This window comes from Panthera leo, chromosome D2, assembly GCF_018350215.1.
Source record: "Panthera leo isolate Ple1 chromosome D2, P.leo_Ple1_pat1.1, whole genome shotgun sequence".
Lineage (NCBI taxonomy): Eukaryota > Metazoa > Chordata > Mammalia > Carnivora > Felidae > Panthera > Panthera leo.
Window position 1 is genome coordinate 55,983,587 of NC_056689.1, and position 55,026 is coordinate 56,038,612.

A 55,026-nucleotide genomic window follows, 5' to 3' on the forward strand; every position below is an offset into this window, starting at 1 on the left:
CCAGTGATTTACTAACAGAGGCCTGGCTCAGGTCCCGTGAATCCCCCAGGGAAACAGCTAATATATTAATGATAAATGCTCCCCCTTGCAGCCCACTAAGTCAAACGTACCCCGAAGGCATTACTTCCTTGAATTTACCCTTGAATTCTGCCTCCTGTCTACCCTGACCTGCACGTATTTGAAGCCTTTTGAAGTCAGCCCAGAGGCTCCCAAGTCCCCAGGTATGTCACCGCAGCTAGTTTTGCAGGTTTTGGTGACAGATCCTTTCCCAACTGGCAGCCGTCCTCCTCCGTCTCTGTGGAGGGCTCTTCGCACACTTGCTGATGAGGCTCGGAAACCATTCCCCCAAAGAGAGCGATTCTCATTTTCATTCTGATGCTACTTACTGGAGTATTTCAATGGGAATAAAAACTAGGGGAGGGCTTAAGGATTTCACTAGAGTTAAATGGTAATTTTTTTTTTCTCCTCTCTGTAAGATGATGCCTGCCTGTAAGTAGAGAAAAGCAGTTTTATGCTCCATTGAGTTTAAACATTAATGGGGCTGGTGTAGCTATTGTCTCTAACCCAGCATCCCTGGAAGTCGTTTTTTGTCTTCTTGTCAGGGTAATTCCCATAGTGTTCTTAGCACTATAGGAAATGGAGCTTTGAGATGACATTCTTTTAAAAATCTTCCCTTTGTAATGTTGCTTTTGTGTGGAGATTGCTATGTAAATATGCTGGAGCTTGGATATTATACTCTTCATTATAGAGATGAATTCATTAGGGAAGACCAACTCCATTTTCTGGGGGCACTTCTCTGGGGAGCTCTGAGAAAAGGAAGCGCTGTGCCGGACTAGTGGGAGGCAGAGAAACGCCCTGGATTAGGAGTCAAAATACAAGATGCTAGAGAGGCTCAGATGCAATTAAAAGTAACAAGAGGGCATCAAGGAGGGACTGGGGAGGACCCTGCGTTGGGTATGCTGGCTGCCGGCCTGGAGAGATGCTCACGGAGGGTATTCAGAACCACCGTGGAAGGACACAGAAGTCAAGGGTTTTCTGCATTGGTCTAGACCACACTGAAATCTTTCCCAAGGAACTGTTTTCCACATGGATTTTGCTTTCAGTTACGTGCATTCAGAGACACCAGCTGGGGTGAAGAGGGATGAACACTGGGTTTATATTTCCACCTGGATCCAGAAGCTTCATCCTTCTGTGCCTCAGATTCTGAATGTGTAAAGTGGGGGATGATCCCTTCTGTACAAAAGTATTATGTCGTATGAGAACATGTATGGGAAGGCTTAGCACATGGGCCCGTAGGAATGACATTGGAATTAAACTATGGGGACAGAAATCATCTCAGGGGTACTCAAATTACAAATAAGGCAATTCTATGCTGTGGCCCATCAGCAGACCCATGGACAAACTGTGACATGGCCAGACAATGGAATATTACTCAGCCATGAAAAGGCTATGATATGCTACATTATGCTAAGTGAAAGAAGTCAGACACAGAAGGTCACTGTATGAAACATCCAGAATAGTAATTCATAGAGCCAGAAAGCAGACTGGTGGTTGCTTAGGTCTGGGGGGTGGGAATATGAGGGGGTATGTAGAGACAGCTGCTAATGGGTTGCATTTGCAGACAGCTGCAAAAGGTTTCCTTTTGGGAAGGTGAAAATGTTTTGGAAGTTGGTAGAGGTGGTCGTTGCACAACACTGTGGGTGTACTAAATGTCACTGAACCGTACGCTCTAAAATGACTAATTCTATGTTATGTGAATTGCACCTCAAGAAAAATTCTAGGTTGTATCTTATATTTGATCTAGTTCTTACTTTGTAATCGTAACTGCAATCTATTTGTTGATGTGAAGTAATCACAGCTTCACCATGCTTCCAGTGCAGTGGTTGATCCTTTTCAACTTTGTGGTCACATTAAAAATGCCAGCTCACCTGATTCCCTCACTTCCGTTCCATGGTCTTCCTGGCCCAGGCGAACAGGTTCATTGTTTTCCCTCCTCATGGGGACGGAGGCTGGTCTAGAGGCAGCTAGGGGACCACCGTGAGCCTGATGAGAATCTTCAGTGACCCTGCCCAGTTCCGAGTTTTCATCTGGTCACCCCCTTCTTTGTGCTAAAGATGTAGTTTGGGGAGGTGGATATAATACAATGCAGAGAGGGAAAGGGGTTGTTTTTAATAAAATGGTACCTAGGTAGTCATGATTAAAATTTGCCTTGGACAAAACTAGTTTGAGATAACAGATCAGTGGTTCCCAAGGGCTAAGGGGGTGGGGGAAGCTGAGGGGAGCTCAGGGGTCTTTTGGAGAGTGATAGATCCATTCAGTATCCTGATTGTGGTGATGGTTACATACATTGGTATAGGTCTTAGAACTGTACATTGAAACAACGAAAGAAACCATGAACATACATACACCCTATACTGATTATGGTGGTGGCTGCATGGGGGTATACATTTGTCAAAACTCAATGAACACTTAAGATGGATGGATTAATCATATGTAAATTATACCTCAATAAAGTTGATTCTTAAAACTCTGCCTTGGAACATAAAGGCCAAATGTCCTATGAATTCTTTATAAACCACATCATATGGGGAAGTAGGAACTATGACAAATGGGCTGCTGGCCATGAGCCAGTCCAGACCTCATGGGGAGAGAAAAATGGGCGGGGTTGCCACAACCTGGGGCTCACTTTGGGAAGCTATAACCCTACCCATTCAATCACCTCATACATTGAAGAACATCTACAATGTCCCATGTACTGGGATTACTTCTAAGTCCACATAGCAACAAAGAGTGGAGACAGTCCTTACAAAAGCTTAACAGTCTGTGGTGGTCAAGATAATGGCCCTCCAGGGGCGCCTGGGTGGTTCAGTCGGTTGAGCCACCAACTTCAGCTCAGGTCTTGATCTCATGTTTGTGAGTTCTGGCCCCGCGTTGGACTCTGCTGACAGCTCAGAGCCTTCTTCGGATTCTGTGTCTCCCTCTCTGTCTGCCCCTCCCCCACTTGTTCGCGCTCTCTCTCTCTCTCAAAAATAAATAAACGTTAAAAAAAAAAAAGATGGGGCACCTAGGTGGCTCAGTCGGTTGAGCATCTGACTTCAGCTCAGGTCATGATGTCACAGCTTGTGAGTTTGAGCCCTGCATCCGGCTCTGTGCTGACAGCTCGGAGCCTAAAGCCTGCTTCGGATTCTGTGTTTCCCTCTCTGTTCCTCCCCCACTTACACTCTGTCTCTCTCTCTTTCAAAAATAAAAAAAGATTTTAAAAAATTAAAAAAAAAAAAAAAAGATAATGACCCTCCAAAGACATCTATGGTCTAATCCCTGGACTCTGTGAATATGTTACCTTACAGTGGCAGAGGGGACTGTGCAGATGTGACTAAGTTAAAGATCTTGAGATGGGGAGTTTATCCTGGATTATCCAGCTGGGCCCAATGTAATCACAAGGGTCCTTATAAGAGGGAAGAAAGAAGGTCAGAGTCAGAGGAGGAGACATAAAGCTTGGAAGGCTGTGATTGCTGCCTTTGAAGATGGAAGGGGCTGTGAGCCAAGGAGTGCAGGAAGCTCCTAACGCTGGAAAAGGCAAAAAAAATCGAAAAAATAAAAAAAAAAAAATCAGATTCCCCTAGATAGGCCTCCAGAAGGAGCACAGAACACACCTTGACCTTAACCCAGTAAGACCCACTTCAGGCCTCTGACCACTAGAACTGTAATAAAATAAATTTATATTGTTTTAGGCCACTAAATTTGTGATAATTCTTTATAGAAGCAATAGGAAACTAACATACATTCTAACGCAGAAAAATGTGTAAATAAACCATTATTATACCCTACCTTAAATATGGCTTATAAAAGGATCGGGTTCCAAGTGTACTGGTTCAGCCCAAAAGGAGCAACTTGGCCTGCTCATAAGTTAGGAAATATTTTCTGTGCAAGTGACTCGGGCTGACACCTCAAGGGTGGTGTGGCAGCGTTCACAAAAACCCAGTCCTTACTCGCCGGGAACACAGCTAGAATGTTGCCCAGACCCCCTTGGGGTTAAGCGTGGCCAAACGACTGGGTTCTAGCCAGCGAAATGTGAGCAGAAACAATGTGCGCTGGCCCAGAAAAATCTCCCTCATCTGATCATCCAGCGCTCTTTCCTGTTGTGCCGACAGCCTGTCAATGCCCCGGCAGCCTTGGAGGCCACACGTGGAAGAGGGCAGCCCCTGCCCCCACTTCTACCACACAACTTCTAGACATTTCAATACAGATTGTTAGGAGAACTTGAAAACAACTTTGTGTTAAGCACTAAAGTTTTGAGATTCGTTCCTTCCTTCGAGCATCTTGCATCACACTAACAGATGCGGATGGTGGGGTGGGGGGAGGAAGGCTGACAGGGGAGAGGGAAGTGGGAGAGCAGCACACCTAAGCAACTTGGAGAAGCTCGGCAAGGCTGGAACTGAGTGGCAGAGGTGGAAAGGGGGGCAGGTGAAGGTTAGGGATGCTGTACTGGTGAGCACTGGGTCAGCTCCTGAGCACAGGTAGGAGAAGGGACCGGATTTGCATTTTGAAGAGAGCAATACCCCCGGAGGAGGCACACCCTGAAGAAGTGGACGTGAAGGCCAGAGGCCAGTACAGACTGATGGCAGAGGAGAGACCTCCCTGTGTGAGGAAGGGCTCCAGCATACAGGCCACACCTTGGCCCCCTCCCAGGAGCGCAAGTTCTACTTCCCAAGTCTCACAGGCCCTGTGTTTCACAGAATCTTGGTGAGTCTGTCCTAGAAAGGGCAGGTTGCTTCAACTAGGCCATTCTGAGTTTCCCTCCCTGAGTAGCTTTGCTTCTGGTTTCTGGGAGGTGGGAAGGGACAGGGGAGTCCATGCATCTGTAGACCCCGACCTGTAAAAGTACATATGGGGCCTTCTCTTTCCCATTTCAGATAACTGGGGAGCTCCCTGGAGACATTGCTGGTCTCACCCACAGAACTAGTGACCTCATTTGGAAAAACATAAACTCCACCCACCTAACTGCCCACTGGAAATGGAGGCTTGAGGGTACTATCTAAATTCATTCTTAGCTGCTGCAGACCTACATTCCTAGGCCCAGTGAGCTCTCTGTGGCCTCCAGCTTCCCTGTGTCATCCAGACTACCTTCAGCAGAGGGCACCGGGTTGGGGGTTAGTGACGTGGGCTCTAGTCCCTGGTTCTTCCAGTATCTGGATGCTGGGAACAGCAGTCCCTGCTCTGGGCCTCAGTGTCCCCATTTGCAAAGCAAGGGATTTGAACTCAATTCCTGAAGCCTCCCCTGTCTAGGAGGCTGGGTGAACAGCTTGGCTGTGAGCCAGGCTTGTAATTTCCAGTGCTTCCTCATATTCCTTTTACAAAATTAGGATGGCCAGAGGCTAGTCCCAAAAAAGCTGACGAGAGGACAGGCAGACTTCTTTGTGCTTTTTACCCTTTTTCCTACTCTGTAAAATAGACATAATGAAAACATCTAACTCGGGATCTATTCTTGTTTTTCTTTTTTTTTTTTTTGTTTTTGTTTTTGTTTTTAGTTTATTCATTTTTTGAGAGTGAGCAACTGGGGGAGGGGCAGAGAAAGAGGGAGAGAGAGAATCCCAAGCAGGCTCCAGACTGTCAGCACAGAGCCCAATGCAGGGCTTGAACCCACAAACCATGAGATCATGACCTGAGCTGAAATCAAGAGTCTGACACTTAACTGACTGAGCCACCCAGGCGCCTCTCAGGATCTGTTCTAAGCAGGGAAGGAAGAGTCAGCTGAAACCTGGTGATCACCTTCCCAGCCCCAAGTAAACGATGGCCACTCCCTCATAATCCAGACCCACTGAACACACACCTATAGATACCTGTTAGCCTGGATTTGGGGTTCATTCTTTTCTCTCTTCTACTGTGTGGTTTTAATATTTTCTTCTCTAGCAGTCCTGCTGTATATTTGGCTTTTATTACATAAATTCGTGGACGTAGATGGGCTATACACCTAAATAAATAAAAACTGCTGTCTCCCCAAAAGAACATACAAAACTTGCAAAGTTAGATAGGAGTTTAGCTAATGATACCTAACATTTATTTGTAGTTAATATATGCCATGTGCTGAGCTTAATGCTTTACAGATGTTTTACTTGATCCTTAAAACCAATGTATGAGTTAGATATTATCTCCGAGGATATGACCTCTGGGGAATAGAGAAGTAGGCTAACCAGTCAAGTTAGGATAACCAGCTCACAGGCAGGAGACTGGATTGACTGATTGACTTATATATTTATGTATGTATTTATTTTTAATTAATTTATTTTGAGAGAGAGAGAGAGAGAGAGAGAGTATACGAGCAGGGGAGGGGCAGAGAGAGAGAGAGAGAAAATCCCAAGCAGGCACTGCACTATTCCTGCCCGATGCAGGGATCAAATTCACAAACTGTGAGATCATGACCTGGGCCAAAATCAAGAGTCAGATGCTCAACTGACTGAGCCACCCAAGCACCCCCCCCAAACTGGACTTAGATGACCAGTTATCACAATGTGCCTGGACCTTTCCTGGTTTTAGCATCGGAAGTCCCGTGTCCTGGGAAACCCCCCTAGTCCCAGGCAAACCAGGGCAGTCGGTCACCCTGACTCAGGGGTTCTCAGCATATTGCCTCAGGGGACATTCTGCAGTGGTCGTTTTTACAACAATGGCAGTTAGTATTACTAGTATTACGATCACTACCATGTATGACTTTGTAGCCGCTCCCTCCCCTTAGCACCATACTATCCCCAAGAAAGTATTATTTGCTCTGCCAAACCATTTCCCAGGCTCACAGGAGGAGGAAAGGGGTTGATTTAAGAGTACCCAGGGTGAAAGGTGCCTACGTTTCACTTTTAACCAGAACCTACTTTTCTGGCAATGTCGGGTTCCCTGGAAACTCCTGGTTTGAAAATCAGCTGACCCGTTTCTCTGGGTTCCGAGGACGGGGATGGGTGTTTTATTTATTTATTTTTTAAAGCTTATTTATTTATTTAGAGAGAGAGAGCACGCACATGAGCAAAGGACGGGCGAGAGAGAGAGAGAGAGAGAGAGAGAGAGAGAATCCCAAGCAGGCTCTGTGCTATCAGAGCAGATGGGCTGGGTGTTTTAAAATGTTACCTGGGATATTGGTTTTATACAGGTGTAGTGACCAACAGATCAGTAATCTACAACCACTGAAATGATAGCTGCTCACAGTTCCCAAGAGGTCAGGGCTTGCTGGACGCCACACAGCCTTTAGCCAGGAGAACGCTGGCTGCACAGGGAGAGTGCAGAGAAGGAACGAATCAATGAGTAGCTCCCCTGAGCTGCTGCTGCTTAGTGTTTAGTGCTGTCCTCTAAACCCGGGTCCTTCAAGGGGATGTTCCCTTTCTCCTTTCTGAATAATGAGAGTACATTGCAAATAAAACCGTTTTAAAACATGGTTGATTAGTGGTTTCCACACAAAGGAAAAATCGTCTAAAAGCTAAACAGTCCAACACAAGTGTCAGGTAGGAACTTCGGGGGCCAAGAGTCCTTACGTGGTGGCCACTGCCCTGTAGAAGTGGCTCCAAGCCTCAGAAAAATTAAACAGAATTACCAGATGATCCAGCAATTCCAATTCTGGGTACATGCCCCAAATCAAAAAAAGCCTAAAGCAGGGACCCAAATAGATATTTGCATACCCGTGTTCACAACAACATTATTCTAATCGCCAAAGGGTGGAGGCAACCCAAATGCCCATCGGCAGATAAATGGATAAGCAGATGTGGTGTGTACGTGCCATGGAATATTAGCCAGCCTTAAAAAGGAAGGCAAGTCTGACACATGCTATAACATGGATGGAATCTGAGGACGGTATGCTAAGTGAAGTAAGCCAGTCATAAAAGAACAAATGTAGCATGATGCCACTTATGTGAGATATGTAGGGCAGGCGAATTCATGGAGACAGAAAGTGGAATGATGGCCTCCAGGGGCTGGAGGGAGCAGGGCATGGGGAGTTATCGTATAATGGGTGTGTGGCTTCAGTTTGGGATGCAAAGGTTCTGGAGGTGGATGGTGGTGACGGGTGCACACCAAAGTGAGTGTACGTCATGCCACTGACCTTGTTAAGACGGTAAATGTTATGTTATGCATATTCTACCACAATGAAAAAAAGGAGTGCCCGTTGCCTGGAGTAATAATAGCAATAACAAGAACAACAATAATAGTAAGTGTTGGCATGGATGCGGAGAGATTAGAGCCCTTATACACTGATGGTGGGAATGCAAAACCGTGGAACTGCTTTGGAAAAGAGTTTGGCCAGTTCCTTAAAAAGTGGAGCATGGGGGCGCCTGGGTGGCTCAGTCGGTTAAGCAGCCGACTTCGGCTCAGGTCATGATCTTGCGGTCCGTGAGTTTGAGCCCCACATCGGGCTCTGTGCTGACAGCTCAGAGCCTGGAGCCTGTTTCAGATTCTGTGTCTCCCTCTCTCTGACCCTCCCCCGTTCATGCTCTGTCTCTGTCTCAAAAATAAATAAACGTTTAAAAAAAAAATTTAATAAAAAAAAAAAAAAAAAGTGGAGCATGAAGTTAGCATATGACCCAGCAAGTCCAGGACCCAAGAGGACTGAAAGCATGCATTCACACAAAAACTTGTACACCAGTGTTCCCAGCAGCATTATCTGTTATAGCCCCAAAGCGGAAACAACCCAAATGCCTACCAGCTGATGAGTGAACAAACAGAATGCGGTATAGGCACACGTGGAATGTCATCCAGCCATAAAAGGGAATGAAGCACTGACACATGGTACAACATGGATGAACCTTGAGAATAGGACGCTCAGTGAAAGAAGCCAGACAAAAAGGCCACATCTGTGGTTCAATTTATAGGAAATGCCCAGAATTAGGCAAATCCATAAAGACAGAAAGTAGATTGCAGGGGATGGGGGGGAGGGGAAGCAGGGCATGGGGAATGATTGCTTAACGGGTACAGGTTTCCTATTTAAGGTGATGGAAATTTGTGGAATTAGATAGTGGGGATGGTTGTGCAACATTGTGAATATACTAAAAAAACACTAGATTGTATACTTTATAAAGGCGAGTTTTATGGTATGTGAATTATACCTCAATAAAGCTGTTATAAACAAAGATATCACTAAGAAAATAAAATACCAAAAAATTAATTAATTAAAACTTGGGCAAAAGATCTGAGTGGACCTTTCACTAAAGATACACAAATGGCCAATAAGTACACAAAAAGATGCTTGATGTCATTAGTCACTAGGAAAATGCAACCTAAAACCACAGTGAGATTCCAGTATACACCCACTAGAAGGCTATTAAAAAAAGACAGACAATGCCAACTGTTGGCAAGGATATGGAAAGACAGGAGTCCTCAGACACGCTGGTGGGAATGTAAAATAGCTACTCTGCAAAACAGTTCGAATAGTTAGGCAGTTCCTTCCTTCCTTCCTTTTTTCCTTCCTTCCTTCCTTCCTTCCTTCCTTCCTTCCTTCCTTCCTCCCTCCCTCCCTCTCTCTCTTTCTTTCTTAAAGTGAACTGTACACCCAACATGGGGCTTGAACTCACGACCTAGAGATCAAGTGACACATGTTCTTCCGAATGAGCCAGCCAGGTGCCCCTGTTTGTCAGTTCCTTAAAATATTAAACATAAACCTAGCATATGACCAAGGAATTCCACTCCTAAAACTCTACTCAAGACATAGAGGGACATATGTGCACACGAATACTTGGGCGTTAATGCTCTTTGCAGCATTAGTCATAACTCCAAACTGGAAACAATCCATATGACTATCAACTGGTGAGGAAAGAAACAAAATGTGTGTATAGTCATACTAGGAATACTTGGCAGTAATAAACAGAAATGGAATACTGACGCATGCCACACATGAACAAATCTCAAAAATGCTGTGAAAGACGTCGGAAGCAAAAGGCTACCTATTATAGAATTTCATTTACGTGAAATATCCAGAAAAGGACAATTTACAGAGACAGAAAAAAGACTAGTGATCACGCGGGGCTGTGCAAGGGAACAGAGAGTAACACCAAAGGGGCATGAGAGAACTTTTTGGGGTGATGGCAACGTTCCCAAATTAGAGGTGGGTAATGGTTGCACAATCTATAAATTTACTAAAAACCATAGAACTGTACACTTGAAAGGGTAAATTTTATGGCGTATAAATCATATATCAATAAAGCTGTTGAAATTACCCTAAGGGAATTTAGTGGTTCAATAAAAGAGAATTCCAGAGCTGTGGTATCAGTTTGGTAGTCCCTAGCCACACCGGGCAATTGAACACTCGAAATATAGGTCGTCCAAATTGAGATGGGTTGAGTGTACACACAGGACTTCATACTTAGCATAAATAACAGGATGTAAGATATTTTATTAATAGTATATTAGTATATGTTAAAATGATACTCTTTTGGGTGTTAGGTTAAATAAAAGATATTATTAAAATTAATTTCACTTTTTTTTTAACTTTTTTTGTAATGTTTATTTTTGAGAGAGAGAGTGTGAGCAGGGGAGGGGCAGAGAGAGAGGGAGACAGAATCTGAAACAGGCTCCAGGCTCTGAGCTGTCAGCACAGAGCCCGTCGCAGGGTTCAAACTCATTAACCATGAGATCGTGACCTGAGCCGAAGTCAGACGCTTAACCGCTTAACCGACTGAGCCACTCAGGCGCCATCCACTTCTTACTTTTTAACATGGTCACTACATAAGTTACATAAATGACTTGCATTATATTTCTGTCAGACACTGCTGCCCTAGAGGCAGGTCTAACTTCAGATGAATTTTGATTTAGCAGCTTACCAATGTTACCGAAGACCTGATTTCTTTCCATTTCTCTGTTTGGTCTTGTGTGGGGTGGGTTTCATCCTGTAGCCAGCAGCTCCCAGAGGGACATGCTTCCTCATCCAAGAGTATGGTTCTGTGTATCAGCATTTTTCAAAAGGGCTGGAATTCACCCATTGGACTGCCTTACATTCTCACCCCTGAATCAATCCTGGGGACAAGAAGAGAGACTAGGTGGCTAGTTCACGTGCCCCACTCTTAGAGCTCGTCAGCCTCTCCAGTACCCCTTTATTACCAGAACTGAAATCAAGAGTGTTGGGAAGCGAAAAGTATGGAATGGATGCTGGAGAAGCAACCAAGAGATGTTCCCCATCAAAAAGGGGTCACAACTAATAACAACAGAGTGTGACGAGTGAGATCATAGAGGTGTAAACAGATTGCCTGTGGTATGTTCTTGTTGTTTATTGTTTCGACATTTTCTCTCATACTTTACTATCTCCTAGTATGCCCGGTTATTTTTAATTGAATACCGGATATTGTATTTGAAAACTTAGTGGTAGAAATCATTTGGAACTAGGATGATGTTGCCATGTTTGTTTCTGCAAAATTCCCGGGGACACTAGCAATCCAGAAACACCTAAATCCAAGTCCTGGCCTCAAGATTCCCTGGACCACCCAGACGACCTGACAGTAGTTTGCAAGCACGTGTGACATGCTTTAGATGTACACCTACACCTAGGTTGTCGCCCATTAGGGTCCCAGACGAAGGTGTGCATGTGTAATTTATTTGGGTTTCCACTCTTGGTGGTTCCCAAACTCCAACTTCTGTTTCCTTAATCCCATGAAACCACCAAAAGACCATTTCAGCCTTAAAACAGACTCTTCCTACTTTGCACCACTGCCCACCCACCCCAGCCTAAGTTCCCCTTTTGCTGGGCTTTCCTCTCAAGGTCCTGTCTACTCTTAGGGCGTGGTTGACTAAGTCTTCACTCTCCAGCTAGCTCTTTGTTGCTTTTGAGTTTGTCTCTTTAAATGTTCCATCCTTTTTTTTTTTAACGTTTTTATTTTTTGAGAGACAGAGAAAGAAAGAGTGTGAGTGGGGGAGGGACAGAGAGAGAGGGAGACAGAATCCAAAGCAGGCTCCAGGCTCTGAGCTGTCAGCACAGAGCCTGACATGGGGCTCGAACTCACCAACTGTGAGATCATGATCTGAGCCGAAGTCGGATGCTTGCCGACTGAGCCACCCAGGTGCCCCCATCCTACTTTTTTAGGTCAGTGTCAGAGAGCAGTTTGGGCTGAGCTGCCGATTCCCAGAACTCCTCACCAATGACCTTCATGTTACCAAATCCAGTACTTGTTATCTTACCTGACCTCTCAGTAGATCTGATAAAGCTGATAACTCTCTTTTCTTGAAACGTTATCTTTACTTAGTTCTCCAGAAGGCCATTTTTTTGTTTTGTCTTGTTGGTTTGTTTTTTCTGCCTCACTGGCTGTTCTTCCTTATCTATCTGCTTTTAATGTTGGGGTATCCCAAGCTCAGGCGTTGGAAATGTTCTCTTCTCTTTCTGCACTCACCCACTTGTTGATATCCCAGTCTATTTGCTTGAAACACACACACGTGCACACATAACTCTCAAGTGTATACACCCATGCAGGAACCCTCCTGAGTTCCAGATTCCTATCACCAGCTGGTCCATCTCCATTTGGATGTCTAAGAGCCGTCTCAAACTCAGGATGTCTAAAACTGAACTCCTGCCTTTCCTGCCCCCAAATGCTCCATTTGCAGTTTTCCCCATCTCAGATGATGGCCTCTCCAGGTCATGTAACCCCCTACATTCACAATCATCCAATGGCTCCCCTTTCCATTGGGAGGAAAAGTTAAAGTCTTCACAGTAGTCTATAAGGGACCACCTAGCTCAGTCAGAAGAGCATACGACTCTTGATCTCAGGGTCATTAATTTGAGTCCCACGTTGAGTGTAGAGATTGCTTAAAAGAAATAAAATCCTTAAAAAAAAAAAAAAAGTCCTCACAGGGATGCCTGGGTGGCTCAGTCGGTTAAGCATCTGACTCTTGGTTTTGGCTCAGGTCATGATCTCATGGTTTGTGAGTTCAAGCCCCATGTCAGGCTCTGAGCTGACAGCACATGCCTACCTCAGGGCCTTTGTACTTGCTGTTTCCTCCATCTTGAGGAGTTATATAAAGTCTCGATTCCTCAAGTCTTTAAACACCGTCTCTGATTGCCCAATTGAAAGTTGAAACCATCCTCTCTTCCATCCAGTACTCCCTATCCCCTTTTCTGCTTTATAATTCTCTAGAACCCTTATCACTAACATGCTAAAATTCCATATTTATTTTGTTTGATCCTCCCACGAAAACTGGAGTTCTGTTGTTTTGTTCTTTCGTGTATCTGAAGTGCCTTGGACAGTGCAATGCCTGACATGATGGGCACTGAATGAAAGGGGACCAATGACTGAACTTTGTCCAGCCTTTGTGGTCCAGTAAACAAGAGGCCCGGCTTCTTTCTCCCAAAGCTGAAGACCCCTCCACTAACAGCACTGAACTTCAGGTTGCAGTTTTCATACCATGTACAGCCACTTCCCACCATCTCCGCCACGGCCCCACCACCCACCACCCACCACATGCACCATCCCTTGTTGGATTGTAGCAGCAGCTTCCCAGTGGGCCTCCTGTGTCCTCTTGCCCTGTTCCAATCTATGACTCATGTGGCAGCCAGTGATCTTAAAAAAAAAAAAAAAAAAAAAGCAAGTCAGTTCAGGCATTACCCCTCCCTCCCCTCCAACACCCGTTTGAGTTGGGCTAATTCAAGACCCTGTGAAACACCACCAGCAGCCGCTTCTCTAGCCTTTAGCTGTCCCACTCTCCACCTTGCTCCTCTGGTCCAGCAACCCTGGCTTCCTGCCAATTCTTTGGTTTTTGTTTGTTTTGTTTTTAAAGATTTTATTTATTATTTATTTATTTTAAATATCCTTTTCATGTTTATTTATTTTTGAGAAAGAGAGTGCTAGCAGTGGCGGGGGGGGGGGGGGGGGGGGGGGCAGAGAGGGCGACACAGAATCTGAAGCAGGCTCCAGGCTCTGAGCTGTCAGCACAGAGCCCGACACAGGGCTCGAACTCACGTACCGTGAGATCATGACCTGAGCCGAAGTCAGATGCTTAACCGACTGAGCCACCCAGTGCCCCTTTAAAGATTTTGTTCTTAAGTACTCTCTCCACCCAACGTAGGGCTCCAACTCACAGCCCGGAGATCAAGATTTGCACGCTCTACCGACTGACCCAGCCAGGCGCCCCTCCTGCTAGTTCTTTGAAGGGGCCAAACTCTTCTTGGCTCCAGGGCCTCTGCATGTGCTATTCGTTTGTCTGGAGCAGGAGCCAAAAGTAGGTGAGAGATTTAGCCACACCACCACCCATCCACACACACAATCTAAGTGAAACAGTAAGCCTGGTAGGCAGCAGAACTTCCAGACAGGTCCTGGCCTAAACCCACCTTCCAACCATATTGTTGCCCTTAGGTCCGGGACCTAGAAATTTCGGAGCCTGGATCATTGAGGCAAATGAGTTAACCTAAAGCCTGCTCACGCTTCAGGTCTTAGACGAACATCATTTACTCCAAGAGTGCCCCCCGACCATGTCCTCCTCATCCAAATTAGGTCCATTCAAGGCATCCACAAAGCACTATTCCAATCACATGTTTTATTTATTCTTTATTTTACCCGTTCCCTCCTCATAAACTTTATGAAGGCAAAGATCCTGTCTGCCTGGCTTATTACTGTATCCCATCTCACAAAATGCCTTTCTGAAGGAAGTCCTTTGCTCAGAACAAAGGCACAATGCAAGTGTGTGTGTGTGTGTGTGTGTGTGTGTGTGTGTGTAGAGAAGCAGAGACAGGGAGGGAGGGAGAGCTGAGGAAGTGGACAAGGAATAGGGTAGAAGAAAACGGCAGAAAGGAAGAAAGGCAAGACGTGCAGAGCAGCTCCACAGTCTGCTGAAAGGGGAAGAGGAAGGAGAGGAAAGAGAGGAAGGAATATCCAGCAAGCAGCCCTGCCCTGCCTTGCCCTGCCCCTGGTGGCTGTCAAGAAAGTCAGTCCTGGTACAACTCCACCCTCCTCTCACCAACTACAAAGAAGCCTGTTCTGTAATTGGTTTTAATCCCAGAGCGACAGAGCTTTGGGGAGTAAAGAGCCCACAAGGTGATGAAGGGAAAGGAAACAGACTCTGGTGTCCCAACTGCAGGCGGTGTTTTGAAATGCACAGCTAAGCCTGCTTGCAACACTGTGTTCTCCCCGGGGGCTAAGCTATGAAGGTGCAGCAGCATGGGCTTGAACTCTGGAGGCCTAATAACTACCTTTTCCGCTGACTTAACGCTGCCTTTGGGTTCTCAGCTGTGACGGATCATGAAAATGACAGCGGTTAATCATCACGCCACCGTTGTGGGGATGGAGAGATAGTACACGTGGTTGCATTTGGTGGTAATCTGGACCTGCGGAGATTTAAACCTGGCGGGTGTGGATCAGGTATGCTTGTGCCCCGTGTGTGAAGTCCTGAGGGAGAGGATCCACGTGGCCCCTGTGATAGTCCTCGTGTGGGCAGGGAAGGACTTTCTTCAGAATAAATACTAGATGTCAGTTTTGCTGGCTGATTATTTGTGTTCTGGAGGTATACCCCACCTGCTGGAAAGGTTAAGGAAGGCAATTTTCGATAAGTGTTATCACACAGGGACCCAATCATTATGCACAGCCGTGTAAAATCTCAGGTAACACTGCACCTCGTCATTTTTATGAGCTTATTTACAACTGAGGGCTGGTCCCAAGCAATCAGCTGTGTATGTATTTCAGGCTCAGAGGCCTCAAGTCCAAGATCTATGGCACAGCAACAGTTCTGGTTCAAAGCAAGACTCTTGAAGAGCTTGTAAAAGCAGGAGGGGCCAGAAGGAGGTCCAGGCTATTCCTGGCACCATCCCGCAAACCCATCTATCTGTCATCAATGCCTCAGGTCTTCTGTGAAACTCTGCCCTAAAATCCTATCAGCTCTGTAATAGCTACCTTTGGGTCTACAGGGTAACATCCCTGGAATCTGGAAATCAAGCTGCCCTCTAGAAGTTAAACCCTTCAAGTCTACACACGACAGACAGACAGGATTAGTTATCTACACAAGGCCCCAGAGAGAACAGGATGTCTCCCTGGTGACAGCCAGAAGAGTTGGGTTTGGAAATTCAATCCAGGCATGCCTGCATGTGAAGGAACCCGGAGCTGAAGGAAATCTCAGAAAAGCTTCTGAACAGCAGGCAAGTGGCTCTGAAGAGTCTAGAGGACACGACAGAGGATCTGGCACTAACCTGAATAGAGGGGGACCCGACGGGCAGGTCTATCCTACAGACAGAACAGAACACTGTCCTACGTCAGAGACGTTGCCAATTACCACTCCCATGATTCCCTGTGCCCTGTCCCATGCTCACTAAAGCCTCTGATTCTGACTTCCTGTGCAGGGGACTGTGTGCTGAGCAGTCACCATGCGCCAGTCTCAAGCCCCTTAGCAGTTACATTTCTCATTACACGTTAATAAATCACAATTTCGCCTAGGCCTGTTGTGAGTCACTTTCTTCCTCTCTGAACACAACGAACTCTGATTTTAGACTTGCACAGCTGATATCCAGACCTCAGCCCAGGAAGGAGTATGCAGCCTGAGCTTGCCACCATACCCACCCCACCCCCCAGCATTCTCAATCAATATTTACCGATTATTGACCTCAAAATCCTGTTCTAGGCACTTCCACGACCGATCAATGGGACTTGGAATGGGAGAACACCTTCTGCCACTGTAGCCCTGGCCCCGGATGACGTGGCCAGCCTCTCTAACAGCCTGATAAATGTTTCTGACGGCAGAAGCTATAGTAAGCATGATTTCAGGAAATGGCAAGCCAGCTTATGGTGCCCCAAATCAGGGTTATTTTCTGGAGTACAGTCATCTGTCTATTTACACTAATGTATAGCAAAAATAGAACAAAGAACAGTCATCATGTCACTTTCTAAATATTGCTCTGCACATGATCCAGCATCTAGTGATGGCATTAAGTCCCTGTGTACGTCAAAGAACAACATACTTAGGGACTCACAGATTCTTTGTAAATAAACTGACCTACGTTCACTGGTGGGTGTTTAAACCGGGCATTTGAAAACGTTTATGAAGTGTTTATATTGGTAGGGTAAAAAGTTTGTGATAGTCAAGTGCAAATTTAGAATGTATACTTGTATTTAAAAACTCTGGTTTTTTGGGGCACCTGGGTGGCTCAGTCGGTTAAGTGTCCGACTTCGGCTCAGGTCATGATCTCACGGTCCGTGGGTTAGAGCCCCGCGTGGGACTCTGTGCTGACAGCTCAGAGCCTGGAGCCTGCTTTGGATTCTGTTCCTCCCTCTCTCTCTGACCCTCCCCCGTTCATGCTCTCTGTCTCAAAAATAAACACTTAAAAAAAAAAAAACACTGTTTTTGTATTTAAAAAAGCCTTGCACATAAAAAAACAGGAATGAAATGTACAGTTGATATAGCTGACCCTTGAACAATGTGGGGATTGGGGCACTGACCCCCTTCAGTTCAAAATCCACATATAACTTTTGACTCCCTCAAAACTCAACTACTAATAGCCTACTGTTGACCAGAAGCCTTACCGATAACACATATTTGGTATATATATTATATACTGTGTTCTTACAATAAGGCTAGAGGAAATACCATTCATAACATCATGAGGAAGAGAAAATACATTTATAGTACTGTGCTGTAGTTATCAAAAACAACCCATGTGTAAGTGGACCCATGCAATTCAAATCTGTGTTGTTTCAGAGTCAGATGTACAAAGATTAACAGTGAGAATTTGGTGGAAGGAGTCTAGCTCTTGCTTTTATTTGTCTGGTTTTTTTTTCCCAAATGCTCTGTGATTCTTTAGTACTTTTATAGTGAAGTAGAGAATACCTTCTAATTTCCTAAGTTACCCTGTGATGGAACGTAAGCAACAATGAAGAGAGAAAACAGAGACTACTTGGACACCGGAGGTAATTTTCTCACATGTTGCAAACGACGCCGGAAAACAGGATGAAGCATGTGGACTGAGGTGGGCTTGCAAATGAGACAGTGGAGGTAAGATGACAGCCACCATCAGGCCAGCTGCCTCGATCCCAGGAAGCTGCACTTCCCAGGAAGGGGTGAGGTTGGTGTGATCGGACCCACCTGTGTGCAGAGGCGTCAGGATGGGGGCCATGAATGGACCGCCTTTGTAGATCCCCAACACTGCCCACGTCCTCAGCCAACACCAGGGTGGCTGTTTCAGTGCGGCCAGGCAGGGCATGCTCTGTCTCCCATTTCTGAGAAGGAATCGAAGGTGGACCCCAGAAAAGAAAGCTGGAATAAGTCTGATTCTGACCTGCCAAAAGCGTAATAAAATTAAAGTAGTGCATCTGGACCTTGGTGGAGACCCTCAGATTTTCTAGTGGTCCTGAAATTGAATGAGCCTTGCATTGATAAATACTCCTGATTCTCCTTCATCACCCCCACTGTGGGGACAAAAGCAGCACTGACTTTCACAACAAATGTTTCCAGCACCTTAGGTCTCTGGGAAAGATCAATTCTTGCCTCTGCTTCGAGGTAATGTGCATCCGAAGTCTACTTCCAAAAGAGTATGGAATTCACCACATCACCAAGACCAGTCTTTCTGGGTCACCTGCCCTAGCTCTACCTTTGGAAGAAAACAAAAGTCCTTGGAAAGCATACTATAGTAAGCACAACCGGCTCCTCCTACTTCATGGAGTGTCCTACTGCATGTGGCTAATTTCCTGAGAAAGGAAATAGGAAAGGGCTAGGATAGGCCTGATTTGTCCATAAGAGTAACCATGGGGATTAAGGTTAGACCACCTTCCTGGCTCTCCAGGCCCAGACTTTGTGAACAAGGCATGTAAAGAGCGCCACCTCTGGGTGAAGTGTGGTTCCTCTCCACTTCTTCGTTCCAGATTCAGTGGGAGGAAATGCTCGAATTTGGGGGTCAATGGATCAAGTCAAGACTAGAGCTCCCTTGGAGGATGAACGGAACTGTGCACAGGGCCTCCTGGGAGCATTATCAGAGCCAAGGGCATGAAACTAGAATGGAAACTATTGAGCATGTGTGCTGGAGGGGGTGGGGTGTCTCATGTCAAATGGGGAGAATTTGAGATGAGAAAAACTATGGATCAAATGCCAGGGGACAATTCTTCCTACTGGGGATGGGGGACTAGCCCTGGGGTTCCTTGCTTCTTGATGCCTGTTGGGAAAGCACACACAGGGGTACCATGGCCGATAAAGTGACCTCAGGAGCAATGCTCCAGACCAACAAAGCTGGATGGTGAGAATCATGCTGCTCTTTCCACAGCTTGTCTATTTGTCTGGGAAAAACAGGATGTGATGATCAGGGAGGTGGGTGACCAGGCTGCACTCGGCACTCAGAGGGGCTCAGTGAACCAATGAACTTCAGTGAATCAACGAACAAAGCTGCCGAGGAAACCTGTGCCTAGGGGCAACCTGGGGCAGCCTCTGCTTCCTTCCTATTCTGTCTCTACAGACCAGCCCCAGAGCATTCACTGCCCCTCCTGCCCCTCCAAATGTCACTTTCTGACTGAGACAGTAAGTGAAGTCAGGGAAACCTCCTGACATAGGTGGGCAAGTTCTAAGGCCTGACCTAGGGCTACCTGCTATGCCTTAGACTGGATGCTGGGACTGGAAAAGAAGAGGTCAAGCCACTGCTGCCAGTAACTGGACACAGTTCTTGTCCATGGAGGGGCAGGTGATAAAACACAGTGTTTCTAGGGAAAATGCATGGCAGTCCATGTTTATTCTACATCTGATCACAGCAAATCTTCCACACCCAGACCACAGCCAGGCTAAGTGCCATGTGGCTATAAGCGGTTAGAAGAAACAGGAAACCGTCTGCTCTGGTGCGCATGGCTGCTCTGGGCAGAAAGCACAGCTGCCTCATTGGCCGATTCACAAGCAGCGAGGCCACATTCCCATCTCCAGGCCTTAGGGACATCTCTAAAGGGCGGCTCCTATTTGGAGCTTCCAAAATTCTGGGTGCCTCTCTGGAAGCCAAGCCCTGTCCAGCAAGTCATTCCGAGTCCAGGCTCTGCCAGAACCTTCAGTATCTGGAACTGATGTCAAAGCAGCTTGGAAGCTGCAGAGAGACCTTACACTGGGTCCCAGGGCAGCTCTGGGGGCCTCGAGGCTTTAGGGCCGATGATCCTTTCTGCGGAGTTTGTGTCCCACCTGGGACCCTCGCTGGGCAGCTTTCACCAGGCCTTTGAACTGGCCCTGCAGCTTCACCTTCTTCCTGCAGGAACAAGGAACAGAGGGTCACATCTCCCTGAAGACAGGTGGTCTCTCTTCCCATAATGCTGACCAATGGCTCCCCCAGCATTAGCGGGAACTGGGGAGAAAGGGTGCTGCCTGGGCACAGGTGCTGTCCTACTTACAAGAGCAGTTCAAGTCAATAACGCATGTGGGCACCAACTACATGAAGGTGCACATTAGAAAGCAAAAATTAAAAAAACCTGGAAGACACTGGAGCAATTAAGTTGAGAGTTTACTGAGAATAAGGCCCTCCCCTCTTTGGAGCACTGAGCTCCCCACCCCCACTGCCCCAGCCAGACCCCGCACAATACTGTACCTTCGGTTGAGCTTGGTTCTGTTGAGGGGGATGTAGGCGTAGGGGTCGAGCCGACCTTTCTTCTTCACGTCACCCTTTGCTTTCTGCTCAGCCAGAGAGAGAGAGTCAACTAGGAGTACAGGGTTCCCCTTCCTCCCTGCCCCTGACTTAACAGACCCCATGTCCTCCCCTTCACTCTGTGCCCTGGTGGCACCAAAGGGCTCCTGTAGTTCAGGAATGCCAACCAACAAAGGCATGGACTTTAAATGCTAACAAGACCTCAGTGTGCCCCTCGGTGTGGCCTGAGTCTGGCTCCACAAAGGTGGCTCTCCAGAAGGGTGATGGGCACAGCTACCCTCATCCTTTCCCAGAGGCTCTGTCCCTACCCATGGCTCTTACCTTGGCCTTGTATTCGGCCCCAGGTATAGCCTTCTTGGCCACAGGGCGATGGATACCAGAGCCTCCGGCTAGAGGGGGAACACAGAGACCATGAATCAGGCAAAGCCAGGGCAGTTTCCTCCTGGGAGAAGGCAGTGGGTACCTTGTCTTTACAGAGCCTCCAGGGAGCAGAGAAATCAAGGCTAGCAATGGCTCTGTCCCCTACCAACCAAGGACAAAGACCTTCCTCAAGAAGGGACTGTCTAGTGGCTTAACAGTTAAGACCAGTGGGCTCCTCAGGCTGACCTGAAGCCACACAGACCTACCAATGACCTCTGAGGACATACACCTTCTCCACTAACATGAACCACCCCAGTCTCCAAAGCTAAATCTGTTCCGTTTGTCCTAGGAGAAAAGAACACAGGCTTTGAAGTCAGACAGACCCAGGTTCGACTCCCTGATTTACCACTACCAGCTCTAACCTCAGCAAGTCTCTTAATTTCTGGATCTTTTAAGTTTGTCTATAAAATGAGGTACTTCGAGCTTGATCTCATTCAGGCTTCACAACAACACTGGGAAAGAAAGGCAGCTCCTGTCCCATTGTACAGACACGAAAACTGTGGTTACAGAAATCCAGGTGCTTCCAAGGTCACTTGTTATTTCCGGTCCGGATTTCAATACACTCACGGATGACTCAGGAGGACTCTTTTTAGATGAGCCAGATGAATAACACTTTTTTTTTTTTTTTACAGATGAGAAACTAGAACCTCAGAGAAGCAGCAGGACTGGGCCAAGTTAGCCACAGAGCTAAGAGCCGGCAGTCTTGAACCCAGGCCTCCTCCACATCATCTGGTTTTGCACCACACCACCTCAAAGCAGAGCAGGTAAACTAGGCCCTGGCCCATGGGGCCACAGAGTGGGGAGCCGTGAAGCTCTCCAGCTGGGTTAGGATGCCTTAAGGCTCTGAGAACATACCTGCTGCTGGGAATGGAGACCGTGCTTTTTTTTTTAATTTTTGAGAGTACGCGTGCATACGACGTGTGAGCAGGGGAGAGGGGCAGAGGGAGAGAGAATCTCAAGCAGGCTCCACACTCAGCACGGAGCCTGATACAGGGCTCGATCCCACGACCCTGGGATCACGACCTGAGCTGAAATCAAGAGTCGGATGTTTAACCGACTGAGCCGCCCAGGAGCCCCTGGGATTGGGGACTTTCTACAGGAGCCCCTGTACCTCCAGATATATAGCAGGGTTCTGCTACAGGGGCTGCCCTCAGGGGAAGGAGGCAGAGGTGAGTAACAGAGGCCTCCCCTGGCATTTGGCAGCCACACTGGTGTCTTTAGCAGCTGCTGCAGGAAAAGGAACAGCTTAGGGGACCAGAGACAAATGTATAGGGGAATCCCCTGGGCAGACCCATCACTGACCCTCCCAGCTGCCACCCTCAACACAGGCTGAAGTGATCTCCCAAACCTTGCCTGACTCAGGGCTGGACAAGAGAGACAGACACCTCCCAGGAAAACAAGGGGTGGGCTGCAAGCCTCACGGAAGGCCTAAGTGGGTGGGACAGAGATGGGGCTCAGGGGCTCCCTAGAAGGGCTGGGGGTTCCATGCACAGATCCCCCCAGACTCTTCTTCATCCCAAACATTCTCAGCCCCCACACCAGTCTTGGGAGACAGATCAGCCAATCTTTGTTGGTGCTGACTTCACTACAATCGGGCCATGCCATGCAAACTTGTGGTTCTGCCTGCCACTGCCCTGTCTAATGCAGGGGACAGGGAACACAGTGTCCCAAGAGGGAAGAGTGGAAGTCTCACCTTGGTACTGAGGGGGCATCTCCAGCTCCTCATCGTCAGCCTCTTTCTGATGCTTGAGCTTCTGATGTTTCTTCTATAACGTGGTGCACAAATTTCATTAACAAGGGTACACGATCATCATTAATGTTCATAGTAAAAGCAACTGCAAACTATGCTAGCAGGAAAGGTCCTCTGCCAAGCACTCAATCCCCCACTTTCAGATGGGAACACCAAGGCTGAGAGAGGGTAAAGAACTATCCAAGATCACACAACTAGGCTGTGCAGAAGTAAGTTCCAGCCCAGGCTGTGACCACAATCTCATCTGCCTGCTTCACACAGAACTCCTGTCCCAGGGCAACAAGTACCTGTCTGGGAACCCCGACCTCAGCTTAGCTGGTGCAACGCTCCTACTCAGAGGAGGCTTCCTGCATCAGAGGCCTCTCAGACCCCCGGCTACCCTCTGACCCCATAACTATCTGATCTTTTATGTCTGATTTTCACCCAGGAATTCTATGTGGGTGCAATGCTCTGATAACCGGGTACCTCTTTGGCCCTGGTGGGAAGATGGGCATTTGGCCAGGGATAGGGCATTTGTGAATAGGACATTCACGAAAGCAGTAACTGGGGGAAAGATCATCAGGAACTATACTTGTGCACTTGCCGTGTCCAATCTCATCAAGCCAACCCAGTAATTCCACAAGATTCACAGGTGAGGAGCTGAGTTTGAAAGGTTAGGCTGACGCCGAAATGGGACCCCAGTACCTGCATCTGCACTGCTAATTTTGTATCCCCGCCTATGCAGCTGTCCTCCAATGGGGACACCCAGGAAGGCTGGATGGGCTGGCCAGGCCCCGAGAGGACGCAGAGGAAAGACGTTGCTCCTAGATGCCCTCAGAAGTGCTGTTCACTAGGCTTGGGAAGGACGGTGAGGGGTTGGGCCCACATCACCCTGCTGGTTCAGGTGGGGCAGGTGAGAAGCTGCACTCCACCCTGGGAGATACCAAGGTTAAATTCTTGGGCTCAGGAGGCTGGAAGGCCATGGTTTAAATCCCATCTGCATCTAACAACCCCTGTGAACTTGGGCAGGATAAGCCTCCTCTGGAAATGGGGATAGAGTTCCGTCTCTTGTGAGGATTAGGTGAGATGATGCACGGGCCCCTTGGCACTCCTCAACGGCTCCCTGCAGGAACCTGCCCTTGGAACACATAGGCCAGCTGTTGCCTTTGCAGCCTGCCCAGCACATGCCCTCGGTAGAGACACACAGGGCTCTGTCTCTCTTCCTTCAGCTGGACAACTCCACCAACACGGAAGCATCAGGTGCCTTGGGCCCCCTCCTACGCCCCACAGAGCAGTCGGCCATTACATTGTGCCCTGTACATGCACACCACATCCTCTGGACCATCTGTTATGCACAGCTTCAAGGCGCTCCTGTGCATTCAGGAAGCAGGGCAGGCGGGGGTGGGTGGGAGGTGGGCGGGGGAGAGATGGCTGAGAGCTGTCAGCCCAAGGCTTTGCCCTGAGGGCCCAGCACCCCCATCAGAGGAAGTACTCACACTCCTGACACCCGTGTCTTCCATCAGGTCAGCCATCTCTTCATCCTCCCCTGGAACCAAAAGAAAGTCCTGTGAGCACATAGGGAGCACCCCTGACTTCCCAAAGCCCACGCAAATTTCACCTTGCCTCCCCCTGGCTCAGCAGGCTGACGGAGCTGACAACTCCAGAAAACTTGCATCTTTCTGTGGGAGACAAGACCCCTGAACACTGACTGCAACTTTATCTTTCTCATCCCAGGCCCCAGGGACAACAGCCCCTCAAGGAAGTCGTATTCCTACTCCTGAGACAAATACAGCTTTTTTTAAGACCCTAAGAAAGCCCTGGTTTTCCTGGGGAGTCACGCGCACCCCAGCCCCACATACATTCTGCTTGGCCAAGAGGACAGCCTCATTTTCCTACTTGAGAATCCTTTTTGTTTTTTCGCTATACATGCTGAGCTCTGTGTGGGGATGAGCCAAAGAAGTACGAATCAAGAAAATGCACAGGCAACCAAAATAAAAATAGATCAAAAAGACTATCTCAAAATTTTAAAACTTCTGTGCATCAGGGGACATATCAACGGACTGAAAATGTACTCTACAGAATGCATGAGAGAATGGTTTTTCAAACCATACAGATAAAGGATTACACAGACTAGCAGACTACGTAAAGACCACCCACAAACTCAACAACACAAAAGAAACATCTCAATAAAAAAATGGGCAAAGTGCTTGCGTAGACAAAGGGAATTCTGAGACACGCTACAACATGGGTGAATCTTGCAGATATTATGCTGAGTAAAACACGCTAGTCACAGACAAATACTGAAATCATTTCATTTACGTGAGGTACCTAGATGCATATTCAAATTCAAATTCAAATTATTACAGACAGATTCTGGAATGATGGTTGTCAGGGTCTGGGGTGGGGGCAATAGTTGTCTTTTAACGGGTAGAGACTTTCAGTTTAAGAGGCAAAAAGAGATCCGGAGGTTGGCTGTACAACAATGTAAACGTACTTACCACTAGTCCACTGCAGGCTTAAAGGTGGTTAATGTGGTAAGTTTTACATTATGTGTACTTTGCACCACAATTTATTTTTTTATTTTTTTAAATTTTTTTTAATCTTTATTTATTTTTGAGAGAGAGAGACAGTGTGTGAGCAGGGAGGAGCAGAGAGAGAGGGAGACACTGAATCGGAAACAGGCTCCAGGCTCTGAGCTGTCAGGACAGAGCCCGACACGGGGCTCGAACTCACGAACTGTGAGATCACGACCTGAGCCGAAGTCGGACGCTTAACCAACTGAGCCACCTAGGCGCCCCCACCACAATTTCTTTAAAAAGCTATCGGTATACGTATTTTTAAAAGTAAGAAACAAACCAGTTGGAGGGAAGACAAACTCAAGCAAAGTCAATCAACTAGTAAATAATACCACGAGACAACATGGGACTAAGAGCCGCAGCCTGGGCAGTGGCCAAGCTTGCTGGGAGCGCTGGGTGACAGGGCCGGAAAGCTGGGGGCCAAGGAAAGGCCACATAAAAACACTTGGGCTGGATCCTTAAGAGCAGAGAGGCAGATGGGGTGCCTGGGTGGCTTAGTTGGTTAAGTATCCGACTTCGGCTCAGATTGTGATCTCACAGTTCATGAGTTCAAGCCCCACGTTGAGCTCTGTGCTGACAGCTCAGAGCCTGGAGTCTTTCGGATTCTGTGTCTCCCTCTCTCTCTCTGCCCCTCCCCCACTTGTGCTCTTTCAAAAATAAATAAACGTTAAGGAAAAAAAAAAAAAGTGGAGAGGCAGAAAGAGGGGAAGAGGTGTTCTTAGCACCAAGGACATACGGGCCAAGAAGGGATCAAGAGCCTGGAAAGTACAAAGTGGCGAGAGGGGACAGTGGTGTGACCAGATCAGGAAACAGTGTAGTCACCGTTACACCAAGCATGTACTTGACTGTTCTGGCTACCCATTTCATCTACAACCATCTGAAGTAGGTATTGGTATTAAGCCCATTTGGCGTGAGGAAATTAAGGCACAGAGAGGTTAATAATTGTCCACAGTCACACAGCCGGTAAGCTGGGTGCAGGGGATGCAGTGAGAATATTGGTTAGGAGGTTGTAGTGAGTCAAGGGCCCAAGGATCATGGCAGTGGGAACCAAAAAAAAAAAAAAAGAGGAAGGCAGATCAATTTTAAAGACTGAAGCTTTTTGATCTAACAGATGACACGGGGGAGAGGAAGCAGGAAAAATTAAACAGGACTCGGAGACTTCACACCAGAGTGGCTCCTGGACAACAGGAGATCATGCAGTCAGGAAGGGGGCTGCCACCCCTAAACCTCTTAAGTCTGGCTCTACCTCTAAATGAGCTTCATGGTCTCAGTGAAGTTTATATTGCAAAAAAAAAAAAAAAGAAAGAAAGAAAGAAAGAAAGAAAGAAAAAAAGAAAAGGAGAAGAGGGAGAAGGAAAGATACAGAATAGCGGCCAAAAAAGTGCATCACACACAGTCAAGAGGAAGTACAGCGTTTTGAAAGTTCTGTTTGAATTATGTATGTATCGTATAGGTGGCTAGATTGCAATGTAAAGCTTTCTCAATGTGGTCAAAAAAGTTTGAGAAATTCAAAATGTTTGAGGAAGTTGTCTTAGATACAAGCCCCTCGTTATCTGTATTTATCTACACTTCCCCAACCAGTGGTCACGGAATGAATGAGCAAATAAACAAATGAGTGAATGAACGACCGAGTGAGTGCAACACTGCCCACTCCAGAAGCAGCTGTGCCCCTAGAATGGATGGTGGTCCCACCTTTAGTGCCTTCCTCTTCCTCCATCTTGGTCGTGGCAGCATCGTCCTCCTCCTCCCGGATGATCAGGCGGCCATCGGCACTCACCTTGAAGCCGTGGTCCTTCTTCTTGCCCCGGCCGGGCCCAGGCTGGGTAGCTGGTGTGGCAGAGTCGAGCAGTGAGGAGGCAGAAGGCCAGACTAACCCACCCACAGCCCCATCCAAACCAACAAGCCCAGGTCTGTGCCCCAGATGGGTGTCTGCAGCGCACTGATGTGCACACATGGCGGTGAGAGGTGCCCAGTGGGCTCTGTGGAAATCACCCTAACCCCTGACCTTGGCAAGGCAAGCATATTTTCTCGACTCATGTGCCAGCCACTTTTTGCCTACCTAGGACTCGCTGGGCCACCTTAGGGTCCAGGAAGTTGAGGGGCTCATCCCCGCCACCCTCCTTCAGCCACGCCTGGCTTCTCTGTCGGGCCAGCTTCCGGCGCTCCTTGGCCTGGCCCCTTTCCTCCTCCTCCTCAGCATCCTCATCCTCCGAGTCGGCCAAAATCTCCTCGATACTAAGTGCAGAGAAGTCCCAAGTCAGGGTGTTCCCAGGAGAGGCAGGGGTGTCTGGGCATGATCCGGGCAGGCTGCAGGTCGAGGGAGACCAGGTCCCCAGGACCTGGGACCCCCAGGACCGCACCACAGGCCTCACCTGTCACCCTTGCCCTGGGCAGGTTCCTCTCCTTCCTCCTCCTCCTCTTCCACAGCAGCCTGGTTCAGAGCACGGTGCCTCTTGGCTCGGGCCTCGGCTTTCCGAATGTTTACCAGGACTTTGTGGTATTCCTCGGGCAGCAGCCCCTTTACCAGCTCAAACCTGAGGGATGAGGGGCTGGTGAGGCGCACTGGCCAGGGAGTGCTACCCAGAGGAGGGTTCAGCCACAGCCCTTCCAGCCACAGGAAAGGGACTCAGTCCCCCAGCCCAGCTCCTTCTCTGCAGGCTCTCTGCTAGGATGGGAAGCCCCTCAACTCCTCCCCTGCTCCCCCTCAATCCAGAGCACAGACCCAAACTTGCGGATGAACTTGGTGAACAGGTTCCGAAGCTTCATGCGGAAGTGCCGCCGCATGTCGTCCGAGAGCTTCCCAATGGCTTCCATCTGGCGGGCAGAGCACCAAGGTTTCGGGGGTGCCCTCCACCCTGTCTGCCCTCTCACTACGGTACAGACCAGGTACACAGGACCCACAAGGCCCAGCTAAGGGGTGAGGGTCAGAGCAGCCCAGCCACCCCTTGGTCCAATCATGTTTCCACAACCTGGGCAGCTCTCCACCTTTCCCCTAAACCCTCCTTCATGACAATCCACGACCATCCTACCAAGGTTACAGCTTTAGAGACTTCTGAAAGTGGCAGGCACCTAACCTGCATTACCTCACTTAACCCTTAGAACCCCATGAGGCAGACACTATCATCATTTCTTACAGATGAAGAAACTGAGGCACAGAGAGTTAAGTGGCTGCTACATGGTCAGAGGCAGCAGTCGGCCCAGGTCCAGGTCCAGGTCTATCTAATTCCATGGCCCATACTTTGTCCTAACACCACCAGGTTTCTCTTGAGCCCTGCATTGGTCTCGGGCCAGACTATTCTCACACCTTCATCGGGCCTGGCTGGGGCCCATGTGTGGGTGGCAGATCTCACTATCTGCAGTGTCTCTAGATGGGGCTGGAGGCGCAGGGCCCCATCGATCCTTTAAAAGGCCTTTATAAAGGTGTCTGGGAGGCTCAGTCTAAGGTTAAGCCTCTGACTCTTGATTTCAGCTCAGGTCTTGTCTTGTGGTTCGTGGGATCAAGCCCTTCTTTGGCCTCTGCCCTGACAGCACAGAACCTGGTTGGGATTCTCTCTCTCCCTCTCTCCCAAAATAAATAAATATTAAAAAAAAAAAAAAAAAAAGGAAAGGAAAGGAAAGGAAAGGAAGGCTCTTATCAATTCTTGGAACCCTAGGACAGACTACTCCTCTATCGCTTCTCATCTTTGGATCTTTGGTCCCCAGCTGGGCTGCAGGCAGGGGAGGGCACAGGCAAGCGACCTTGACCCAAGCCCAGATACGAAGACAAAAGGCAAGAGGAACCCAGAGGTCTGATGTGACCCAACCCAGCTGAAGTGAAAAACCGATACGGTGGAGGTAGCAGGCAGACAGTCTGGAGGACAGACCCAGCAGGCGACACACCCTGTGCCCAGCTGAGGGCTCTTCAGGCCCTTCTGCAGCCCAGCAGTGGTGTCTAGAGCAGCTTCCTCAAACCCAGAAGGTCAAAATGCAAGAGGTGAAAAAGAAAGCAAGATGTGGCCCTGCTGGGGGGAGAGCCCCGAGGGTCAGTCCTGAGCTTTGGGTTCTGGTCCCAGGACCACTCTCACCAACACTGTGACCTGGGGAAATCTCTGGCCTCAGTTTCTCCATCTGTAAAACAAAGGGTGGCCCTGCCCACAGACCCTTGCCCCGCAGAGCCCTTGCTTCTGTGGAGGGGAAGAGGGGTCACAAGAGGCAGCCTGGGCACCATGCACCTTCTTCACCCCCACCGGGTGGGCATCACCCTACCGGTCCTTTCCAGAGCTCCTGCATGACCTTCTGTGAGACAAGACAGCGTACAGCTAGACAAATGTTTGGAACCTGCTGGCCTCAGTGCTCATGGGTCCATGCTGGCAGGCCAGAGGCCATGTTGCCACCCGCCGGGGCCAGGGGGCCACTTACCACCAGCTGCACATGCTTGGCCAGGTGTGCCACATCCATGACAACTACCGCCACCTTGATGAAGCCCAGCGCCGATTTGACCACATCACGGGTACGGGAAGCCAGGAGCAGGCACACATTCTCCAGCAGCTGCTCTACTGTGTTGGTTCCCATGAGACCTGGGGTCACCAAAGGGCCACCGTCAGAGACACCAAAACCCCATCCAGACGCAACACCCCTGCCCGGTCACATGCAGAGGAGCTAACATCTGTGGGACTTCTGTGTGTCCAGCACGGTCCTAGTCACTCTCCCTAGAGTATAGCCATCCTGTGAGAAGGTAGTTTTTTCCCCCCACTTTAGAGATAAGAAATGGAAGTTCTAAAAGGTTCATAAACTTGCTCAAGGTCTGGCACGGTTGGTAAGAGGCGGAACCAGGACTGACACCTGGGCATGAGACTCGAGCTCCTCCGATCCACCCTGACAGTGGCATGCAGGTGGGCAGGGAAGATGACACGGGCAGCGGAGGAGACAAGAGGCAGCCAGGCTTGCTTTTGGTTCTTCTTCCCTCCCCCGAGGAAGGAAGGTGGTAGCTCTCCCATTCTGGTAGTGACCCTGTCCTGACCTTCTGGGCATCTTCCTACCCCAAGGGTTCCCCAGGCCTTCAAGGAAGCAGCATTCACCTTTAAACTCAAACAGGAGGTGGGTCAGGGCCAGGATGCTGCAACTGACCATGGTCACAGCGCCCACGAGGCCAGGGTACACCAGGACCAGGTAGCGTTGCAGGGCCTCTGGAAGGCGAGATAAGGATAATCACATCCGGGCAGAGCACTCTGCATGCTGCATGCCGGGCCCCTCAGGGAAGGGATTCTGGCCAGAGAGGAGCAGCCTGCCCGGGTCCGCAGCCAGTGGTTTGGAGGGGTGCCTCCCAGAGGCCCGTGAGCCAAGCACCCATCCCGGCCCTGGGTCATCCACGCCTTACCTTCTTTGTTTGGGCCAAATCGGAGGAAAGCATGGCCCATCTCCACCAGCAGAGCAAAAGCATTCTTCCGAGCACCCACCGACACTTCCTTGGTACACAGGATCACCTGCCCAGACAACCCCTTGAGCATGCACTCTGGAGCCGGCCACCATGGGCTTGGTTGGTGGCCTGAAGCAGAAAGGGGCAGGGGGGGGCACCCAAGCTCACAGGCGGAGAACTGAGGCCACCCCAACCCCAATACTGTTCTCCCCTGATCTTGACAGGTCTTCAGAAGCCAACTCCAAGGAACTCCTCAAAACACACACACCCCTCCTGCACCCCTCACCTCCGGGACAAGGGCAGCGATGAACTCCTCATGCTCAGCTGAGAGTTTCTTCACGATATGTAAGAGGCACTTTAAACGGGGCTGCGGGGCAGGGGGGAACAAAAGTCAGGACCCCTCAATCCCACCTGTGCCCCCAAAGGCCCCTCTAAGGTGGTCCTCTCCTGGTGTCGCCCATCGTCCTGTGGGCAGAGCGCGGCTGCCCTGGAGGCCTCACCCTCTTGGCAGGCGAGGTAGTGCTCCGCAGCGAGTCCAGCAGGGTCTTCTTCAGATCGTCCAGGTGGCTCTCCACGAAGCGGGCCCCAGGGCCCTGGGGGCTCGCACACACCTCCTCCAGCACTCGGTAGGCCTTCTTCTGTATCCCATGGGCCTTGCTCTGGGAGGGTGTATGGTGGTCAGGGATGGGTGAGCAAAGGAGGTTGGGGGTCCCGACCCACCCCGTCCACACACACACATATACACGCCACTGTGCAACTACAGTCACAGAGCGGCCACCATTAACTGTGACCAGCACTGGGGAAATTCAGAACCTGAGCCCACCTCTGGAGCTCAAGAGGTCTGAGGAGAGGGCTGGCTGAGCATGGACGGTGAGAGGCTGTGGGTCAGGCAGAGGACGCTGCAAGGACGGAAGCCACCCCAGCCCTCCAATCCGTTCCACTCATTGGCCTCAAGTAATGCTCATCCAGCAGGGAGAACTTGCAGTGCCCAGAATGTACCAAGGCCCGTGTGCCCACTCGCCTTTCCAGCTGCAGCGCTCTCTTCTCCCCTTCTTGCCCTAACTCCTTGCTATTGCAAAGGAGCTGTTATTCCCCCTAGGACACCTCTCCTGAGCTGAGGTGGCCCTGCCCTGGACTTCTGTATCTGCCTGCATGGTCCAGACGAGAAGACGGGTCCTGCCTTTCCAAAGAGCCCCCGCTTCCCCCAAGTGTGGTCATGTGCAACTCCAGCCTGCACGTCTCACCCCTAGGTAGGGCCGGATGGTAGAGTACAGCTTGCTGATGGCAGCTTCCTCCGCGTGAGGAGCCAAGGCCACAACCAGGTCCAAGACAGACAATCTGCTCAGGGCAAGAGACGAAGGATGGGTTTAGAAGGGCTGGAGAAGGGCACAGACTATCAGTGTCTTACACCTACTGGGAGCAGAGGAGGTGGGAGAAGTCAGAGTGAGGACGAAAAGGGGTCCTGAAGGAGCCCGTGAGCAATCACCACAGCTCGCACCGAATCAGCACCCGTAAGGTACCAGATGCTGTTCCAGGTGCTTTATGTGTCTTAAAGTCTTCAGTCCTCACGGCAACCCTGTTGGAGGTACTATCATGGTCAATTCGCAGATGAGGACACAGAGGGCACGGAGTAGGTAAGTAACCTGTCCAAGGTCACTTAGCTTCTAAGCAGTGGAGCTGGGATTTGAACCTGGGCAATGTGTCACCAGGGTCCTTATCCTTCCCTAGGAGGCTATACTGCTCCTTCAGGTAGGAGGAGCCAGATAGGTCTCACGGTAGAGCTGGGACATTCAATAACTCAAGACTTTCCTAAATAATTCCAGAGAGAATCTACAGGGCTTCTGCTAGACATACCCTCTGGCTCCCTGGGCTGCCTCAACTCAAGTGGGGCATTTTACCTGGTGAAGTCAGAGCTAGCAGAGTCCAGCACCTTCTCACTGGCTTTTTCCAGGAAGCTGTTCACCAACTGGCACCCCCAAGGGGATGAAGAGGAGGCAGGGGGTGAAGAGAGAAATAAAGAGCAGGAGCAGGTCACAGAACTGCATTCTCTTCTCTTCTCCAACCCTGCCCCCCTCCACTCAGAAGCCTTGACCCAGCCACCGCTGGTATCTGGTGGCCTGTCTCGCAGGTGGCAGAGGCCCAAGCGAGCCCTGTGGGTGAGGCCCTTTCACCACCCCCATCCCAGCCCTCACTCACCCGACAGCTCCTCCCTCTCCTCCACCAGCTCACCTGAGGGTCTGTAATGGTGAGGTACGTTTTCACAGTTTCCAACACGGCCCGGCGAGGGGCTGGGGTGTCCCCGGCTGCCACAGGCTGCCCATACAGGTTGAAGAGGATTGGCAGAAAGTTCTTGGCAAAACGGCTCACCTCCGCACGGTCAGCCTCTGGCAGGAGGACCAAAGTTTGCATGCAAGTAGCAGGAGTCAAGTCTGCCCCAAAGGGGCTGCTGAGGCTACAGCCTAGAGGCATCCTTTTGGAGGACCCGTGACAGGACCTACGGATTTGGGGATTCTCCAGGACAAAAGGTTCCACCATGCTCTATGTTCCTCCATAGCTCCTCTGTCCTGTGCGTCAGCCAAGAGCCAGCTACCCACTAAAGCCCTTAACGCCAACTGGACAACACCCAGCAGATGTCAGCACAGTGGCAGTAGAAGGAAAAGGGACAGCTTTCAGCGTGTTACTAACTCTTTGGGTCCCCAGCAGAAGCCCCAGGTCCTTGCAGAGGATTCGCTATGGCTCAGGCAGTGGGGTAGAGGAGGCCAGGGGACCCGGGCCATTGCAACCATTCCCCTACTAGCCCCAAACCCCAGAGCCCATACATACCCCCCTCACAGCCCTTGGTGATGAGGGTGCGCAGGGCCTGGCACACAGTGACCCTCAGGTCTGGGCGCTCACTGATGGCCGTGCCCAATGTCCGCGCCAGCCCTTTGAAGGAGGCGGCCACGTCCGTAGGCCTTGTGCAGAACCCAGGCAAGAGGGTCCAGATCTGGGGAGGGGGGATGGTAAAGGACAGTGACGCCCAGCAACTCAGGCCCCTGCACCATCCAACCCTCATCCCCCTGGCTGACCCCTCACCTGCCACTGGAGCGTATCATAGATCTTGGACTCCACCGTCCTGCCTGCCTGGGCCAGGTCCATTGCTGCAGTGTGACACAAGGACACAGTGGGACCTTGGGCACCCTTTGGGCCAGCAGGCCTCATTTTTATCAAAAGCAAAAGTCCAATAATGAAAACACGAATCTGGGTGATTCCTCCCTCCCCACAAATTGAAATACCATAAAATAGGAAATGGATGTCTCCTGATAATCTTACTCCCCCAGGGATAGTCATCACTTCTTCTGACTTTTTTATATTTCTTTAAACACATACATGCTTTTAAAAGCATAATAAACAGGACTGTACTGCATATATATATATGTTCTGAAACCCGGTTTACCTTGACAAGGTTTCTAAGCGGTAGGCTGTAGAATAGGTATGTATGTGACTTTTTTATTTAATCTGCATGTGGCAATTATCGCCCTGATTTTACTCATGAGGAGCAAACCCAGAAGAATTAAATCAACTTGCCCAAAGTCACCCAGCCATAGCGTGGCTAAGCGGAGATCTGAATCTAATCTGTTCAACTCACCATCTACTAAACATGCCCGTTCCCACACAAGGTTTCCCTTTTCTCACAAAGACCGTGCCATGGCCCATAGTGGGACTAAATTCACCAGAACCCTGCTGAGGGACACATACGTTGTGTCAGATTTCTACTAGGAACAGCCCTGCATATATATAAATCGGCGTGCACTTCTCTAATTATTTCCTTAGCAAGAGAAGGAGCCATTGTGAGCCTGTCACAGGGAACATGCCTGGCCAGGCCTCAAAGCAAAGCGAGGGACAGCCTCCTTAGGCAGGCCCTCAAGCACTGGCTGGCCACCTGCTTGGCAGAGGGATGCTGCCCAGTGTCCCAGGGCTGGGGGTGCTGGACAAGGAGCCCTTCCTGGCTCCTTCCAGCCAAGGCTCTAGGACTGAGGTGGGGCCCATACCTTTGCTCTTCAGGGTGGTAGCCAGGGGCAGGAAATAGGTGGTGAAGAAACCAAGTCGTGTTTCCTGGACGTGGTCCCGGATGACAGGCAGCAGCCAGCTCCTCGGAAAATCTAGATTCTCTCTGGGAGGACATAGAAAAGGGCCAGTGAGGAGAAGGTGACATCCTAGAGGGCAGCATGCCCAGCAGCATGTCACCTGCTGAGCCAAGGAGCAGCCCAAGCCCTGCCGTGGCCTCTCTGGCTGACCCCCAAGTGATACACACAGACTTTACCCACGAGAGTGAACACCCTGCTAGAGAAGAATGAGCTGGCTGAATACCCCAGGGCCCCACAGAAAGCCAGACAGGATCACACTTACTCAGAGCCATCAATTTCCAAAGGCACAGCCTCTAAAACCACCTCGGGTCCCATGCTGGCCACTGCAGCCCCCACTGCCTGATCCAGAGCTGCCGTGTGAGGGAAGTGGGGGGAGAGGCGCAGGTCACACAGGGACTGGAGGCACTGGAGCCAAAAGACGAGAGAATATACATCAAGGCATGCTGACAGAACAGACACCCATAGTTCAGTCTGGGCCAAAGTCTCTAAGAGGATGAGGTCGGGAGCATGGGCCCAGGTTAAGCTCTAGGTCAGAGATCACAAACCAACAACCAAATTTAACCTGTTGAGAAGTCTGACCTCTCCCCAAACCCCAAGATTTTAAAATATTCTGTATTCTTGGGGCGCCTGGGTGGCTCTGTTAGTTAAGCATCCGGCTCTTAATTTCGGCTCAGGTCATGATCCCAGGTTCGTGGTATCGAGCCCCATGTTGTGCTCTGAACTGAGCACAGAGGTGCTTAAGACTCTCTGTCTCTCGCCCCCTGCTCCTCTCCCCCACTGGCTCTCTCTCTAAAATTAAAATAAAATAAAAAAAAATTCTGGGGTGCCTGGGTGGCTCAGTTGGTTAAGTGTCTGACTCTTGGTTTCAGCTCAGGTCAGGATCTCACAGTTCATGAGTCTGACCTCTGCATCAGGCTCTACACTGACAGTTTGGGGCCTGCTTGGGATTCTCATTCTCATTCTCTCTCTCTCTCTCTCTCTGCCATTCCCGTTTGCACATGCTCTTTCAAAAAAAAAAAATTCTGTATTTGTTAGTAACATATAAAAATCAGATTTCATGTACAAATGTAGACTTCCAGTTTATCTTGAAAAATGGTAAACATCAAAAAAAAATTTTTTTTAAGTGGGGGCGGGGGGGCGCCTGGGTGGCTCAGTTGGTTAAGTGTCTGACTTCAGCTCAGGTCATGATGTCATGGTCCGTGGGTTCAAGCTCCATGTCAGGCTCTGCTGTCAGCTCAGAGCCTGGAGCCTACTCCAGATTCTGTGTCTCCTCTCTTTGCTCTACCCCACTCATGCTCTGTCTCTCTCTTTCTTACTCTCAAAAAATAAAATAAAATAGGGGTGCCTGGGTGGCTCAGTTGGTTAAGCGTCCGACTTTGGCTCAGGTCACGATCTCATGGTTCATGAGTTCAAGCCCTGAGACAGGCTCTGTGCAGACAGCTTGGAAACTGGAACCTGCTTCAGACTCTGTGTCTCCCTCTCTCTCTGCCTCTACCCTGCTTGTACTCTGCCTCTCTCTCTCTGTCTAAAATAAACATTAAAAAAAATTAAAAATAAAATAAACATTAAAAAAATTTTTTAAAAGAATAAAAAAGAAAGAAAAATGGAAACTCTGGCAAAGGCAAAAAGAACGACCCACATGTGACAATTGTGCAAATTAGCAGACGCTGAGGGGTGGTTGCTCTTCAAGACAGAGCTGTGCCCTCTGGCCCCCCAGAGCCCCCCAGGGCCTCACTTGTAGAAAGTCATGTTTGCCAACCTGATCTATCAGGAGCCAGGCTTCTTGAGGAAGCCCCTGCCATCCCAGGGTGGCTCCTTTCTTCCAACCAGCAATGGTGGGAGTCAGTGCAGACCCCATGAGGCTGGAAGATGCTGCTAAGGAGCCTGGGGCCTGACCTGAGGCCCCTACCCTCTCCTGGAGCTGGAGAGGATCCCTGGGGAAATCCCTTATCCTTAAGTGGTTTACTCTGGGCTGTAATAACCTCTCTGGGACCTAAGGCTGCTTAAAACACTATAATCCTTGTAATAGAAAATTTAGAGAATTAAAAACAAAAAGATAGTGGGTAGGGGTGAGAGAGTCATACTGGTTCCCTCCTCAAAGCCATCCACTCAAACCAGCACTAGTGAGCAGCTCCTGACAGGAGGCTGGGGGAGGTCCTACCCCTCTGTTTCCCCCATGTTGGCTCGGTCACCTTCCTGAAGACACAGTACTAGGCACCTGCTGTGGGCGCCATCGGGAGTGTAAAGTGGGGTAAAGTGCAGAGGTACTAGACACAGGACCTCTCTGGGAGCCCACAGTCCGACAGCCCAGTCACCACCTCGTGTCCTGGTCCCAGCGGCTCCCCAGCTCACCTTCTTCATCACAGGATGGGCCTGCCTCCCACACGCCTGGAAGAAGACACACAGCAGCTGCAAGACAGAGCTCCATGCCGCGTGGAATTTGTACGTCAGGCCTTCCTCCACAGCCCTGCCAAGGGAGCAGGCAGTCAGGGCCAAGTCTGTGCTCACTTGGGCCCCAACCAAGAAGTCAATGGCTGACACCAGGAGCTACAGACCACCGGCTGGCCAGTAAGGGTGGAGCTCCAGGAAAGGCCAAGGGGGAAAACTAGCATCTATGAAGCAGTCCCCGTGCTGAGTTTCATTCATGTAATCCTATTGCTTAAAGAAACTCTGTGAGGTATATTCGTTCTTCCATCTTCATGTGGGGAAACTGAGGCTCAGAGAGATGAAATAAGCTGCCAGGGTTACTCTGCCAGTGGCCATACTGGGCCTCCAAAGCCCATGCTCCATCACTGTCTCATGCTTTCCCAGTCTGACCCAAGGTGGGATGCCAGGGGAGGAACAGATGGTCTGGGCACACTGGGGAGAGCTGCACCAGGCTGGCTCTATCTCCCAGTCTAGGGTCCTGGAGATTTTAGGAAAGAATGGCCAATGGGGGGGGGGGGGATGGGTGAGCTAGAGGTTGGGGTGGTTCTATTTCTGAGTTTTCCTGGAACCTCATCACAGATGCATCCACAGGCAACAGGCCTATTTCCTCACAAGTGGCAGGACCCAAAGCATCACACCCTAGAGCTGAGCAGACAGACTCAGAGGAGACACCCAGGACTCTAGCCGCTTTCCCAGGACCACGTGGTGCTCTGAGGCTCCTCACTGCCCACAGGGAGGGTGAGGACGGTCAGTGGCCATGTCTCTGAATGGCTCCTCTCGCAGGTGTGGAGGGCAGCAGGGCGTGTGAATAGGAGTGGGCTCTGTGTCAGGCTGCCACTGCCTAGTTGGGTGACCTCAGCTGGCCCACCTGTAAACTGAGGGTCAGTACATATCTCCCAGTACCACAGGGACTACCGGTAGTTTTTATTAACTGAGCGCTTAACTATGTGCCAGATACAGTTCCGAGAACTTTCCACACACTTCCTCATTTAATCCTCACCTCCATTAGTAAGCTTTGATGAGGATCCTGAGGTATCTAGACACGGAGGATCCTGAGATATCTACACATTGCCCTGGATGACTGGCCCAGAGTCCACACTCATGAGCACCACATCACGGTCCCTAGAACCGTGGTCCCTGTGGCCAGGGCTCGAATCCACAGCAGCCGCTTTGGCACTGCACGCATGCCCACAGCAAGTGCCAAGTGGAACACCTGTCATTACACAGAACTTTCTACAAGGAACACCTTATTCCCTCCTAACGCGGATGCTACGTTCTCACCTGAACATCTTGGCGACATACTGGGCAGGGCCTGAGGCCGAAGAAGTCACAGAGCCAATGCTGGCCATGTGGGGAGCGACACATTCCTTCAGGATCTCCTGCAAAAAGAGGCCACAGCTGTTTGACCCAAAGCAGCCTCCAGTGCCCCTGAGCCCTCCCAAGTGACTGCTTTTGGACACTTCTAGGCCGATATCCTGCCCACCCCCCCCACCCCCTGCCGAGAACCTCCCCTCCAGGACGCAGCTGGAGGTCTAGGGTGAGCTCTGGGAGAGACAGGGCAGCCAGCAGAATCTTCTGCACTCCCTGCTTCCCCCACTAAAGCTGGGGCTGGGGGTACCTGAAGGCTCTGAGAGGCAGCCGTCACCACCTGTGAGTGTGGGGAGAGGAGGCAGGTGGTCGCAGTTCCAAAAAAGCGAGGGAGGTGGCCCAGCCCCAGGTCCCGCTGCAGTCTGTCAACACAAAAGGCTTCTGTGGAGCCTGGCCCTGGGACTCAAGGCCCAGAAGCCCAGGTCCAGTGACAGTCACTGATCTGCAGGGTTCTACAGGGTCCTTTTAGTGGGCAATTTTAAAAAGTGCTGTCATTCAAGTAATAGCCGCATGTGGTGAAAAACTCAAATAGGTCTTCAGAGTATAAATAAAGAGCATGCTTCCATTATCACAACTTTCTTTTGGACTGACCTTCAGATGCACTTCCCAGAGGAATATCAAGGTTAGGTTTCTCAAATACTCTTCCAGAAGTTGTTATACGCATACAAACATACAAAGTAATGACATGTGCTAACATCTACCTACCACTTTTCATATGCCAAGCGCGGATATAACACACATTCGTTCACTTAATCTTTGCAACCACTGAGATTAATTCCCATTACCATTCCCGTTTTATAAGTAAGGAAACTAAGGCACAGAAAAGTCAAGTAACTTGCCCAAGGCCACTCCGCTAGTGAGAGAGGGGCGTCAGGATTCACATCCTGCTAAGTCTTGCTCCAGAGTGTGCAGAGTCCTACCATCCACGCTGTTCTTGATGTGTCTTAGGGGTCTTTCTATGTCAGCATGGGCATATCTACTTTGGTAATTTCTAACGGCTGCATAGTATTTCACTGTATAGTGAACAGTCCCCTCTGGGGGCACATTTAGGTTATTTCTTGGTTTCTAGGGTTGTCATTACCTATAGCATTATAACAAATAGCCTGGGAAGTATATCGTGGCACAACTGTGGGAGGCCTCCTGGTAAGATTAATATGGAGAAGTGGACTGTAAGGCTATTTTGCTACTTTCCAGAATTTCCAGGTAAAAGATGGATGGCGTGGGAAAAGGACGTGGGCTGGACACCTGCCTTTGCTCCTCAGGAGCGGCGTGACTAGCTACCTCACAGTGCTTCTGGGTCAGCCTCATGAGACAGGCTAAGCCCTTCCTCCCAGGGTGGCTGTGATGGGTGACAGGAAGCAAGGATGCCAAGCACTCAGCACGGTGCCTGAGAGAGAGCAGGAGATGGGAACCCCTCAGTGGACAGGGGACAGACATAGCATGGTGGAGACACTCCACCGGGACTCAGAGACCCTTGTTCCAGGTAAAACACAAGTCACCAACTGATACACTTATTTTCTCTCCTTATTCTGGAACAGTGGAGTGTCAAGTAGCTACTATGAAGTGGCCAAGCTCAAATATATCATAACAGACACACAGCAGAAACTGGGTCTGCAGGACCTTGAACCCCAGAGGAGGGGACCATTAACCCAGGTGGGGACAGGGGTGAAGCCACAGAAAGTGGACAAGATCGTGTGAGAAGGAAACCAGCTACACAGGACTCAGGGGCTGACAAGAACCAGGATGGAACTCGGGCACTCCCGGCACCCTAGTGTGGTGCTCTCAGCCATCTTGTTGCCCCTCAGAGCTCGCTCGTAACTGCTTGGGGAGGAAAGCACTGACTCTAGCTGACACAGGCCACACCATCCTGCCCTGTGCCTCACAACCACAAGAGCTGGTCTGCAGCACACTCAACAAGGAGATGCCGCCATCCCTCTCCAGCTCCTGGCTCACGTCCCTCCCATCTGTACTGCAGAGCAGGTAGGACACCCCTCCACTGCACCCCTACCTGACCAGGTTGATGTGGGCTTTTTCCATGACCGTAAGCCAGGCCAGCAAGGGTTGTAAGTCATTCTCGCTGGGAACATAGTCATATAAGGCCTAGAGATGGGACAGGGAATAAGCAGATGACTGAGCAAGTGTGTTAACAGCAGTCTAATGACAATGACCCCTTCCCATCCCCACACACTAGCACGTCCCAGTGACAGGCCTGCACACGTGGCCCTAGAACTCACAGCCCCCTTAGCCTTCCCAGGTCCTGCCTTTCTGGACTCCATGAAGCCCTTCCAGTTCTGCTCCTATGAGATCAAAGTCTCTAGAAGCAGTTGAGTAAAACTTGGGTCACACAACCTTATGGATCTCACAAAAGCCACAAAGCCCTTCTCTGGAAAAGTGCATGGGCAAATAATGCACATTTTGCAAATAATTTGGGGGGTGTTTATGCCCTCCTTCCTCAAATCCATACAGGGATCCCTAAGTTCAAGAGCTTCTGTTCAAGGTGTAGGTTATACCATGACACAATACTGAAATAGTTTATTAAGTAAGTGAAGAGTCAGGGCCCACAGCTCCTGTGGACACTGATGTGGCTTTGGTGGCCAGTCTCCTGGATGCCTGCCTCCTGTCTGCTCATCTACTGGCCTCCTCCTCTGGGGCAGCCCATCCAGCCCACTCAACCTCACTCTGTAGACAAGTAACGTCTCCCCATTCCCCACGCCCCAGCATTGCAATGCCCCTCCACCATCAGGCCTCACCGTGATGATCTGGGCGTTGAGCTCTGCTGACAGGGTGCCCAGGCCGGGCTTGGCGTGGAAGAGGCTATGAAAGGCTTGCATGGCACAGGCTGTCACCAGCTGGAGAGGACACATAGGCTTAGTGGGGAACCGCAAAGCCCATGGCTGCCCTGGGCTCCTCAACCTCCTACTCTAGAAGCTGGGCTGGAGGGAGACCCAGGGCCCTGACCTCGAGCATGCCCCCCACACCTGCAAACTCAGAGGACTGTCACTTCAGGAAGGCGTGGCAACCACTGAAAATTTTGAAATAATTTAAACAAAGTTAACAGAGAAACATAAAATATTTTTAACATAATAGGCTACAAAAGCAGACTATAAGTGGTGTGCACACTATAATTTATGCCTGTATTTTCATGTTTTTATCTGTGTTGGTTTATCCAAAAAAAAAGTCTGAAAGGATACACAGCAAATTGTTCTGAATGAGTTTTTCCTTTTAAACAATGATCGTGTGATTTATGTGACCCAAACTTTAAAACACACATGCGAACAAATGCTACAAGAGGATACGTAAAGATTAACAGAATTCTGCCAGCATGACAGAAATGCAGAGGATCGTTTTCTGCATCTTTAAAGCCACTATACGGATCTGTTAGTAAATAAGCAAAAGAAAGAAAGAAAAAAGAACCGCGATTGTGACTGAAACAGAGCTCAAGCCGGGAGAGGGCTGGCGCCTTACCAGCCTTACCACAGCTCTCCCTTCCCCTGACCTGCTCCCTGAGGCCAGCTCCCAACAGGACCAGGACCGTGAAGAGAGCCTGGTCTATCCGACACCAGCGATGGCTGGGGTCCTTGGTTGTAGGTAAGAGCAGGGTTGGGATGGGGAGACCCTAGGCCCTGCTTCTGGCCTGAGAAGCAAGTTCCCATGCATCAGCACCAGGGGCCCAGGTCTGAAGCTAAGCCCCCCACCCCGGCATGCTCCTCTGGCTCCTGGGCTGAGCTCACCACATGGCTCAAGGTCATGACCCTGAGGAGAGTCTCGCTGCAGCTCTTCACCAGGCCTTCTGGGAAGCAGGGGAGCAGGTCCCTCAGCAGCGTCAGCAGGTGCAGCGTGGTGGTGGCCTCCTTGGAGCCTGGCACACAAGAGGGGGCTGAGCCTCCAACCCACTCTCTGCGGCGAGCCCCGTCCTCCACCCCCATCCACCCTGCTGTCAACCTGGTTCCCACCTCCAGACTTCTCAATCTCCTGGACGCAGAACTTGGCGGTGGAAATGGCAGCAGGATGATGGGCAGGGGCTTTTTCACCAAACATGAACTCGCTACCCTTGAGGATCGAGCACACTCCATGCTGGGCAGCTTTCCGGATCTGAGGGGCAAGGAAAGGGGGCTGGGGCTGGGGCCGGGTCAGCACTCAACCAGCAGCTTCGGTGCTTGTCACAACCAACCGACAAGCATTGATGGCATGCCTCCTACATGGCCGATGCTGTGCCCAGGCCTTCCTGTGCGCAGACTCCTGAGCTGGGGAATGAGACAAACCTCGGCTCCAATCCCTGATCTCCCACTAACTCAGCAAACGGCCTTGAGCAAGCCAAACGCTTCATCTCTGAGCTTCAGTGTTCTCATCTTTACTACAGGGATTCTCTTACTCAGCCAGTCACCCGGCAATACCAAGTGTGCATCAAGCCAGGCACTGTGCTCGGAGCTGGCAGTCTGGCTGTGACCGGAACAAACGACTCGCACTGTACTTGGGAGACAGAAAACAAACATACACCAGAAGGTAAAAGTACTTTGCAGACCATACAGCAAGGGTTGTTACTTTTTATACAGTGGTCAGGGAAGTGTCACTGCAGTGAAGTGACATTTCAGCAGAGACCTGAGGAAAGTGAGGGAAAGACCACCATGTACACACAGGGAAAGAGGCGTTAGCCTACCTGGGATGGTGTGCTGAGCACTGAGTGATCACGGACTGTTGCTACTATTATGTACTCCCTGCCCTAAATTTCAGGAGGGAACGGAGTGGCTGACCACCACTTACTGAGTGCCTGCTATAAGCCAGGAACCGTGCCAGCCTGAGAGGGACACTGGAGTCTCCACACGCCCTTGCAGCAAGGATGGTATTACTATCCCTACTCTACAGCTGGGAAACCGAGGCTGGGACGGGTTAAGTAACTTGCCCAAGACCACAGCACAAGTAGTAAATCCAGTGTCCAACTGAGGTTGTGGGACTCCAAAGCCCCACTCTGCCCCTTCCTGCCACTGCAGCTAAACTGGTCACTGACCAACGAGGCAGCAGAGACTCAGGAGGGCCGGACACTGAGCATCCCTCCTGTAGGACAAGGAACTGCCCCTCACATTCTAGAGCTAAGCAAATAAGGCGTCAGAGGCAAAAAGTAGAACATCCAGGCAAGAAACCGGTCCTCAGGGCAACCTCCCCAATCCCATTCAGACAGACCAGCCCCAGCGCAGTTACCAGAGTGGCCACCGCCCCCCCCTCCCATGTTCTGGGGGCCCAGCAGCCTCACCTTGGGCTTAGAGTGCACTGTGAAGCTCAGCAGCCCATGGTACACCTGCAGGGTCACAGGGTAGCTCCAGGCCTCCAGGTCCTGCTTCCTCAGAAGGGTGGCCAGGCAGGAGAGGACCTTGAAAGGAGAGTCAGAGTCTGTCAGCTTCACCCGCTTCAGCCAGGTGGGGAAAGAGCCCAGGTTTTCATCAATTCCAGAAAATTGCACGGGGATCCATCTGAGGTCCACATAGTGCCTACATCCTCCCCCCGCCGCCCCACCCAGGGAGTATCCAAGCTTCAGCCAAACCCGTGGGGCTCTGGAAGATGGCAGAGGGGAAACAGACCCAGACACTAACCCATCGGAGGGCAGAGGTGGAGCCAGTGCTGGCCTGAGCTGACATGATGTTCATGAAGGCTTTGGAGGTATCAGAAAACTTCTTAATGAGCACGGGGCTGGGCACACTGTGGGGACAGAAGAGAAACGGTCGGAACCCCAAGGGGCCTCCTAAAGCAGCTGGTGCAGGCCCAGCCCAGGTCTGAAGGAGGAAGCTAGACAGGAGGCAGTGCCGGCCCAACAATTCAGCAAGTGAGCAGTTCAGTGTGCTTTCCATGGCACCTGAACTCCGCGCCTCCGCACCTTCTTCACTACCCATTCTCTCTACCCACAAGGTGGGCCCTTACTAGCTCACCTCAATCCTCTCCTCACCTCCTCCCCTAACTGCAAGCCTCCAGGTATCCTGGTGCCAACATCCCAGCCCGTGCCTCCGGCCCCACTCACTGAGCAGGGCCACCCCCTTCCCAGGCACCAGCGCTCACACTCTGTGTACAACATCCTGAGCCACCCTGGGAGCCTCATCAGAATGCCACCTGATACTTAAGGGTCCTGGTCTTTTTTTTTTGCTGAAAGAGAGAGAGAGAGAGAGAGAGAGAGAGCGAGAGCGAGAGAGAGAGCATGCCCATGTGCACAAGCAGGAGAGGGACAGAGAGAGAGGGAGAGAGAACCTTAAGCAGGCTCCATGGCCTAGCACAGAGCCTGATGTGGGGCTCGATCCCATGAACTGTGAGATCACAACCTGAACCAAAATCAAGAGTCAGACGCTGAGCCCCCAGGCACCCCTCTTGTTCTTTTTAACAATTCCCTCATCCTGTTCCTCCTGCCTGCACTCCTTTCTCCGTAAGCGACTTGGGATTCAAACCAGAGCCAGAACTCACCGCTTTAGGACAAGGTTCAGCAGGTAAGCAACAGCAGCCAGAGACTCAGGGGACTCCACTGCCTCCATTGTTGTCATCTGAGGGCCAGACCACAGGGGATGAATGGGAAATGTGTAAGCTGGGGCAAATGGGGTGCTGAGGACACCGTATGCCCAGCAGAATGGTTCTGACCAAGAACACTGGTGTCAGAGGTTCAAATCCCAGCTTTGCCAGTGTGTGATTTAGGCTAGCAATTGAACCTTTCCGTGATTCAGGACCCTTATTTGTAAAATAGAGATAGTATGTTGTGAGGTTTCACCGAATTAATATAAGTAAATCACAACATGCCTGGCACGTGATAGAAACCATACATTGCTATCTAATTTATTTCATTACTCTAGAGCAGGGGCTGGAAGGCTTTTTCTGTAAAGGGCCAGGTAATAAATATTTTAGGCTTTGCAGGCCATATACGGTCTCTGTTGTATATTCTTCTGTATTTGAACAATCCTTTAAAAATGTAAAGACCATTCTTAGCTCTAAGGCTGTACAGAAACAGGCCATGGCTCAGGTTATTCCCATGGGCCGTAGTCTATCAACTCCTATTCCAGCAGGGGTTCTCAAACTTTTACACCCTTAACATTTTTGGAGAATTCCCCAAAGAGGTTTCGTTTACATAGGTTATATTACTGATACTTACCATATTAAAAATTAAAACTCAGAACATTTTAAAATACAAGCATACGCAAGCACAATTAGCTGTCAGAATAATATCATCAGGCAGGCTGTAACTTCCAGAAAACTCCACATTACACTCATGAAAGAATGAGATGAAAAGGCAAATCATGTTCTAGTATTAGTACAGAAATAATTTTGATAGCCTAGCCCCACAAAAAGGTCTTGGCCCCCTAACCCTGCCCCACCCCTGGCCACATTTCACCAACAACCACCACCAGAGTAGTGGATTCTTGTTCTAGAATGACAGTGTAGCAAATAGCATCAGCCTTATCAAACCGCCTGAGAATGACAGCACTTTTGATGTGGTTTTTTTTGTTATTTGTTTTTTGTTTGTTTGGTTAATCTCTCGGTCCAACATAGGGCTGAAACTCACGACCCGAGATCAAGAGTCACATGCTCTTCTGGCTGAGCCAGCCAGATGCTCCTGAAGCACTTTCCCCTATTCAAGGATGTCCTGCTCTATCTCCACACACCAGGAGCACCCTTCTTCTCCCTACGGCTCGAGTCACCTGTTGTTGTGAACACCCATTCCCAAGTCACACCCACTCACCAGTGCTGCAAAGTACTCAGTCTCTGTCTCCTTCCCTCCCTGGGAGCGAATCACCTCAGTGACAGCGGCCAGAACAGCACAGATCTGCATGGGAGGGAGAAGGCACTTATCTATTTAGATAGATCTATTTAGATCAAAGCCTGTCCTGGGACTGGCCTCTTTTCCTTGCTCCCTCACAAACTGTTCTCCTGACAAAGCCTACAGGTAGACAAGACAAGAGGAGCTACAATCAGAGCCAGGTGTACACACCATGAGGCCTAGCAAACAGGCAGACTCAGACATGTTTGCAAAATTCCACCTCTAGGACTCGGGTCTCTTACAGGAACACCTGCAGAAAATTGCAAATGTTTATGTACAAGCGTGTTCACTGCAGCAACCAACTAGAACGATACAGCAGCCATCAACAGAGGATTAATAAAGTACTATCACTACATGGTAAATAATGATAGACTCAAATACTACACAACTACTGAAAAGAGTGAGGAAAACACTACATTAATTTAGAAATACTATTCAGTGGGGAAAAAACTGCAGAACACGGCATATAAAGTATAATCAGGGGGCGGGGGTGCCTGGGTGGCTCAGCTGGTTGAGCATCCGACTTCAGCTCAGGTCATGATCTTGCGGTTCGTGAGTTCAAGCCCCGCATCAGGCTCTCTGCTGTCAGTGCGGAGCCTGCTTCTGATCCTCTATCCCCCTCTCCCTCTGCACCTCCCCCACTTGTGTGCTTACTCACTCTCTCTCTCTCTCTCTCAAAAATAAATAAAGCTTTCAAAAAATAACAATAAAAATAAAATATGATCTGTAAACCTAACAAAATGTGGGTAAAAAATATACAAAAAAGTCTAGGACAGTAATGTTCACAAGAGGCTACTGAGCACTTGAAACATGGCTAGTGTGACTGAAGAACTGAATCTTTAATCTTAATATTTTAATAAATTAAATTTCAAAATAAATATTTTAGTTACCGGAAAACACAGATTTAAAACAACTTAGATACATGGATCTACTTTTGCGTCTATAAGTTTTATGAAAATATAGATTTAGAACTTGGAAATATGAACCTACGTTTGTGATTGTAAATTTTAGGACCAAATCAAGTACTTCCAAAGAAGGTTTAGCATCCAAATGGAGATGTAAGGGTAATATATACTCTAGATTTTGAAGACTTAATATGATAAAAATAATGCAAATCATCTCATTTTATTCTATTTTGTTTAATGTTTATTTATTTTTAAGAGAGAGGTGTGTGTGTGAGCAGTGAAGGGGCGTCGGGGGGAGCGGTGGGGGGGGGGGAGAGAGAACCCCAAGTTCTATGCGCGGTTCAAACCACAGGAGCATGACCCAAGCCAAAATCAAGAGTCAGATGCTTAACCGATTGAGCTACCCAGGACCCCAAATCATCTCATTTTATATTGATTATATGGTGAAATGATAATACTTTACATATATTAACTGTATTATTAAGGTTAATTTCATTTGCTTCTTTTTACTTTCTTTTAACGTGGCTACTAAAAAATTTACAATTAAGTGTTGTTGGACAGTGCTGGGCCAGGTAGATACATGATGACCATCAACAGTAACTACCACGAAGGAATTAAGTGGGGAGAACAACTTTCACATTTTATTCTACTCACTTCACTTTGGTACCATTTATAATTTTGACATCTTTCAATTTAAAGTGAATATAAATATGTATAATTTAAAAGTATTAACTAAAAACGACAAATAAAATGTAGCTCTTGTTAGATAAAACATTTCCTATCCATTGTTATTCAGCATTAATTTACTCAACAAATGTTTCTTGAAACTATTCCATGTAAAAAGTCCTGTGTTAGGTATAGTTGACAAGGTAAGTATTTGGAAAATGTTTCTACCCTGAAGGACTTTACACTTAAGTAGGGGAGATGTTGTTGGACAAAAGCAGAAAGTGGAACCTGCCCTAGGAGAGCTAGTAAGTAGGGAACACACAGGGCAGGAGAGATGACGCATCATCCCAAAATACCAGCTGTCACCAGCAGCAGCCAGCCAGCACTGAAAGAAAATAAAGAGACTGAGTCTGACTCCTCCTCACCATCCCGAGTTCTCCTGAACCCTCCCCCCTACCTCCTTGTGGGCAGCCGAGTTGGACTCCCAGAAGCGTTGCACTTTGCTGAAGGTGACATTTGTGCAGTCGGAGAGGCCGCTCAGGAAGGTGGCCGAGGACTTCTCCGTGAAAGCGGGGGCCACCTCTTCTTCCATGGCCGTCTCAGGGGCTTCGCTTTTGCCCAGACGCAGGGACCCTGACTGCAGCTCATTATGCAACTTCACCGCATCAACTGTCAGGTCGCTTTTTCCTGAAAACCGGAGGCACGGGTGAGGCCCCCACTTCTAGCCGAACCTCCTTTTGGCTAGGATCCACCCATACGACAAAAACTACCAGAGTCCAGTCCCCCAACTCGAGAGACTCATTCTGAACATGGCCTGCCTCATCAGCCCACCCTCCGCCCGTAACTTAGCATACCCAGATACGGAACCCTTCAGGTAAGTTTCTGCTCCCGCGTCCCGACGTTATAATATGCCGATGGGAGTCGACCGGGGTGGGGGACAACACGCAGGGGCTTGGGAAGTAAATGCACTTTGTGAAAGCACTTTGTAAACAGACACTCAAAGTTAATTATAGCCGAGTCCCAACTCTCGACACTCGTGGAACTCTGGGCTAGTCATTTCCCTATTAAAGACTCAGTTTCCGCATCTGTCTAATGGGGAGAGTGGGCCTTTACTTCAGGCTACACATCCGACGTTCTAGGAGAAGAAAGGTTCAATGCCTGGTCCCCGGAGCCTCCTGAGAGGCCCAGACCATCAGACCCAGGCCCGCTAAAATCCCGCCGCCAGCGCGCCGGGGTCCCGACCCCGCTACCTGAGGGCCGGCTGAAGAAGCGGCTACGGGCGGCCTGGCGGTGGCGGCAGATGGCAGGGTTGCTGTCGCTACTATGGCCTTTCTTCCAGCGTTTCAACTTGGCCGAGACACCGGAAGGCAACTTCCCAGAACGACCCATGTCTTCTAAACCCGGACCGGGATTAAAGCACCGGCTACCGGGACCCTGGCAACACGCGCAGGACCCACGTGGACCCGTAGGCGGCTTCACTTCCTCTTTCTCTGACGTAACTTCCGGGGTTGCGTCTGTTACTATGGCAAGACAGTCAACATCCGGTTTTACAGTGCCTCCAGGCTCAGAATCCCTGAGCTGCTCAGAGAAGGTTGGTAGCTAGGGAGTCCCTGGGGCTTCTACTCCAGGGCCACGGTTCTCGGCCACCGGAGTGGGCCTTATAAAACTAGAATTCTTTTGCAGGTTAAAAAACAAACGTATATTTATATAATTTTTTTGTAATATCTAATTTCGAAAGTAACGCGCGGAAACAAATTTCTTTGAAAGAGTCAAAACCTGGCCAAACCAGAATGAGTGAAATCTTTTGTCCCCAAACGAGAAAAAAAGCAGCCGATGATGCTCTAAACCCAGTTAGTTATTTTCGTTTAGTACTGGGGATACATAGTTGCTAAAACCACCTTCCCTCATGGCAGCACTCAGTCCCCTCTTGTTATTCTTTTCTAATCCAATGTCAGAACCAGCAACCAATCCTGCATTGATTTCCACTCCCCTGCGACCCTCTCCAAAATCTTTTAGCTGGAACTCAAACCTTAAAAAGATACTTTCCTCCCTTGTCTTGGGGTGCAGCATTTCAAGATTCCTCCGGAATTCCCTCCCCCCCTTCAAATCAACAAACCTGATTTTGTGAAACTATGACTGGATCCCGGTGAGTTTATTTTGTTGTTGTTTTTAAGTAGTCTCACACCCAACGTGGGGCTTAAACTCACTACTCAGGACCCTGAGATTAAGGGTCGCACACTCTACCAACTGAGCCAGGCTGGTGCCTCCCAGGTGAGTTTTTTTGCTGATTAGGCTTTATGCATTCATTTTACAAACATTTTTTAGCTCCCACTGAAAAAGACACTTGAATAAGTCAATCTTCCGAATGAAGCACAAGTTGACAAAATTTTTGTATACAGCTTCTTTTGCCTGGTACAGTGTGAATTTTTCCCCTGGTTTTGGTCTAAATGTTTGTATCCCTGCAAACTCCATCTGTTGAAATCCTATCTCCCAAAGGCAATGGTGTTAGGGGAAATAACACCCCAAAGGTTGGACTTTGGGAAATATTTAAGTCATGATAGTGAAACCCTCTTAAATGGAATTTGGTGTCTTATTTTTTTTTTTTAATTTATTTTGAGAGAGAGTGTGTATACACACAAGTGAGAGAGAGGCAGAGAAAGAGACAGAGAGAATCCCAAGGAGGCCCCATGCTTAACACAGGGCAGGAGACCCAGGCACCCCTAGAATTGGTGTCTTACAAAAAGATTCAAGAGTGATCCCTAGTCCTTCCATCATGTAAAGACACAGCAAGAAGGAGCTGGCTATGAACCAAGAAATGCACCCTCAGCCAACCATGCTGGCACTCTGACCTTGGACTTCCAGCCTCCAGAACTGTGAGAAATAAATTTCTGTTGCTTATAAGCTATCAGCCCTATGCTATTTTGGTATAGGAGCCTGAACAGACTAAAGACATCCTTTGTTCTTAAATATCCTTTTGCAAAATGGTTCTCACAGCTGATTGCAGCTGATCTGTAGCTTGTGAGAAACATAGATCCACCATATAAATTCCATGAAGACAAAAGTTTTGTCTTTGTCACTTCCTCTCCTAGGACCTGGAAGAGCGCCTGGAAAATAGTGTAGGCACTCAACAAATTACTGTTGAATGAACGAATGTGTGTGTTGTGGAGGAAAGAGGGAGGACTAAAATGGGCACAAGTTCAATAGGGTCTCAGGTCTTTCTTTTTAATGTTTATTTTATTTTGAGAAAGAGAGAGAGAGAGAGCAGGGGAGGGGCAGAGAGAGAGGGAGAGAGAGATTCCCAAGCAGGATCTGTGTTGATTAGCGGGGAGCCAGATCTCAGAAACCGTGAGTTCATGACGTGAGCTAAAATCAAGGGTCTGATGCTTAACCGACTTAGCCACCCAGGTGCCCCTCAGCTCAGGTCTTGACCTCAGGGTCATGAGTTCAAGCCCCACATTGTGTTCCATGCTGGGCATTGATTCAAGGATAAATGTAAATACCGATAACTGTAATTAGTCTTTACTTAGCCAAACTGAAATGGTCTTTGACCCCATAGATAGAAACACAAAGCTCAAAACATACATTTCTGGGGGAGTTAAGAAGTACCAAAAGTTGAGCTTTGGTCCAAGAACCAAAGAGCTAAGAATGGAGAGTAAAGGGAAGGCCAGGATGAAATTCATGAAACTGCAGTGTTGGAGCTAGAAGCAGACACCTGAGGGGTCATCAAGATCACAGGTCCTCGCGGTCTGTGAGTTCGAGCCCCGCGTCAGGCTCTGGGCTGATGGCTCGGAGCCTGGAGCCTGTTTCTGATTCTGTGTCTCCCTCTCTCTCTGCCCCTCCCCCGTTCATGCTCTGTCTCTCTCTGTCCCAAAAATAAAAAAAAAAATTAAAAAAAAAAAAAACGTTGAAAAAAAAAAAAAAAGATCACAGGTCATAAGTCACATGCCAGGCAGGGTCAATACTTTTACTGCTCTGCAGTAAAGCAAGTACAATCCAGTGATGTTGATGTTCAAATGCCCTTTCTTTTACAAAGCAATAGTGAGACTAAATGGAAGGGTTTTTTTTCTTTTTTTTTTTTTTTTTTTTTGCCCCAAACACTATGATTTTCCAAAATGAAGAGTCGACAAACTTTTGTCAGGTCTTCTTTTAAAAACAAGTTTATTGGGCGCCTGGATGGCTCAGTTATTAAGTTATTATCTCATGCCCTGCCTCCAGTGAGCCCTGCTTCTCTTTCCCTCTCCCTCTCTCTCTGCCCCTTGTGGGATTTTGCTCTCTCTGCCCCAGCTCACTTGCACTCTCTCTAGAAAAAAAAAAAAAAGTTTACTGATGTGTAAAATTCAAAATATCTGTAAGCCAATTTTCATTGGAATATCTGAGCCAACTCTTCATTTTGCCAAGTACAGAAAAGGTGAAGTGATTTGCACAAGTTTCCATGGCATGGTAGCTTATTTGATGAGACACAGAAGTAACTGTAAAGGAAAAGATTGATAAACTAGAGTACACTAAACGTAAGAAATTCTGCTCACAAAAAAGACACCACAATGAGCACTAAGAGGCAAGCAGGAGTGAGAGAAGATATTTGCAATACATAAAACTAACAAAGTATGGCAGAGTATATAAAGAAACCCTACACATCTAGGAACAAGGCAGACAATCCAGTAAGAATGGGCAAGACACCTGAACAGGCACTTCACCAAAGTGAATATTCAAATGGCCAATTAACATATGGATGCTAATAACTGATGCTTAATCTCATTAATCAACAGAGAAATGCAAATTAAACCCACAGTGAAGTGCTACTATGCACCTACCAGAATGGCTGAAATTAGAAAGACTAGCAATACTCAACATTGGTCAGGATGTGGAGCCACTGGCCACATATGCGACTGGAGGGAGGAGCAACTGATACGCTCACTTTTGTGTGGTGGTTTCTAGTAAAACTGAATGTATGCCTTTTCTGTAGTCCAATCCACTTCTGGGTATATACTCTACAGAGATGTATACTTATATGCATAAAAGACATATATGGTAATGTTCATAATAGCCAAATATTGGAAATGATGTCATATACATCAACAGCAGAGTGGATAAATAAATTGTGCTATATTGGTATCATGAAATAATACAATATCCAACTGTATACAGTAATGAAAACAAGCAAACTACTGCTACATGCAACAGCATGTATGGTCTAAATTGAGAGAAAGACTCCAGACACACACAGAGGAACATTTTGCATGATCCCATTTAGAAGTTCAAAACCAGGCTTTGCTAATATACAGTATTAGAACTTGGGATAACAGTTACCATGGTGGGGGTAACTGAGAGTGGGCATACGGGGTTTGGTAATATTCTGATTTTTTTTTTAATTTGTTAAATGTTTTTATTTATTTTTGAGACAGAGAGAGACAGAGCATGAGCAGGGGAGGGGCAGAGAGAGAGGGAGACACAGAATCGGAAGCAGGTTCCAGGCTCCGAGCAGTCAGCACAGAGCCCGACACGGGGCTCAAACTCATGGACTGTGAGATCATGACCTGAGCCAAAGTCGGATGCTTAACTGACTGAGCCACCCAGGCGCCCCTGATTTTTTTGTATCAGAAGAGAATTTACATGAATGTCTTCACTGTGTCATAATTCATTATCTGTGCACTTATAATTTGTGTGCTCTTCTGTATGTATGTTATTCTTTTTTTCTTCTTTTTTTTTAAATTTTATTTTTTTAAATTTACATCCAAATTAGTTAGCATATATATATGTATGTTATTCTTGATTGGTTTACTAAAAAATAGAAACTGCTCCTGGAATGCAGAGCAAAGAGAGCACAAAGACTGAGAAGGTGTCACTGCAGAGAAAATAACTCAGTGCTGACTCTGGGCCTGCACTTCCAGTCACGGGAGTTAATACATCACCTGCCCACAGAGGCCACTCCTGGGACACAGGCTGAGACCCGGTGGTAAGGCTGCGAAAAGGGAACTGGTGGCCTGAGGAGGAAAAGGAAACCGAGTTTGGAAACTGTTGTAAGCAACCTGGTGCTCATTACCAGGGGTCTAGATGTGGGGACAGTCACTGAGAGAAGACATAGAAAATGTTGGTTAAAGTCTGGTCTTACTTTACCCATGACGCTGAGCAGGGATTTAACCTCTCTGAGTGACCATTTCATATTCTGTAAAGTGGTGATAATACTGAACCCATCGGGCTACCCTGAGGATTCAATATAAAAGTGTGTGTTTATGTCAAAATATGTACAACTCCAAAAATGTTAGTGGTACCTTGCGAAGGGTGTGGTGGTGCACCTTTGTCACCAGAGGGGGCTCTGCAAACAGCCAGTTAAAACTGAAACCCTAGAGAGAGGCAGCGATACCAGCTGAGCGGGCTAGGATTTTGCAGATCAGATTGGGAGATGAAGAGGCCCAGGCGGGCGGCAGTCTTCCCATCCTTTTCCCTTACAGCAGATACCTGCTGGCCTCCAAACTGAGTCTGCTACATTAATGTTTATTTTTAAGAGAGACAGAGACAGAGAGAGACAGAGCTCCAGTGGGGCAGAGAGAGAGGGAGACACAGAATCCAAAGCAGGCTCCGGGCCCTGAGCTGTCAGCACAAAACTTGAACTCACGCATTGCAAGATCATGACCTGAGTCGAAGTCGGATGCTTAACCGACCGAGCCACCCAGGCGCCCCCGAGTCTGCTGAATTATAACTGGGTACGGCCTCTGGATGAACGAACTGTCTGGAATGGGCCGGGCCTCCATCCGGAAGCATGCGCTCAGAGCCTCCTCTGGAAGATGGTGTCAGGAGAAGGGACGCGAGGCATCCAGAGGGCCTGAGCGTACTTTCTCACATTCTGCACAACCACCTTTCACCCTTCTTATGAAGGACTAACTTTGCTGTCCATGAATTCCAACACCATCCTCCACCCAGAGGAATTAATTAGCCTTCTCCGTGATAATCCATACAATTTGTGGCTCATAAGGACCACACGCATTTGTAGAATGGGCCCTGTGCTTAGACCCTCTGGGTTAGAATCCAAGTACTACCACTTGCTGTCTGACCTTGAGCAAGTCACCTTACTCTCTACGCCTCAGTTTCCCTGAGCTATAAAATGC

The 55,026-nt window shown here is 48.9% G+C and overlaps 1 protein-coding gene across 1 annotated transcript; it reads right to left on the bottom strand.

Annotated features, from left to right (window-relative positions):
• Window positions 1-19,620: 19,620 nt before the first annotated feature.
• RRP12 (ribosomal RNA processing 12 homolog) lies at window positions 19,621-49,419 on the bottom strand. Its single transcript, XM_042907984.1, has 34 exons — window positions 49,174-49,419; window positions 48,381-48,610; window positions 46,275-46,358; window positions 45,011-45,087; window positions 44,155-44,260; window positions 43,818-43,934; window positions 42,523-42,661; window positions 42,301-42,428; window positions 41,320-41,418; window positions 40,578-40,669; window positions 38,820-38,931; window positions 38,483-38,580; window positions 37,127-37,241; window positions 35,037-35,179; window positions 34,679-34,800; window positions 33,723-33,787; window positions 33,471-33,633; window positions 32,877-33,031; window positions 32,546-32,613; window positions 31,892-31,985; window positions 31,148-31,306; window positions 30,934-31,014; window positions 30,609-30,714; window positions 30,310-30,417; window positions 29,651-29,808; window positions 27,975-28,066; window positions 27,625-27,786; window positions 27,312-27,487; window positions 26,945-27,079; window positions 24,173-24,222; window positions 22,641-22,713; window positions 20,849-20,916; window positions 20,471-20,553; window positions 19,621-20,134 (listed from the first exon to the last, which is right to left on the bottom strand). Exons 1-34 carry the CDS (start codon window positions 49,310-49,312, stop codon window positions 20,032-20,034), a joined length of 3,900 nt encoding a protein of 1,299 aa, XP_042763918.1. The 5' UTR covers window positions 49,313-49,419; the 3' UTR covers window positions 19,621-20,031.
• Window positions 49,420-55,026: the final 5,607 nt, after the last annotated feature.

What these genes read in the sequence shown, in the direction of transcription:
- RRP12 (XM_042907984.1), bottom strand. Translation starts at nt 49,312, where the DNA reads ATGGGTCGTTCTGGGAAGTTGCCTTCCGGTGTCTCGGCCAAGTTGAAA. An exon ending in CTGAACCTTGTCCTAAAGCG is followed by an intron (nt 44,261 to 45,010) that starts GTGAGTTCTGGC and finishes CTGTCCCCACAG; the next exon opens with TGTGCCCAGCCCCGTGCTCA. An exon ending in GCCCACATCAACCTGGTCAG is followed by an intron (nt 38,932 to 40,577) that starts GTAGGGGTGCAG and finishes TTGTGTTGACAG; the next exon opens with ACTGCAGCGGGACCTGGGGC.